We start from the raw sequence: 72,089 nt of genomic DNA, 5'->3' as shown, positions 1-72,089 counted from the left end.
ATCTGTACTCCAGTGCCTGGCAACTGGTTCTTTCCAAGTCACAGTGGGCTTTGCAGCAGGAATGTCACAGCCAATGTTCTCAAACGTGCTGACAAGAGTGTTGTCTGCCCTGATAAAACACATGTGCAGCAACATTGTTTACCCCCAGGTTGAGGATTTGGCCACAGTGAAGGCCGAGTTTTATGCAATGGGACCTATCCCCAACATTATGGTACACATATTCCATTCGTCTTCCCCCGCCAGAATGAACAGGTTTTCAAAAATTGTAAGAGTTTCCACTCCATGAATGTTCAGATGGTGTGCTTGGCGGACCAGTACATCTCCCACGTCAATGCTAAGTATCCTGGGTCGGTGCATGATGCATTTGTCCTGAGGAATAGCAGCATCCCAAATGTGATGGGCCAATGACAGAGACACAGGGTGTGGCTAATAGGTGAGCCCTGGTTCCCACCCAGTATATGTGCAAAGCTACTAAGTGTGACGGCACCCTTGCACTAGCAAAGGTGCCCCCACATAGTTCAGGGCCAATTCCCGAGACTGTGTGAGTGTGGGGACACCATTACATGTATGCACTACATGTAGGTCAAAACATATATGTAGCTTCACAATGGTAACTCCAAATATGGCCATGTAAGGTGTCTAAGATCATGGACTTGCCCCCCCATTCCAAATCTGGTGTTGGGGAGCCAACTCCATGCATCCTGGGGGATCCTCCATGGATCCCCAGTACTGCCAAACCAGCTCTCTGAGGCTTGCAATGCAGCTACAGCTGCTGTCACCTCACAGACAGGGTTCTGCCCTCCTGGGGTATGCGCAGCTCAGTCCCAGTAAGGCATAACAAAGCATTTCCTTTGGGAGCAGGGTGTTACACCCTCTCCCTTTGGAAATTGGTGTTACAGGATGGGGAGGGGTAGCCTACCCCACCCTCTGGAAATGCTTTGAAGGGCACATATGATGCCCTCCTTGCATAAGCCAGTCTACACCGGTTGAGGGACCCCCAGTCCCTACTCTGGCATGAAACTGGACAAGGGAAAGGGAAGTGACCACTCCCCTGTCCATCACCAACCCAGGGGTGGTGCCCCGAGCTCCTCCAGTGTGTCCCAGACTCCAGCCATCTTGTTTTCCAAGGTGTGGGGACACTCTGGAGGCCTCTGAGTGGCCAGTGCCAGCAGGTGACATCAGAGACCCCTTGTTAGACTTTTCATCCTTGGTGTGGTCTCCCTTAACTTTTTGCCTCTGTTCCCCAGGTTGTTGATGTGTGCTGGATTCAGATTTTGCTGTTTTTGTTACTCTGGGCACTTTACCACTGCTAACCAGTGCTAAAGTGCAAGTGTTCCTTTACAAAATGTGTATGTGATTGGTTTATCCATGATTGGCATATTTGATTTACTAGTAAGTCCCTAGTAAAGTGCACTAGAGGTGCCAGGGCCTGTAAATCAAATGCTACTAGTGGGCCTGCAGCACTGGTTGTGCCACCCACATAAGTAGCTCCGTAATCAGGACACAGACCTGCCATTGCAGTGTCTGTGTGTGCAATGTTACCTGTAAATTCGACTTGGCAAGTGTACCCACTTACCAGGCCTAAACATTCCCTTTTCTTACATGTCAGACACCCCTAAGGTAGGCCATAGGTAGCCCCAAGGACAGGGTGCAGTGTATGGTTAAGGTAGGACATACAGTAATGTGTTTTATATGTCCTGACAGTGAAATATTGCTAAATTTGTTTTTCACTGTTGCAAGGCCTGTCCCTCTCATAGGTTAACATAGGGGCTACCTTTAAATCTGATTAAAGTGTAGATTCCCTTTGGGAGCAGATGGACATGTGGAGTTTGGGGTCTCTGAGCTCACAATTTGAAAATACATCTTTTAGTAAAGTTGATTTTAAGATTGTGCATTTGAAAATGCCACTTTTAGAAAGTGAGCATTTTCTTGCTTATACCATTTCGGTGACTCTGTCTGTTTGTGGATTCCCTGTCTGGGTCAGTTTGACAGTTGGGCTGGTTGCACCTCACACTAGACAGTGACACAAAGGGATCTGGGGTGTAGCCTGCATATCCTGATGAGCCATCTGTGCTAGGAGGGAGGGGAGGAGTGGTCACTCTCATCTGAAAGGGCTGTGCCTGCCCTCACACAATGCAGTCTCCAACCCCCTGGTGAGTGTCTGGGGCCTAGCCTGGGAAAGGCAGGATTTCACATTCCAAAGAGACTTTACTTTGAAGTAGGCCTACTTCAAAGGAGAAGCTGGGTATAAGAAGGGCACCCAAAACCACAGACTGGAGAACACTTCTGGAAACAAGAGTAACCTCTGCCTGGAGAAGAGCTGAAGAGCTGAGGAGAAGTGCTGCCCTGCCTGTGACTGTGCTTTGTGGAGCTATCCTGCAGTTGCTGTTTCTGCCAGAGTAAAAGGGCAAAGACTGGACTTTGTGTGCCTTCCACCTTGTGAAGAAATCTCCAAGGGCTTGATTTAGAGCTTGCCTCCTGTTGTTTGAAGTCTTAGGGACAGCAAAGACTTCTCTCTGCCAGCACCTGGGGCCGTATTTATACTTTTTGGCGCACAACTGCGCCAACGCAGTTGTGAGTCAAAAAAATTAACGCCGGCTAACACCATTCCGAAGCGCCATGCGGGCGCCTTATTTATAGAATGACGTTAGCCGGCGGAGCTGCCTGGTGTGCTTAAAAAAAAAAATGACTTACACCAGGCAGCGCCGGCGTAGGGGAAAATGGAGCTTGGGCGTCAAAAAATGAGGCAAGTCAGGCTGAGACACAATTTTCGCCTCAACCCGATTTGCGCCATTTTTCTTGACTCCCAACCCCCATTTAAATGACTCCTGTCTTAGCAAAGACATGAGTCATGCCCCCTTGCCCAATGGCCATGCCCAGGGGACTTATGACCCTGGGCATGGTCATTGGGCATAGTGGCATGTAGGGGGGCACAAATCAGGCCCCCCTATGCCACCCAAAAAAAATAAAAAAAATACTTACCTGAACTTACCTTAAGTTCCCTGTGATGGGTCCCCCCATCCTTGGGTGTCCTCCTGGGGTGGGCAAGGGTGGCAGGGGGTGTCCCTGGGGGCATGGGAGGGCACCTCTGGGCTCCTTCTGAGCCCACAGGTCCCTTAACGCCTGCCCTGACCAGGTGTTAAAAAATGACGCTAAAACGGCTGAATGTCATTTTTTTTGACCCGCCCACTCCCAGGCGTCATTTTTGCCCGGGAGTGTAAATACAGCGCACATGCCTTGGAGTCATGTTTTAGACGGGAACGCCTACCTTGCATATCATTAACGCAAGGTAGGTGTCCACGCTAAAAAATGACGCAAACTCCAAGATCTTTGGCGCTAGACGGGTCTAATGCCAAAGTATAAATATGGAGTTAGTTTTGCGTCGGATTTGCGTAAAAAAAAACGACGCAATTCCGGCGCAAACAGAGATAAATATGCCCCCTGGAGTCTCTGGAGAGACTCCTGCTCTGACAAGTGGTGCCCTATCCAGTCCCTGGGCCTTTGAAAGGAAAGCTGGTGGAAATCCAAGGAAATCGACTTTGGACGACTTCGGACCAACGCCGCTGCTGAATCCGGTGACGGCGCCTGCACCCGACGCCGTGACCTCCGCTGGAACGCGACGCTCTTCGCAGGCCAGACACCGCTGCAGCCCCGCTAAAGTCCGCGACTCTGTGGAAGTCGCCGCACCACGTCGTGGCCAACGCCTCCCGAAGTGCGCAGATTCAACGTTTCGCACTGACGCCGCGATCCCCGACTTCGTGCATCAACTTGTTTTCACTCTTCACCAAAGGTACTGTACTTGGGGGTCTACGCGGCTCCGTGTCCGGCGCCACTGGTGTCGGCTTGTTGGGAACGACTCCCTCACGACGCCGTGTTAACACCTCATCGAAGCATTTTTGTTTCTAAGCACTATTTTTTAGTTTAATCTTTAAAAATTCATAACTTGACTTGTGCATGTCGGAGTTTTGTTGTTTTAGTCTTGTTTTGTTCAGATAAATCGTTCCTATTTTTCTAAACTTGTGTTGTGTCATTTTGTAGTGTTTTCATTAAGTTACTGTGTGTGTTGGTACAAATACTTTACACCTAGCACTCTGAAGTTAAGCCTACTGCTCTGCCAAGCTACCAAGGGGGTAAGCAGGGGTTAGCTGAGGGTGATTCTCTTTTACCCTGACTGGAGTGAGGGTCCTTGCTTGAACAGGGGGTAACCTGACTGTCAACCAAAGACCCCATTTCTAACATTGGTGATCAGCGGTTGGGATTTGGACTTGTATTTGTACTTGACATACAGTAATTTAGTGTACACTACTGTTTTGAGTGCAGACCACTACGTGACCACATACTACTTGTCTGGTGATCTTTTGATTTTTTCTCTTTGGGACTGTTTTTTGTTCTACTTCCATTTTTTTGCTGATTCCTTGATTGACTTTCTTTGGAACTTCATTTGGGAACTTGTTTTTCTGTCTTTCGATCTTTGCACTTGTTTTTGAATCTTCATCATGTCCCAAGCTGGAGATGCATCAGTTGGAGCTGTCTTTGACCTTGAGAAATTGGAGAGTTATACCACAGCTCAGTTGAAGAAGTTCTGTAAAAGTTTTGACTGTCCCATTAAGAGCTCATCCAGGAAGGAGGAGCTGCAAAAGGCGCTGAGGGCCTGGGTGTAAGCCAGGAGAACTGAAGGGCACACAGAGGATGAGGGAGATGAGGAGGAGGAGGAAGAGTGTTCAGTACACAATGGTATTGTGGGTTGCCTGTTATGTCCAGGGGGAAGGTCTCCAGGGCAGGTAGCAGTGTCTCATCTAAGGGTCTGACACCTGAAGAGTTACAGGACAGACAGGCAGAAAGGGAATACCAATTGGAGCAGAGAAGGCTAGCCCTTGAGGAGAGGAAGATAGCGATGGCTCATAAGCTTAGCTTGAGAGAGATGGATCATAGAAGCCAGTCCAGTAGAGATGGTGGCAGCAACCCTACAGTGCAGCCTGAGAGGAGGGTGCACATTCCTAAAGACCTTGTGAAAGATTACAAGAGGGAGGATGACATATATTTGTGGTTCAAGGGGTATGAGTCTTCTCTCCACATGAATCTGGTCCCTGAAGCTCATTGGGGGGGCGGGTCTGTGGAAGCACTTTGAGGTAGAGGGGAGGGATACACTGACAGCCTTAGGGGATGCTCAGAATCTCACCTATTCTAGCATGAAGGATGCCTTGCTTACAAAGTATGGTCTTACCCCTGAGCAGTATAAGGATAAGTTTAGATCCTACAAGAAGAAGGAATCCCAAACATGGTTGGAACGTGTTGATTCTTATTGCAGGTCACTGGATGGTTGGGTGAAGTGCAGTAAGGTAACTACGTTTGTGGGGCTTTACAATCTGATTGCTTGGGAGCACTTGTACAATTTATGTTTTCCAGAGCTGCGCTAACACCTGATTGACAGCAAGCTGACTGACCCCAGGAAGCTTGCGCAGGAAGCGAACCGCTGGGAGAGCACCAGGGTCCAAAAGAGGTATGGGGGAGACCACGCCAAGGGTGGGCAGGGTCCCTGTCAGAAGAAAGGGGGGGGTAAGGGTAAACAGGGGGAGTTCTCTAAAGGGCCCCAAACTGATTCCCAGGGTAAGGATTCCCAACCCCCCAGTGAAAAGAAGCCATGGTTCTCCAAAGGGAAGCCAGTGGCAGGTGGTCCCCCACATAAGTGCTATGCATGTGACGAGGTGGGTCATGTGAGGAGCGACCCCAAATGCCCCAAAAGTACACCGGCACCCACTGGTGCGACGTTCAAGGGTTTGGACAGTGTAGCGCTTGGGGAGGAGTTGGTTTCAGGTGGGTTGGAACCAGCTGAGATGACCCTTGTCTCTCTAGGGGACAGTGAGATGGTCCAGAGAACCCTAGTGCCTGAAAACACTAAGAAGTACAGGCAGTGGGTGACTATTAATGGACAGAGGGTGGAGGCTGTGAGAGACACAGGGGCCAGTGTGACTACAGTGAGGAGTCAGCTGGTGTCTGAAGAGCAGATTGATCCCCGGGTACTTCACCAAGTAGTTGCAGTGGACAACTCAGAGCGCTTGTCCAGAGTGGCACAGGTTCCCTTTGAATGGGGGGGGTCTCAGGTTCGTTGAAGGTAGCTGTGAGTCCAACCATGCCTGTTGATTGTTTGCTAGGCAATGACCTGGAGGATTCCCCTTGGAAGGAGGTGGAACACAGGTCTCACTTGGAGATGTTAGGCCTGCCTGGGTGGGTATGCATATCCACCCGGTCAATGGCAGCCCGTCAGGGTAATCAAGAGCCCTTGGAGCCTGAAACAGTGGCCCAAGGGACCACCAAGAAGAGGAAGGGCAGGGGGCGCGGGAAACCGGCCCCAGAAGTTCCCACAGTCCGGGAGGAGGCAGAGTCTGAGGGTGATGCCCCAGAGCCTACAGGGGAACAGGTGGCTGAACTGGGGGAGGTCCCTGAGCTGTCGCAGTGGCAGCAGGAAGGGGGGTCCACCAGGGAAGCATTCTGTGCAGCACAGAAGACATGCCCTACTTTGGAAGGTTTGCGGCAGCAGGCTGCAGACCAGGTGGCTGGCAAGGAGCCAGGATCACACCTGATTTATTGGGAGGATGACCTCCTGTATGGCGAGCCTAAGGTTCCTGAGCCTGGGTCAGCCCGTGTGCTGGTGGTACCCCAGTGCTTCAGGGCCTTCCTACTGGGGTTGGCTCATGATGTGCCTTTAGCTTGACATTTTGCGCAGGACAAGACCTTTGAGAGGCTCGTCACCCACTTTTACTCGCCCCTAATGCGCAGGCCCTCAGATGCACATTGCAGGTCTTGTCAGACTTGTCAGGCAAGTGGCAAGAGTGGAAGGAAATGTAAATCTCCCCTCCAGCCTTTGCCTGTTGTCAGTACCCCCTTTGAGAGGGTAGGCATTGACATTGTGGGGCCTCTGGATCCCAAGACAGCCATGGGCAACAGGTTTATCCTGGTCTTGGTGGACCACGCCACCCGGTACCCAGAAGCCATTCCTTTGAGATCAATCACTTCCCCTGTGGTGGGTCGTGCATTGATGGGGGTTTTTACCCGCATGGGGTTCCCCAAGAAAGTGGTATCTGATAGGGGTACCAACTTCATATCCACGTATATAAAGTCTCTGTGAAAGGAGTGTGGGGTAACCTACAAGTTCACTACCCCTTACCACCCCCAAAGTAATGGTCTGGTTGAGAGATTCAACCGTACCTTAAAAGGCATGATCATGGGCCTGTCAGAGCCCTTGAGGCGGAAGTGGGACGTCCTCTTGCCTTGCCTTCTATTCGCCTACAGTGAGGTGCCTCAAAAGGGACTTGGGTTTAGCCCCTTTGAGCTGGTTTATGGCCACCCTGTGAGGGGACCTTTGAGTCTGGTTAAGGAAGCTTGGGAGAAAGCTCCTAGTAAACCCCCCCAGGATGTATTCAGTTACATGCTGGCTTTGAGAAACTGGACTGCCCGCTTCAGGAGTCTCGCTCAGGAGAACCTGGAAGCAACCAGGAGGACATGAAACGCTGGTATGACCAGAATGCCATACACGTAGCCTACCTATTTATCGGACCTACTAGTGGAATCTATACCAGCCTGAAGATCGGGAAAAAAATTACGAAGTAGAAGCTATTAGCTCGATTTATCTCAGCCATAACAGCCAGACCATCTCAATCCATCATAACAGACATTTTTATGTCCCTGTAAGAGGTTGGAACAGCTACTTGATAGCTGTATTGTCCAAACTTCCAAGAAAGATAATACAAATGACATGACTGCACGACCCAAGTATATCAAGAACCTAGTGTCAAATTAATCAGAGAGCCTGGCTGCTAAAATTAGATCCTTATTGAATTATACCAGTGGGAATGGCCCTGATGAAGGTGACCCATAATATCTAGGAACACCGAAATGCGCGTAGGCCTTCGGTCCCCCCAGTACATCATTGTCAGAGCTACGCCACTATTGTCTCTTGTTTTAGCATAGATTATTTTTGTATTAGATTATCAAATATATATGTATTACTTATTGAGTACCTCTTTCTCTTTTTGTGTATTAATTCGTTATTATTGCAAATCTTTTATCCTTTATGTGCCATTTGGCAAATCTTGGTATCATTTGTATAGTGTCTTTCTTCCATATTGTTATATTCTTTTTTCTTATTTAGTCTGAATGTGGTGTGTTTGAATTAGGCATTTTGTTTTTTGATCTTTGCTTTGTATTGTATGACTGTTTGCATGATTTAATAAAAGTACTCATAGCTGTGACATCATATTCTCCCTCTGATTATTCGTCTATATCTAGCAGCTTGGCATCACAATTTATTGATAGATTCGAATTTATCATGATGTATCTATTTGTTCCTATAAGGATTTATTCCTGAAGATGATTATATCCTCAGACTCATTATTGTAGCTCACCTAGTAGTTTTTCTACATGACCAGAATGCCACTCTGGTCGAGTTTCAACCGGGAGAAAAAGTGTGGGTGATGGCACCAGTGGAGCCTAGTCCGCTCCAGGATAAGTGGACTGGGACATTTGAGGTGGTGGAGCGCAAGAGCGAAGTCACCTACCTGGTGGACTTGCGGTCTCCAAGGAACCCTTTAAGGGACCTGCATGTCAACCGCCTCAAACCTCACTTTGAGCGGACTTAACTGTCCATGCTCCTTGCGACAGATGATGGGGTAGAGGAGGAGAGTGAGCCTCTTCCTGATCTCCTGTCTGCAGGAGAGAAAGATGGGTCAGTGGAGGGAGTGATCCTCTCTCCCTCGCTGACTGAGGAGCAGCAAGGTGACTGTCGCAACATGTTGGGACAGTTTTACTCACTGTTTTCCCTGATCCCAGGAGTCACACACTTGTGCACACGTGATGTGGACACTGGGGACAGTACAACTATTAAACAGAAGGTTTACAGGGTGACTGACAGGGTCAGGGCATGCATTAAGGATGAGGTATCCAAAATGCTTACCCTAGGGGTTATTGAGCACTCCAGCAGTCCTTGGGCCAGCCCAGTGGTATTGGTCCCAAGGGCTGCTGCACCTGGTGCCACTCCAGAAGTCAGGTTCTGTGTGGACTACCGGGGACTCAATGAGGTCAGCAAGACTGACGCAAACCCCATGCCCCGAGCTGATGAGCTCATTGACCGGTTGGGTGCTGCCAAGTACCTCAGTACGTTTGATTTAACATCTGGGTACTGGCAGATTGCCTTAACTGAGGGGGCCAAGGAGAGGTCAGCATTCTCTAAACCAAATGGAGACTTTCAATTTAAAGTGATGCCATTTGGGATGAAGAATGCCCCTGCCACCTTTCAGATGTTGGTCAACCAGGTGTTGGCAGGCCTGGATGAGTTCAGTGCCGCCTACCTGGATGACATTGCTGTGTTTAGTTCCACATGGGAGGAACACCTGCAACACCTCTGGAGAGTGTTAGAGGCCCTGCAGAAAGCAATCCTCACTATTAAGGCGAGCAAGTGCCAAATAGGGCAGGGTTCTGTGGTGTACTTAGGACACCAGGTGGGGAGTGGCCAGGTGGCACCTCTACAGCCTAGGATTGACACGATTCTGGTTTGGGAGCCTCCCAAGACCCAGACTGAAGTGAGAGCCTTTTTAGGTCTCACAGGATATTACAGGAGGTTTGTTAAGGGATATGGTACCATTGTTACCCCCTTAACTGAGTTGACTTCTAAGAAGCAACCCAGGAAAGTGATCTGGACAGAGGCTTACCAGAATGCTTTTGATGTCCTGAAGGATGCCATGTGCACAGCACCTGTGCTGAAGGCACCTGACAACTCCAAGGAGTTTGTAGTGCAAACAGACGCCTCAGAGCATGGTATTGGAGCAGTACTCTCACAGCTGAATGAAGAGGGCCTAGATCAACCCGTAGCCTTCATTAGCAGGAGGTTACTACCCGGGGAACATAGGTGGAGTGCCATAGAACGTGAAGCGTTTGCTGTGGTCTGGGCACTGAAGAAGCTAAGACCCTACTTGTTTGGGACTCACTTCTGAGTTCAGACCGACCACAGGCCCCTCAGATGGTTAATGCAGATGAGGGGTGAGAATCCAAAACTGTTGAGGTGGTCCATTTCCCTACAGGGGATGGACTTTACGGTGGAACACCGTCCTAGTACAGAACACGCCAATGCTGATGGTCTGTCCAGGTTCTTCCGTCTTAGTGATGAGAACTCCCATGAGGTTGGGCAGTTGCTCCCTACTTTCAGCTGGGGGGGACACATGTTAGACTTTTCATCCTTGGCGTTGTCTCCCTTAATTTTTTGCCTATGTTCCCCAGGTTGATGATGTGTGCTGGACTCTGATTTTGCTGTTTTTGTTACTCTGGACACTTTACCACTGCTAACCAGTGCTAAAGTGCAAGTGCTCCTTTACAAAATGTGTATGTGAGTGGTTTATCCATGATTGGCATAGTTGATGTACTAGTAAGTCCCTAGTAAAGTGCACTAGAGATGCCAGGGCCTGTAAATCAAATGCTACTAGTGGGCCTGCAGCACTGGTTGTGCCACCCACATAAATAGCTCTGTAATCAGGACTCAGACCTGCCATTGTAGTGTCTGTGTGTGCAGTTTTACCTGTAAATTCGACTTGGCAAGTGTACCCACTTGCCAGGCCTAAACCGTCCCTTTTCTTACATGTCAGACACCCCTAAGGTAGGTCCTAGGTAGCCCCGAGGGCAGGGTGCAGTGTATGGTTAAGGTAGGACATATAGTAATGTGTTTTATATGTCCTGACAGTGAAATATTGCTACATTCGTTTTTCACTGTTGCAAGGCCTGTCGCTCTCATAGGTTAACATGGGGGCTACCTTTAAATCTGATTAAAGTGTAGATTCCCTTTGGGAGCGGATGGACATGTGGAGTTTGCGGTCTCTGAGCTCACAATTTAAAATACATCTTTTAGTCAAGTTGATTTTAAGATTGTGCGTTTAAAAATGTCTCTTTTAGAAAGTGAGCATTTTCTTGCTTATACCATTTCAGTGACTCTGCCTGTTTGTGGATTCCCTGTCTGGGTCAGTTTGACATTTGGGCTGGTTGTACCTCTCACTAGACAGTGACACAAAGAGAGCTGGGGTGTAGCCTGCATGTCCTGATGAGCCATCTGTGCTAGGACGGAGGGGAGGAGTGGTCACTTGCACCTGAAAGGGCTGTGCCTGCCCTCACACAATGCAGTCTCCAACCCCCTGGTGAGTGTCTGCGGCCTGGCCTGGGCAAGGCAGAATTTCACATTCCAAAGAGACTTTACTTTGAAGTAGGCCTACTTCAAAGGAGAAACTGGGTATAAGAAGGGCACCCAAAACCACAGACTGGAGAACACTTCTGGAAACAAGAGGAACCTCTGCCTGGAGAAGAGCTGAAGAGCTGAGGAGAAGTGCTGCCCTACCTGTGACTGTGCTTTGTGGAGCTATCCTGCAGTTGCTGCTTCTGTCAGAGTAAGAGGGCAAAGACTGGACTTTGTGTGCCTTCCATCTTGTGAAGAAATCTCCAAAGGCTTGATTTAGAGCTTGCCTCCTGTTGTTTGAAGTCTCAGGGACAGCAAAGACTTCTCTCTGCCAGCACCTGGAGTCTCTGGTGCCCTATCCAGTCCCTGGGCCCTTGAAAGGAAAGCTGGTGGAAATCCAAGGAAATCGACTTCGGACGACTTCGGACCGACGCAGCTGCTGAATCCGGTGACGCCGCCTGCACCCGATGCCGTGACCTTCGCTGGAACGCAACGCTCTTCGCAGGCCCGACGCCACTGCAGCCCCACTAAAGTCCACGACTCCGTGGAAGTCGCCGCACCACGTCGTGACTGACGCCGCTCAAAGTGCGCGGATTCAACGTTTTGCACCGACGCCGCGATCCCCGACTTCATGCATCAACTTGTTTTCACTCTTCACCAAAGGTACTGTACTTGGCGGTCTACGCAACTCAGTGTCCCGCGCGGCTGGTGTCGGCTTGTCGGGAACGACTCCGTCATGACGCTGTGTTAACACCTCATCGAAGCATTTTTGTTTCTAAGCACTATTTTTGAGTTTAATCTTTAAAAATTCATAACTTGACTTGTGTATGTTGGATTTTTGTCGTTTTGGTCTTGTTTTGTTTAGATAAATCGTTCCTATTTTTCTAATTTGGTGTTGTGTCATTTTGGAGTGTTTTCATTAAGTTACTGTGTGTGTTGGTACAAATACTTTACACCTAGCACTCTGAAGTTAAGCCTACTGCTCTGCCAAGCTTCCAAGGGGGGTAAGCAGGGGTTAGCTGAGGGTGATTCTCTTTTACCCAGACTAGAGTGAGGGTCCTTGCTTGAACAGGGGGTAACCTGACTGTCAACCGAAGACCCCATTTCTAACACCCCTCCTTATAGGTCCATATCTGATAAGGTAGCCAATCCCCCTCTCAGGGAAATTTAGGGCCTCTCCTGTTGGTTTCTCTTCAGGTTCTGCTTTCAAGTATCATCTGGAATCCTCTGCTACTACTCCATCCTCTGACCTCAGATCGACCGCAGACTGCTCCACGAACCAATGTAACTGCAACAAAGTATCTAGAAGGGCTATTTTTCCTCTGCAACTTCAGCTCCAGCCGACAACTGCAACAGTTTCCATGGTGTGGACACACTGGGGACTCCCTGTCTTCACCCTGCACCAGAAGGACCGAAGAAATCTCCCGGGGAGTGACACTTCACTGCTCTAGCAGGCACCTTCCAATCGACGACTGGTTCTCTTGGACTCTTCTCCTGGCAAGGAGCGTGCTCCTTGGAACACAGAGGGTGAACCCCTTCGACACAGACTGTCCTAAGGTCCTGCTACCCCAATTTGGAGGAGGTAGGACCTTGCCTTCCCCCAGAATCACAGTACCACTGTGCACCACGTCTTCTTCACCTCCCATGGCCTCTGTGGACTATTTGCAAAATTCCTTCATGTACAGCCTGGCCCAGGTCCCCAGCACTCTATCCTGTGTTGCTCAACTCACTGAGTTGACCTCCGACGGCGTGGGACCCTCCTTTGTAGTGCTCCACCAACTGCATTTTGCACCTCCTTTGTCCCTGTCTCCTGGGACTCCTGTGGGTGCTGTCTGATCTTCTGAGGGCTCACTGAAGTGGTAAGAGCCACCTCTTCCTCCTCACACAGAGTTCAGGCCCCCAGGTCCCTCCTGGGTCCAGACAGCGCCACTTTAATGGAACACACAACTTTGCTGGAACCAAGGCTTGTTGGAGGAATCCAGTACCAAAGCTCGCCTACATCCTACTTCTCTCTATGGGACATTCAGTGAATCATGCAGCAACCCACTGACATCTTCCTTGGATGCATTTCTGCAGTCTTCGTCCAACTAGGGACTCTTCTTTTGCACCCTCTTCTGGGATGGCAGGGGCTCCTGTTCTTCCTGGAACTTCTTCCGATTTCCAGTGATTCTCTACACACTACACTTGTCTAGGGGGGAATTTGTGATTAGTGTATGGTTTGTGTTGCCCCTAGATCTATTTTCTCCCAATGCATTCTATAGCATTTACCATTGTTTGCAATATCATATGTCTACTTACTTACCTTATTTTGGTGTCTGGTGTATATATTGTGTATAATACTTACCTCCAGAAGGAGTATTGCCTCTAAGATACTTTTGGCTTTCTGTCACCCAAATAAACTACCTTTATTTTGGTAACACTGAGTATTGTATTTACTTGTGTATAAGTACAGTGTAACTATATGTGGTATTGCAGGAGCTTTGCATGTCTCCTAGTTCAGCTTAAGCTGCTCTGCTATAGCTACCTCCATCAGCCTAAGCTGCTAGAACACTACTACATGTCACTAGTAATGGATAACTGGACCTGGTGTAAGCTGTAAGTACCCAAGGTACCCACTACAAACCAGGCCAGCCTCCTACAGAGCCACTTTAAACAAATTTCTCGTTGAGCTAGGAGGATTAATACGAACATCACATATCTTTGATATCTACCAATCTTCTGGCCATGAACCTCTCCCTCCAACACCCCAAATATTACCAGCGAGGGGCTTACCTTAAGTTCAAAACCAATTGCTTCCAAGAGTACCTTACCCACGTTTTGCCAAAACTGACCAAACCTGGGGCACAGCCAAAACATATGAAGATCATTTGCCCTTTCTTTATTGCATCAAAGTCAGTTCTTTTTAGTCCAAGGGCTGTTAATTTCTCTGGTGACCAAAAGGTGCTATGTAATGTGAACAAATGATTTTTCTTTAGGAAGTCAGATTTAACTGTGAGCCAAAGTGTAGACATAGATACTTGCCATTCATTGATGAGAACCTGCTCTGACAAATCTTTTCTCCACTTCTTTTCCCGTAAGGGGGAAGACTCTTCCACTACCTCTATTAGCATCCATTACCATAGGGTGACCTCTTTAGGTTAAGTATGTCTCTGAAGCAGCTTCTTCTCCCGTACGCTCATTCCTTTCCCTTCTTTCTGAAGTGTACTTGCCCAACTCGCCAAATGATAGTACTTACATTTAGAGGCTGAGCCCCCTGTTTGCTCCGTAAATGTAACCCAGGGTATCAAAGCATGATCTACTATAATTTGGCCCCACTTCACCAACCCCTTCTCCCATAAAGGAAATAGATAACTTATCTTGAAAACATTCTGGGATACTTGGTGAGTCCCAAAGGGGAGCCAAGCTGCTATAATAAGAGACCCAGAGGGCTCGCCAAACTTGAAACCATATTTTGCAAGCCAGTTTTTAGACTAACCCTCTTACAGTATTTCAGGTGGCCAAATTAAAATAAAGAGAGGTAAAGCTTAAACTATCATTCTGTAATCTCCTCATATTTTTCAATTGAAAGGCCAGAAGGTATTTATAGAAATGAGGAGTTACGATCCACCCTTGCTCTTTCTTTTTGCACAGCTTCTTCAAAGCAATGCAAACTTCCTTTGATGAACACACAAAAGAAGTAAAATCCCCCTGCAATTTTCTAAACCACCCTAACTTAGATTCTAGTGGGATTGTGTTAAATAAAACAGTAAACTTTGGTAGAGTAATCATCTTTAAGGCGTTTGATCTACCTATGAGAGAAATTGGAAGACCAGACCATATCATTAATACCTTCTTTGTGTCCGCCCATACCTTGTTAAAATTGATCTGGGCTACCTCCTCCAGATTAGCTGTAATGTGCACCCCCAGATACCTTATCTGTTGTTTGACCAACAGGATATTGTAATTTATGTTCCAACACATAATTTCTGTCTAATGCGGATTTCAAGAATACCCTGACACCCTACCAAATTCCTCTAAGGAGAATACAATATTTGGAAGAGACCCAGTAAGAGCACCAGTATATATAATTAAATCATCCGCAGACAGTGCTACTTTCTTCTCCCATACTCTACATTGGAAGGGCACAATATTTGTGTTCTTTCTAATCATTGTAGCCAGAGGTTCAACATACAAATTTAAAAGAAGGGCAGAAGTGTACAGCCCTGATCGGTCCCACGCTCAATTTTAACTTGCTGTGACAAATTGCCATTAATCAAGATTCAGGCCATCGGGTTCTTATGCAAGGCCCTAATTGCCCTGGAAAAAACATCCCCAAACATGTAAGCCTCCATTACCATCTTCAGGAAGAGCCAGCTGACCCAATTGAAGGATTTAGCCTCATCGAAGGTAAGAACTGCTAGGGGGGAAACGTCCTGAGATGCCAAATCTATGACACCCTATAAGTCATATGTTAATTCAAGGAGTTGTCTCCCCTTTATAAAGCCCTCCTGATCATCATGAACCAAAGACTAAATCACCCTTTCAAGCCTATTTTATAGAATATGGGTATACATTTTGTAATTTGAATTCAATAATGGAATGGGTCTGCATGATTCACATTGTGGCGGGTTTTTATTAAGTTTTTGAATTAAACTAATAATAGCCTTACCCCATGATTTCGGAGGCTCTAAACCATCAGAAAAATACTTTATTACTTAGTTCACACACTTCAGCTGGCTGAAACGAGAGGCACAAGAGGCATTTCCGGTTCCGGGTTCAGGTCAGTGCGCCGGAGCGCGGAAGCAGAGCGGAGCTGCTCACAGCTCGCCCGCATCGGTGAGCCTCCCAGCCCCCGGATCACAGCTCACGGACCGCAGGATCAACCGGGAGCGCCCTACCCATAGCGTGACTGTCAACTGAGCAACTGAGCTGCCACCGGTGCCACCGGTGCCCCCAGCACCGTGACAGCAAGCAGAGGAGGACAGCGTCCCCCATCCCCTCCCCCCTTGGCGGTCCCCCGCGGAAGCGGCCCGATCGCGGGTGCGGCTTGCGGGGGGGCATAGGGGCATAGGGGGTCCTTTGCCTGTAAATCTTTGGGTGACAAAGAAGAAAAGAAGAAGAAAGGACCCCTCAAGGGCGGCACACCAGGCATCAAGCATCACCATCAGGCTCAGGACACTTGCTATCGGCCCTCTTCTCCAGGTGCTCCAGGTGCTGCAGGTGCTGCCCGAGACCACCCAGCAAGAGGCAAGTGAGCAACAGAGGGCGAAGGGAAGCAGGGGCGGAGGGCGAGGGGGTAAGGGGGGCAAGGAGGGCAAGGAGGGCAACAGGGCGGAGGGAAGCTGGTCCAGGCTCTGGTATTGGTCCCACTGCAAGGGCGCGCAGCACCCCCCACCCCGACCCACCCTGGTAGATCCACCAGGCAGTCCGTGGTCTCACCCCTCCCCCCCCTCTTTGCCCTGCTCCTGCTCCTCCACCTGCCCTTGCCCAGGGCAGCAAGTGCCAGGTGCGGGAGAGACCAACACGACACAATAAGGACTGGCACGGTCCAGCATCTTCGGACTCAGGCCCTCAAAAACTCCAAACTCCAAAATCCCCCGAGGGTGATCGCACACTCAGATATCAACATCCGTTAGAGCCTCTTTTTGGAGGGCAGCACTCCTAACTGTCTCAAAACAACAAAAGGCACAACAAGGCCCAACAAGGCCCTTCTCCCTCACTCCAACAGCCCGCCCAAAATCATACTGCTCCAAGGCAGCAAAACATACCGATCATTAGATCAGGCAAACCACGAGGCTGTATTACCAACCGTCCAGCAAAACAAGGAAAGAGAAAAAGGAAGGGAGACCTGTCTCTGGATGAAGCAACCCCAAAAAGGAGAGCAAGCAGCGAACAGGATCTCCCCCACCCCCTCCCATGCAGGAGACAAAACCTAACAAAGGGCACACGCGGGGAGGCGACCAAATTTCCAGCATGGAAGAAACGATCTGGAGAGGGTTCCGGAGACCGTAGCCTCTCCCAAGCATCACAAGATAACCGATTATTTCCCTACTGCTGGTACCATTGCCACCAGAAAAAGGTTCGACTCCCTGGCTCCAACCCAAACAAGTTTTGGGGAAATAACCCCACCCAGCCAAGACCGGCAACAGCAAGGATGCAGCGAAAGGAAACTCGGAATGAATTCTCCTCCTCGCCCCCCCCTATCGCCAACAGTAGTGATCAGGAAAAATCACCCCACAAAAGTAGACGCATCAAGTATACTTCAGGACAATGCGATGCCAGCTACCCCTTCACCTGGATCCCTCTACAATCCTAGGCAAGACTTAACTCTATGTAATAAACCCCTAGACGCCACCAAATACCAATGGACATCTAGTCCAGCGAAACTACCCATCCTGGACTCAGAACTGGTAGCAATCGCAGAACATTTAGAACAAGAATCTCAGGAAGGTGGCCCATTCTGTCAAAGTCCAAAACTTCACTCATTCCCAATGTATAACTGTGAAAAAGAAGAACAGGACTTCTGGGGTATAGAACAGGTCATCACAAACGGGCCAGTAAAAACAGAAATAGTGACAGCTGCACAGAAAGTCCCCCATAAAACAACAATAAACAAAGTTCTATCAAGTGGAATCCAAGACCCCATCTTAAAGTCACAAGCCCCTGTGGCAGTCAGGTCAGAAGAAATGTGGGCTGCAATCCTAAATTCAATGCAAGCAACGGTCATGGCACTGCAATTTCATTCAAACAAAATGGACATTCAAGTTGACTTGCTAAACACCCTGGCAGTATTTGTCTCCGGGATTGACAGTAAGTTGGAAAAATTAAACGCACTTATAACAAGGGCGCAAGTCACTCACTCTAATGACTATACAATTTGTTCCTGTAAAGAGGTAGTAGAAAAGATATCTCAACTGCCGCAAATCTTAGAGGGAATACTTCAAGAAATCCGCTCCACCCTGAAGGATGAACATACATGGCCTAAACCACTCGCCATCATGCTAAAATCTACTCTGAGGGAGCAGAAACAAAAAGAGCAGCAGCCCCTTTCCTCCCTTGCGCCCATCTCATTGTTTTTAAGTGAGGAGAGAATATTGGCTGACAGCCGCCAAATAGCAAGTGTCCACTGGGAACCCATGGTGAATCATCCTCCGCTACAGTCCAACAATAAGCTGGGGAACCCTGAGTTTCCCACAACTCGGACCCTCTCAAAAAGAGAACGAAAGCGGGCAAGGAAGGGAAGGAAGTCCGCCCAACCCCATCAACTCAACTCATCAAAGGACCCATTTAAAGACCAGGCGACGTCAAATGGAGGGTATAATAGAAACATTACTACCCACACAAGTACAAGCTCTAACATAATAATAGATGTGACAACACTCCCAGCCACAGCAGACGTCACCCACTTAACAACGTCCCCCCTGAGACCTCCCGAAGCGATTGGCACTATAACGAACCTAAGACCAAGCCCCACAAGGGACCAGCAGAGTACAAAACCATAACCCATTACGCCTGCGCTGCCTCCCCAACTAACACTGGTCAATATGGGCAGTAAGTCTGCCATTAATCAGAGGGAAGATGGCTATATGGAGCAAGACCCGCGCATAGAGCAAAATCAGTCACGTATAACAGACACGAATACCCTCCAGTTACTCTGGATTCCAGAATTCACCTCTAGGTCCCCCACAGATGTTCTTAATCGCTCTTCGATCTTAAGAATCATAAAAGCCTTACCGGATCTTCAGTTTGTAGCCTCGGAGGACCTGGCAGCTATAAAATTTATCCAAGCAAGAGGCAACCAATACACGGATCCAACACTCACCATCTTCTCGGCTCCAGATATCCCAAAGCGGATCTTGAATAGAAAGGACCTATTGAAAGCCTGGGGCATTGAGGTAACCACCTACAAAGGAGACCGCTTTCCAACTCCGTGACTAGCCTCACAACACCTGGGAACTCCCAAAGGCACATGGTCGGTTCTGAAAGGAGTACAACAGGCCAGCAGACCCATTGAAGAAAGGTGTAGTGAGGAGAATCCACCTAAGCACCCGCTGACAGTCCAAGTATGGAGAGAAGAAGGGAGGGAAAGAGTGGTCTTGGGTCAACCAAAGTATTCAGATAGGGAACGGGTAGCAACGGTTTTACCCCCAAGACCGATGGGCAAGAATTGAATTGGTAAGGATCAACCCGCACACGGCATTTTATCCATTTGCTCCTGGAACGTCAGCGGCCTACGGTCAAAACTGGAGGATCCTGCAGTAATACATTTTTTCAGCTCCTCCGACATTTTACTCATACAGGAATCCTGGGCAATGGAATCAATACCGATAATCGGATTCATGGAATATCTTAGCCCAGCAACAAAAACAAATAGGCCTGAAAGGCCAAAGGGAGGCCTCGCCATTTACGTTAGCATCAGCCTTTTGGTAAAAATCTCTGAGTATAAGGAGGAAGACCAACCTTTCCAATTGCTCCAGCTAGACGATTGGGGGAAAAACACACAGGAGCCATTGATTCTGGTCAACACATACATCAATCCTAAAAATAAAAAAATTGAAGCAAACAAACTTAACTCAACTATTAAGGATAAAAGGAACAATAAAATCAGCATTCTGGTTAATGTCGGGCGACTTCAAACTTGGCTTATTCCACAACCCCAGTGAGGATCACATCCAAACAGTTGTAAGAATGCCCGCCCAAACCCTCCCAAAAAAACGTAGGAAAGATAAAATAGGGGAGAGTTTCATACGCACCTGTGAATTAGTAGGCCTCTTCGCGCTAAACGGACGGAAGTGCCCGGATATTCCACCGGCATGGACAAGATTCTCTGGGAAGTCGGTCTCCTATCTAGACTACACTTTGGTGTCCCCTACTTTATATAAGTTAGTAAACACCTTTACCATCATGGACTGCACGGAAAGCGACCACAAACCACAGGTATTTGGGATTTGTGCATCACCGCAAAAACCGGAGAAAGTGGCAGCCCTAAACGGGACACTAGGCTCCGAAAATCTAAAGCGACTCAAATGGTCCTCTGACACCATTGAAAGACAAGCAGACCTCATAAAAAAAGATTCCTTAAGTAACACGAGAAAGGGAGCACAATTGAATCACCGCCAAAGTTCACTTTTACCGCTGCCAGTGCGCAAAAGGAAAGCAGCAGTAAGTAAATTATTAAGGTCACTGCGTAAATGACCAGATAATGGATCAATATTGACTGCCCTTAGAGAGCAAAGGAAATTGTATAAAAGGGTTCTATGGACCTTTAAAAAAGGCCAACAGGAGGCCCTGTTGGCCAAACTACATTTTGCGACCAAAACATCTGACTCCAAAAGATTTTGGAAAATCATCAATACAATAGACAATGGTGCAAAAGCAGGCAATGACACAAACATAACAGAGGAAGGATGGGTACCCCATTTAAAGTCACATCTAAAAGAATCGACCATCAAAGAAGGCCCCCAAATGCAGTTACATATGATTGGTGGGGATCCCAACACCCCTGAGCCTTTGAAATTTACGGTACCAGAACTATAAAAAATCATTGGAAAGTCACGAATGGACTGTGCCCCTGGCCCAATGGCTTACTGCAAGCACTATTTAAACAAGACTCGGAAAGATGGGCCAATTTTCTGGCAGCAATGTTTAATTAGGTGATCACAACAGGCATTGTCCCGGCATCCTGGAAAAGCTCAATAATCCACCCTCTATATAAGGGTGGGAGCGCGCTCTCCCCAAGCAACTACAGACTAATCGCTCTTTTAGACGTTGACCTCAAGTACTTTTCCTGCTGTGTGCTTAAACATCTAGAAGCCTGGATTACAGAGAACAATATTCTACCCTTTAATCAAACCGGGTTTACCAAGCACCAAGGAACATTAACAAATCTTATGGGCCTAGGCTTGATCATAAACAGAGCAAAAGCAAAGGGGACTCCAACCTATTTATGTTTTGTTGACTTTAAAGCTGCTTTTGACTGTGTCCCCCGTGGCAAAATGTGGGCCAAATTACTACAGTGGGGGCTGCCACACCCTATTTTAAATGCCATCCAAATGTTATACTCTGATACTTGGGTAAAGGTCAAATTGGGGGAAGGCTCTCACCTATCCAGGGCAGTCAAAACAACAGTGGGGGTGAAGCAAGGCTGTGTATTGGCTCCAACACTCTTCAACCTGTACATAGCAGGTCTCCCCGCCAAGTTAAATGGTCACTCATCCCACTCTCCATCACTGGGCGGTCAACAAGTATCCAACCTACTATATGCAGATGACCTACTACTAATCAGTAATACCAGAATAGGCATGCAGAAATTGTTAAAGGCATTAGAAGAATACTCAGGTTCTAATGATTTAGAAATTAATCATAAAAAATCTAAAATGATTACCTTAAACCGCAGGCCAACCACCCAAGGTAAATGGCATATGAATGGGAAAACCCTAGAGGAAGTAACAGCATACAGATACCTAGGATTGGTGGTAGATGCTAGAGGTAATTACACGCCACAAAAAGAGGTTATAAAAAACAAGACGCAGGCCCTTACTTACGCCTTTTGCAAGCTAGCAATTTCAATCTGTGGTCATGCTCTGAACCCACTAACAGCAGTAATGAGAGCGAAGCTACTTCCATCTATTACCTATGGGACCGAAATAATGAGGGGGATGGAAGTAGGTCTTCTGGATAAACTTCTGATAAAAACCTATAAGCGTGTTTTTCGGCTGCCCGGACGTGCATCGCCAGCCCAGGTCAGATTGGAATTTATGCTGGTCAAACAGTCGTTAGCCCGACCGGCAGCATACATTAAATGCTGCTACAAACTGAGTCGCGCTTCAAAAGGGTCTTTAGCCAATCTAGTCTGGCAGGAAATTATCCTAGAAAGAGGGAACCCCAACTACATAAGGTATCTAGAAAAAAGTAAGAATCTTTTGAACTTAGATGATGTATGGAACCGGTCTCTACCCACCCCTGTTTTCAATATAGCAGTGAATAAAGCAAGTAAATTTCAGAGCTTGTTAGAAGATAAGATCTCATTGGCCAAAAGGGAGCATAGTTGGTTGATTCTTAACTCCTACAAAACATTTAAAGAATCATCACTTATGGCTGGCCCCTACTCATGGAAAATCAAGCAATCCTTTCTCAGACTTAGGCTGGGTGAAGTCCCTACTTTAGACCTCACGCCAAAATTGAAGAAGGAGCGGCAAGTAGGCTCCCAGGAGTGCCGTCTCTGTTATCTAGCAGATGAAAACTTGATGCATGTGGTCTGCATTTGCCCAGCCCTGGCGGCCGAAAGGAGACTCTTACTAAAAAAAGAATTTAACGGTTTAAAAATTAGATCTTGCAGACAAGCATTAATTGCAGCCTTTAACCATCGAAATACAATATTGAACAATAGGCTGGTTCAGATTTTGGAAATTTTCACTCTAAAAACCACAGCCTCTCGAAATAACCAACTCAGAGGGAGGGCAGAAACGATAGCGAAATCGCTATAACCCGCTTTGAACATCTTAAAGAAGGGAAGGCTCCTAGGTAGTCCATTGGGTTGTTTAGCTTGTGTCATAATAAAGTCTGGTACCAACAACCAGACTTAAGTAGGGGTAAAGAAAATCGATAGATGGTCTCTTCCCACTTTGCCCTATTTTTACCAATACCTCATTGGGTTATTGTTTATATTTCTTTGTGGAAGGAAAACTTCATATATCATTTCATTTTAAACACAAGATTTTTTTTTTGGCGCTGTATGCTTTCTTACCTTCAATAAGATTGTTCTGTTGCCCTATTATCAATGCCTTACAGCACTAGTATGTTTTAAAAAAAAAAATGTATGTGGAAGGAAATTTTACTTACCATTTCACCCTAAGCCAAAGAACTTTAATTGTCTTTTTGAACTAAAATTGTTCTGTTATTGTTTACGTGGAAGGAAAAGTTTTATGGTTTTAATTAACTAATAAACTTGTTATTTTCTCTCTCTTAATTCCAACATGACTGGGGACAATTCCTCCTTGAGTATTCCATAGAGTTCATTCAGCAAACCATTAGGGCTAGGTGCCTTCCACTTTGTAAGAATTATTTTTGCTTCATATTTCTCTTCTATTTCTATCTTTATTTCCAACTCAAACCTTGATGTTCCATCTAACCCAGATAGTAGAATACCCCCCCAAAAAAACCTTGATCTGATCTTCTGAGGCCTCTGAGTCCGTTGTATATAGCTTTCACAAAAAGGAGATAAAAGCATCCTCTATCTCAACCTCTCCTGTAAGATAGCCCCCTGTGTCTTCATTTAAATAGATGTAATACTATTTCTTGTCTGATCTACTTTTGTTTTCTATGCCAAAAATGGTCTACATCCTTCTCCATACTCATAATGTGCAAACCTAATATTTTTCAATTTTTTTCTGTTGTTCTCCTGTTGGAAAGCCTTGAGATCTGCCCAAACCTGCTTCATCTGAACAGCCAGAGTACTTGCTTGTTGTTCATCCAATGACTCTTGGGCCTTAAATTGCAGTTTTTGAATAGAATATTCAAGCTCCACAATCCTTTCCTTTCTTCTCTATGTCTGTAGGCAGCCACACTAATTAGCCTCCCTCTTATATAGGCCTTATAGCAATGCCAAACCACCTGTAAGGAAGTAGACACATAATTTGATGCAAAAACATCTTTGGTATCCCACTTTAAACCATCAATAATCAAATCATCTGAAAACAAGACCCAGTTTAATGCCCATCTAGGAAGGGTGATTGGTTTCTCAAAATTAAGATGAAGTTTCACCACCAAGTGATCCAATAAGTGTTTTGGGGCATGCCTCACATATTCAGTTTTCCTGCATACTCTTCCATGTATTAAAATGAAATAAATCCTGGAGCGGTGGCCATATTTCTTACTATGAAAGGACAACCTTGGACCAATTGTGCCGTTCTGATGCCAAATATCTACCACACCTAGATATACCATTGCCTGGTTCACCCAGATTCTTGTTGTAGGAGAGTTCACAATCCCCCTAGAGGTAGATTTGTCCAGCACTGGATCCAATAAAACATTAAAATCACCCCTCAACAGAATTGGGTACTTGGATCCTCTATATTAGGGTCATAGTAACCTACTATCATAAACCAAGATCCGTATAATTTTGCTTCCACTATTAGCCACCTCCCTTTAGGGTCAGCAATGACATTACCCAAGATTGCTTTCAAATATTTCTTAAAGAGAATCGCGATACCTTTGACCAAACATGATTGGGTTGTACTCATGCAGTGATCTTCTCATTTCATATGTTTTAGATAATCTCCCCATCCCTCCTATAATTAGTGGGTCTCCTGGCAGATGAATGCCTCTTCCTCAATCACTCTCAAAAACTCAAAAACCTTCCACCTTCATCTCTTAACCCTACGGCCATTTACGTTCCAAGATAAATCTTTTAGCCGGACCAACCTAATTCTAGAGATTACAAATATGTGGTGCCCAATCATTACAACCAGACCTCCGTATCCCCTGATCTTCAATATTATGCTTTATGAGGACTAATTTATAAGATTTTTTTCCCACATGCTCCCACACCCTATGATAAATTAAGTAACCTAACTTTCACATATGGCCCACAATCCCTCCCATCTCCGTGGGGAACTCTTCCTTATGACATTGGGGTAATCAAAAAAGGATACCTCCGGCTGAGCTCTCTTTGCACTGCGCAACAAAAACTCACATACAATTATTGAGATGCCTTAATCTGCTCCAACAGACCACACACTTCATTTGGATCCCTAATATTGTGCATCTTGTTGTTCCACATAATTCTAAGTACAGCTGGAAACCGCAGGTGAACCATTGCCCCAAAGACCTGAGTTCTCAGATATATTTACCAAATTCCCATTGCCTGTCCAATGTAGCCTTAGAAACATCAGATCTTATACGGAGGGAACAGCCTCCTTTGTAGAAACTGCTAACTTTGAGAGCTTCTGACAAAACGTTTTCTTTAACAGAGTAAGATCGAAAATTAACGAGGATTTTCCTGAGGCTTTTCTGAGCTATGTTTTTCTTAAAGAGATCTCAATGTATTCTTTGGATATCCTCCTTAAAATAAAAATGTCCTGTTATAGGAATGAGCTCTCGTATTAGAACAATCACATAGCCTTTGATATCCTACTCTTCCGATCCCTATGGAACATTTAGTAGCCTACTGTTGTTTCTTCTCATATTATTTTCCAGAGTTTCTAGTTTCTCTTGTACGACTTTCTCTCCAGACTGTAGTTGTTGAATCTTCTGCTTATTGGAGACCACCTACATGTCAAGTTCCTGAAAGGCAACTTCAATTCTACTCATCCTTTTCGTCAATATGCTTAACTTGCTCTCCATAGCATTGCAATTCTTTTTGATCTTTTCTTGATTACACTAAAAAATCTCAAACTTTCCTCTTATTTCTTCCGTTAAGGAAAGCAGCAGATTTTGTATATCTGTAGGAAAGTCCTCCTTTTTGACTTGGTCACCCCCAAACCTTTTGGTCAGATACTAGTGGTTACTGACTCTTGGCTGTGCCCTGGGTACTGCTTACCAGTCCCTGGGCCAGTGCTTTCTGGTATACAGTAGGGCATGTAGGTTTAGGGACACCAGCATAGGTAGTGCACCCATAGGTGCACTGCTGAGGTGCCCAGTGTCATTTTAAAGGCAGGCCTGCCTTGCTGGCTGCTTTTAAACTAAAGATATATTCAAATTTGGTAGTACTTCCAAAGTCTTAAACAATCTTATTTTTACATATAAGTCATCCCTAAGGTGTGCTGTATGTGCCCTGAGGGCTCAGTGCATTGTAACTATCAGCAGGGACCTTTTAAAAATGGTTGTATAAGCCCTGGTGAGGTAAAATAGCCAAATTTGTTTTCCCTCACTGTAGTGACTGGCCTCCATAGGCTACAATGGGGAGGCTTTATTTTAATTAACAAAGTCCCCTTAAGTGTAATATACCTTGACTTTGGTATCAAATTGATTGTTATAATAAATCCCACAACTTACAATTGAAAGATTTAATATAACTAGTTCAGATGAAGAGTTTTAAAGCTCTGAAAGTTGCCAACTTCAGCTCTGTAGTGCCCTTCTCTGATTGGCCAGGCTACCTTGATGTGGTGTGAAGTAGCCTGGGCTGAACACAAAGGATGTGCCTGGAGGAGGAGATCTGGTTCAGCAGATGGGGAAACAGCATTGGGGGTAAGAGCAGCCAAACTGGTCTTCAGAGGCAAGAAAGGACATTTGGAGCAGCTCAAGACCGCCCTCACTTCCTGTAACCCCAGAGAATTAGGTACCCTCTTGATTAGATTAGGAGAAGGCAGGAGAGTGGTGTGTTTAAGATTTTTAGCCACACCAGTGGGTGGGTCAGCCAGATCTAACCTCCAAAAATCACTTTCAGTCGTGTTGGATTTTTGAAGAATGATGCTCCCTGGGATTGATTTTTCCCACACTTTCCTGGAAGTGGTCATCAAAGGGGGAAGGAGCCTGCCAGTGACTGGACAAAAAGGACCCCCCCTGTTTTCCACCCAGGAGCAAAGATACATATGGCAGAGTTGCACTCACACCTCAGATACCTACAGGAAACAAGACAAAGAAGAAGAAGTACTGCTCTGCTGGACCCCTGACCTGCACCTAGACACTGCACTCTGAAGGACTGCACAAGCTGCGCACTTGGCCTTCACCATAAAAAGGATGTTGCCTGTCTTCTACTGCTTCAAGAAGGGACTCCCTGTTTGCTACAGGTATAAAGGAGCTGCCCAGAGTCCCTTGCATCAAGTCCTGCAAGCAGAGCCCAGCTAACCAGTGTCCAGTGGCCATTTGAGGATTCTGACCAGGTGCATTCTGGGAATTGTAGTCCCAACTCCCAAGGACCAACTCAGAGCTTCTGCAACCTTGGATTAAGTTGTGGACACATCAAGGACCCAAAAAGGACCTTTGGAAGAAGATCCAGAAGTTTGGAGATGTTTGGAGCAACCCCATAATTTAAAGAGGTGCATTGTGGGAGTTGTAGTCCCAGACCCCAAAAGGCAAAACATAGCCTCTGAACCCTTGGCTGGTGCTGTGGACCACTTTCCTGAATCAAAAAATACTTCTGAAAGAAATTGTGACAGTGTTACCTCGTGGGTGGTCTGAACTCTTGACTTTGTCCCTTTCCAGTGTGACCTTTTTTAACCCTTTGAGCGCTAGTTGCTTCTAAGCGCTAGAAAAGATTAATTCTTCAAAAAATCATATCTCTGGTTCCCCTTATCCAATTTTAATCATTTTGGTGTAATTTTAAAGATAAAAATAGAATCTGTTGTTACAAATTGGTGTTGGATTTTTATTGTGTTTTGTGTTGTATTTATTTACTGTTTTGTGATTTTGAAATGCTTTACACACTTGTCTCCTAAGTTAATCCTTGTGTTAGTTGCCAAGCTGCCAAGGGTTGAGCTAGGTTTAATTTATTAAGACCTAACTGGACCACAGTGGGGGTTAGTGGCGTATTGCTTGGTAAAGGTACTTACCTGCCCTTACGGATAATCCACTTTCCAACAATATGCAACTGAGCTCCAGAGGTCAGGGAATGAGGAAATGTGAGCTGGAGGAGACTGTTGCTACTGAACTGAGGCAACGCAAGCCTCTCACCAGAATTTATTGATCCCTGCGTTGGTGTACTTATCTTCTCCATACTTACAGGGGCAGCAATATCTTCCATATCACCTGCACCCCTAAGATAAGCCTTAATGAAATAAAGAACAAACGTGGCAATTCTAGACTCTTCTGCGGGAATAATTCCCTTCATCATATACTCCACAAGAGTATTTTTATTTGCCTTCTTTTTGCCAGGGTTAACAAGCAATTGCTCATCTTCTGGGCTATCTCTATTTCTTGTACTCCCTGTAATCAGCCCACTTCTTATGTTCTCCCCCTTCACTCTTCGAGCTAGATTCCCAACCTTCAAGGGTTTGAAGGGGGACCACCCTTTCGTACCTCTGGCAAAAAAATATGCCCCCCCTTACCTTTTATCAGCTTGTGCTCTTTTGACAGTGTAATCGGAGGGGCTTCTTGGCACACGCTACCCCCCTTACTCGCAGCCTGCAATGCTCCTGATTCTTCTAAGGTAGGAGCAACACCTCCTATTCCCCGGAAGTCGAACTACCATGAAAATTGTCTCCCTCGGCTCAAACTCCACGCAGCTTCCGTCCACAAACCATCACCGTGGCCTCCCGCTTCCTGCTGCAGCGTTGCTAGAGCTTTACCCGGCTCAGTCTCCAGCAGTCACATCTGCAAGTTCTCAAAAATTAGCGTAGAGGAAGCTGCGGTCAGGCAAGATTCTCTTTCTCCCGTTTCTCTTTTTATTTTTTTTTGCTGTTGAAGAGCATGGAATTGAGCAATACTCAGCAGATAAACAAGGTGTTGCCCAAGCTTCCGGGAGCTCCCGACCACACTTATTTAGCTGGCTGCCATGGTTCCCTGTAGACTTTTAATGGCTCATTCACTGACTGACACCACACACTCTTGTGTTATAATGTATGAGGCGAGGAGGATTATGACTCAAAGTAATGAGGTTTATGGATAAGTAAGGGGTCATTGCCTACTTCCTCTGTCTTCTTGCCACAGTCCTTACAAAATGAGTGGTACACCAAAACTAAAAAAATTATAATAACTACCACAACAGTCATATGTCACATTAGATACATTTATTTGCACTAACAAGATCACCAGTAAACATATTATTGTGGAGGACGAAGTCAGCAGAACCAAAAGAAGACTAACAAATATCACTCACTATCAATTTATAATGTACTATGAAGGTAATATGGCTAGATCTTGCTGCAACTGCTCAAATGTCTTTTAGGGAGGCTCCCTTGAAAGCTGCCGAAGTATAAGAAACCCCTCTCATGGAGAGTACATGAACATTATACAGCAGAGAAACTTCAGCCTTCTGACAGGCTACGAAAATTACTGATTTATAGCAATGATTCAGATGATGGCCCCTGTTGTCAATACAAAAGGTGAAGAATCGAAGGTCTGTTTCCTGAAGGAAGATATTCTCTACAAGTAGATGGTAAGGGCCTTAACCTGATCAGGAGTATGCCATAAGATTTTCTGATAAGAAGAAAGGGCAGGAAAAAGCATCGGAAGGACCAGGTCTCGAGAGAGAGAAGAAAGGAGCAAACCCAAATTGCCCAGGACAATGTCTGAATGACAGACGAAAGGAATAATGAAAGTGTCAACAGCTTAAAAAAGAAGTATGAATAAATAACTAAATAAATAAATTAAATAAATAAACCTTCAGAGTGTAAGCTGATGTCGCTCAGCGGGGCAGACAGCATGATGAACCTGACAGAGCAAACACTCAGCACGTCTCCAAATAAATCGAGCAGGCTGTTCAGTGAAACATACAAAATCAACATCCAAACAATCAAAATTCATAAAAAATATAATACTTTGACTTAAGTCAGGTAATGGGTTCATTGTGTACGAGACACAGAAGTAAATATACAGAAACGCACATTAGAATCCCCTTAATGGGGATGTTATGATCCATTTTCTGTCGAGGCATGTTCCAGTGGCATGTGTGATGTTTTGTTTTTGGTATATGTGAACATTGTGCATGAGCCATGAAGTAGTTAACTTCATAAGGACTGTGGCGAGGAAGACGGACAAAGTAGATAATGGTCATTGTCTAATGTCAAGCAGTCCATTTGGACAACTGGCTGCTGTTTTTTAGACTCTGACAGTGCCAACCAGACCCCAGTGCCAGTGGTTGACCCCCTTACAAAGTATATGTTGAATTGACTACCCATAATTTGCAGAGAATGGCTTCCTTATAAGTCCTCAGAATATGATACCCAGGGAATGTGAGGCAGAGTGCCCACCCAGGGCTGCAGCACTGCTTCTGCATCCTTGTGTGTCACAAAGCGCAAAATGGTTCCAGCCTGCCAATGCAGATGGGAAAGAAAGTGACCACAGTGCTAGTATGACTTCACCATTTAAACCAGTGGCAATGCCCCCACTTCCCTCGGAAATATATGAAAGTCTCCCCTGCGGAAGGACTATCGAGCCCTAATACAGGGAGCTGTGTATTATTAAGCAGGCTTTTGTTCTATATATTTCCTGATAGCAACACTTCCAATTTGTTATTCTGCTGTGGAACAGTTAATAACCCCATTGGCTGACACAATGTTACTGGCTGACCCCTCAGCATGGCTAACTTCTGAATGCGGATAATTCTATGGGTACTGTAAGATACCAAAATATTCTTGCCCAACCCATCAAATTTAATGTCACTAGTGAAGAAATGCAACTTTTAGAAAGTTGCTACTCTATGAACAGCTAGTCCAGTGGCCCCACACGGTCCCTGGCCACCACACAGCTTTCTGCTCTCCTGGGAAGTACTGTGAATGAATTCCTGGCTTAGGAACAATGGCAGCCTGCTACAGGACGAGGTGCTATCTCCCCTTCACAGGAGGCCGCTTAGGATGTTAACCCAAAAGGTAAGCTTCAAAGGTGAAGTCACCTTTGGTGAGCACATGACAATCACACTATGGAGGGACTGCCCTTTCTTCACGTAGGAGCAGGTGGAGGGAACAGAAAGGGGAGACTAGTGCCCATACCAGTTTTCCCATGGGAGTGTAGCGCTAGGTAGCTACAATGCCGGGGTGGGCTACCAAGCTCCTAACATCCAAAGAAGGGTCCCAACTTCTTGACAGTGGGCAGAAAAGTGCACTCTGGGATTGCTAGGTGCCACACTGAGAAAGCTATCACCAACAGAGAGGAGACCTGGTAGTCCATTCTCTAGTGATTGCATCATCCCAGCAGTGCACTTTCTCCTGATAAATGTGGCACCCCTGGCACCCTAAACTTCAGATCCCATCTGAACTGAAACAAGGACTGAAAAAGGACTGTGCTACTGACCCCTGGACTTGGCAAAGAAAGGTTGCACCATATTCTGGACAGCACCTGCCTCATCTTGGACCACTTCAGGAAACCACCACTGACTGCGGGTTGGTGCCCCAAGAGACCAATTCTCAATGGCCAAGAGATGCACCTCAATCAGCTGGATCTGAGAGTGCCACCTGAGTCCAGATTGGGCACCCATGGGAGACATCAGTCTCTCCCAAAGGATATCACTGCCACTGCTGTGTACAGAGACCAGTAGCCCAGCCACAGGTGACCTTCTGTCTTAACGAGGACTATGAGGGACTCTGACCTCTGTGGCCTAAGTCACCCCACCTGACCCGTGGACCAAGGAATAACTGAAAATGCCCCCCTGTTGACCGCACAGAGCACCAGAGCATCCTTGAGCATCTTCCATTTCCTGCATCCTCAGCATCAGGACCACTCAACTGAAGTCAATAGCAGTCATGCTCTAAAAATTGGAACAAGACTGAAAAAAGCTTTGGTGGCCAGGTAACTGTCCAAATACTACTTTTCAGTCCCCCAGATCTCCTCCCTGTTGGATTTGGTCAGACAAGCCGGTTCAGAGTAGTCAACTTCAACTCTTACAAACAATTCAAAAGATTACAAACTTAACTGTTACAATTGCTTGCTTGCAATTAAAGTGAGAATTAGGTTTTCTTCAAAAAACTGTATCTCTGGAACCCTCTGGGGGATTTTGCTCATCTTGGACTCTAAAAATGATTACAAATATATATATTTTTAAATAAATTTGTGCTGGATTTCTTTTATGTTGTGTAACTTTCGTATTTCATTGTTTGGTACTGTTAAATGCTTTACGCTAGTTCCTTTATTTAAGCCTTCCTGCTCCCAGCCACAGGTACCAGGGTAGAGCTTAAGGTTTTACAAACAAGTCTGACAGGACCCAAGACTGTTTTTGTGAGTGTATTGCACTATAAGGCGGCACAGCCATACCATATAATACCCAACTCCTCACAGCAAGACTTCTGCAGGTTTTCTTATGCTATTGTACCTCTCTGGAGGAATGTAGGATAGTGAAAACTCCTCCTCTTCCACGTCTTCCTCTTCTTCTTCTACCTCTTCTTCCTCCTCCTTCTTCTATTATACGCATGCCTGCAATGAACATAATAATAATAATTATCAGCAATAATTACAGTTTATATCCAGAATACTAAATTAATATTCAAATTTGTCTCTTTGACAAATATACTGTACAATTTTATTCCCTCAAGAAGACGTAATTCAAAGAACCCAAACATGCCGTTGACATAGAATTTTCTGATTCAGCCTTGCTATGATGCTTGCAATCAACTGTGTCCATTAACCAGCAGATGACTGCTTACTAAGGCCTTCATTATGAGTCTGGCCGTCCTGAGATGGCCAGACTCACGGTGGCTAGCAGACCACTGCGCTCCTGGTGAGCGCACGCCATAATATGAACATGGTGGAGCTGCCATGTTCGAAACTCTGCCACCGCCAGGCTGCCGCCAGCCAGCAGCCTGGCGGTCTCGAGGTTTGTAATCCTCCAGCGCATGCAGGGCCACCCTAGGGATTATGAGTCCCCTTCTGCCAGCCTTTTCTTGGCAGTTTACACTGGGCGAATGGGTGACTCAGGCCTCCCTGAGGGCCCCTGCACTGCCAATGCACTTGGCATGGGCAGTGCAGGGGCCCTCATGCACAGCCCCGTTGTGCATTTCACTGCCCGAGTTACGGGCAATGAAATGAGCGACAGGTGCTGCTGAACCCGCCGCACGGCTACATTGACCCCGGCTTCATTAGGAGCTGGCTTCAATGTAAAGGTCCTGTTTCCTGCTGGGCTGGCGGGCGGAAACACTGCACACCAAGCTCATAATGACCCCTTAAACTTAGAATAATGATGGTGTAAAGTTGACACACTTAGAGCATCATCTACTGGTTGCAGAAAAAGTTCTCTTTGTAGTCAGTGTTGGAAGCTACACAAATGATATAAACTCCTTAATACAACATGCATTAGGCCTAGAGAGTTTAGGGTGTGTAACAATATATATGCTCAAGATGGAAAAAACACTGCGAAGGTTCCCTTCATACACGGTCCATTTAGGATTACCCACACAAAATTCACTCTTAACTACAGACACTATTTAGCTTTGAAAGGAGACACCAATGTCACCACTTAACAAATACTTTGTGCCTATCTCATAGTTAGTGCATGATTATTTCATTTTCTACATACAAGTGGAAAGCTATTATTCTCCTGCGTATGCAGCATGGGCCTTTATGGTCGATGTTGAAGTACCACTGAATCTCACTGCATGCACTGATGACTTCAAACCTGTCGACTTCAGGGCAATACATTTGGCCTTCCCTTGCTTGGTGAACCTATCTGGGAATTCAAGTGGTAGAAGTCATTATTTCACCTCTAGAATATCTCTTCTGTTCGTTATGCATTACCTGTATAAAACACTTTAAAAGAGTGCATCATTTTCCTCCATTAGGGCTCCCGGAGGTTCATAGGGAATACAGAAGACATGTTGGGGCAGATAGTGCAAAACTTCTAAATTACTTATTTAAGCACATCCTTCCATGGCTTCTTCAGTCATGTACATGCTCCCATAATGAAGTCATAACTGGGCCCATATTGAAGATTGGGCACACTGTCCTTGATTTGCCTCCAAAGGGGTAGCTTACAGTGACACATTCACATTGCACCAACCTTTTGTGGCATACTGTCAGTGCACCTCCAAAGGGCTGGTTTGTACCTGTGCCCACGTCTGTATAAGGGTGCGGGTGCAGAGGTAAAGTAACTCCCTTATTTGAGAGGAGCCAAGCTCCTATACACATGAGGGTACACTCTCTGAAGACAGCTCTGGTGCTACATGTGCACTAGCTCAAACAGCATTACTGAAGGGGAAAGCATAAGCATCTGTGGTACCTTCTGTAATACCATGGTGGCCCAGGTCCTTAGATAGCAGGTGCGTGCATCCTTGCATCCCCGGAACACTATGTGCAATAAAGTCCCAAGGGTTCAAAGTGGGCACACCTTTGGCATTCTATAAGATTTCATATGGTAGTTTTACCAATGGCAATCTGGACAACCTAAAGAGGACTCTTCCATGTTTGCATAGGGGGCACATATTCCATAACCTGGCTGATGCACTGCTAATGCAGGATGGAAACACCTATTATTTCCTGTAGGTCGGTAATGTGGTCTTGCACCACTTTCATCACCTTATTTCTGGTAACTTTGCATTTTTTGGTAATTGTTTATTTCACTGAGCATGTGATAAAATACTATTACCAAGAAATACAATCTTACCATAAATACAGTGATAAAAGTGGTGCAAGACCACAAGTACTGACCTAGGAGGCTAATTGGAAATTGGGTAAGATCATCGTAATTTCTTGCCCCTTTAACCAACTGGGGATGTCCCCGTGCTCAATATCACATGTAAGAGTTACTTGCTACACAAAAGCATCACCATGATCTCATTAAATTGTTACTGCTTCAAGAACAAACAAACACACATTTGGATGTGTGGCCTTCTAAAACCTTTTGTCCTAACATATTCACAATATAGGGCTCATGGTGCAAATTTGCATAAAGTGCCTGTCAATTGAAGGATCTCAACACCAGGAGAAGTGTACAACCAAAGCAACATTCTAGAATGTCTATGGCAGGGCTAGGTGGACAAAATAGTTTCTTCTTCACACTGGATGGCTCCTTTAAAATTCAAATTGGTCTAGAAACATAGCACTAACATTATTATCAGAGAGCACAATAGCACAGTGTTTCCCTCAGTACTATTGTCTTCAAGTTGGTTTTGTTGGTGTGCAGAAACAGTAACAAACTTTCCATTCCTCCACTTCTGTTGCGCTCATCAGTATAAGGTGTGTAGTGCAGTAGCGTACCGAAACTTGAGGGGCCCACCTGCAAAGTGCATGGAGGGGTCCTGCTAACGCAGGTGTTTTAATAAAAATTGTGAGAAGTTCATTTATTCTGAATGATGGATTTGTGTAGAAAATATAATAACGTAAAAAAAGAATGCACACATTTGAAAATGTGCTTACGATGAGTGGCCACCAATGTTCACAAAGTGTCTTTATTAATAGTCTAATGCTGTGAAATGTTGAATATATTTTTGACTAACATAGCAATATGACATATTAAGGGTAATGCATCATGTATTAGCTTTATTGATTGTAGGCTTTAACTTAGCAAAGGTCTTGGCCTAGTTGCCAGGCCTCATGTCAATGTGTATTTTTTAACATTTAATAAACGGCTGTCCGAGAGAGTTAAACTGTGATTTTCCATTGTATTGTGTAAATGTGCCCACAGCTGAGAATCTTTTCTCATGAGAACCAATTGCTAGAAGATGCTGTTCTTGCTAATGTAACATTTTGTGTGTAATATGTGTAAGACTGACTTTCTCAGGAGGAGAACAATGACTGGAGTAGAAGCTGCAATAATATTGTTACCCGACGAGCCGGATGATGAGGACATTGCAGGACAACCAATCAATGATATGTGAACAGAGTAATAGTAGATTTCATAGATTTAGAGTTTTAGTTTTATTGGATAAAGTGTGAAAATGCGATCCCTTGACCAATAGGGATTTGGAAAATAGTTTTAGTGAATTTAATTAAATGAGACTGCACCGTGAGAAGACACCGTCATTGCCCCTTTTCTTGCTGGCCTGAAAGGGCAATATTTTCTTGTGCATCTTGATAAGATATGTGCTTAACTTTATTGCATAAAGATTTTGCATTTTCTGAACTTTGATGCTGAATCCCAAAGCCTTGCTGATCGACTGGTGTCTTAATGACGAAGGCTATCTTGTCTTGCCGATCTAATTGTGGGGCGATAGTAATGGAACCTACGTGTCTGTTATTCATATTTGCTTTTTCTTTCTATGCACCAACCACACTGGTTTGAGAGCCATAGTTAGATGTTTTTCCAAATTCGTGTTACTAAATTGTTTTGCATGAAGCCCAACATTCTGATGCTAATCTGGTGTTAGTTAAGGATGCTTATTAATGAAAATCTGCTAATAGGGAATAATGCTTGATAAGTTTCTTAGCTGAATCTACCTGTATGTGATCTCGTAGTGAAATTTTCTTGTTATTAAGTTGCACTGTAACCTTAGAATGTGTTGTAGTTCAAGCTTTGATTAGATTATGTTTCTTACGCCACTTTAGACAGCCAGCATTGTTTCTGTATATGTTAAATTTGATTTTGAGGTTAATTTACATGACTTTAGCTTTGTTAATATAGGGAAATAAATATTATGACTTTTACTAAAAGGTATGGTTACTCATGACTGAAAGGTCATGGTGCGTGACAATTACTGACTCGATTGATTTTTAATGTTATTGATTATTGTTGATTATTGATATTGTGTATTGGTTATTGATCATTGATCTACATGTACTGGAATTATGATGGGATCATCTTAATTGCAAGTCAAAAGGTTCATCGACCTATTCGCATCCTCATGTAAGTTTACTTATTAAGGTCAGACGCGCTAACAGTCCCCATTCCGAACTCACTCAGGAGCTCTCAGGCCAGGCAATTGTGATGAGGAGGCCCCCTGAAGCTTGGGTCACACAGCACTGCGGGGCTGTGGAGTCCTTTGTTGTGCCCCTGGCCTAGTGACTTTTGCAATTGCTTTTTACAACTTTCCTGTGTACAGCTCACACGATCCAGCAGTTGGATTTTTGTACCTTGGATTTATGCAGCCCATGGTATTTGGATAACCTAAACAGCTCACTGATATTCATGAGCGTAGCTCCAAATTACTGCTTTTTTATTATACTATTTCAGTGCACTGTCGATGCTGTATCTATTTATGTGAGAGGCTTTTCCTTTGATAGATGCTGCTCGTCTCCATTACATTGTTAGACAACAGAGTGTCTGTGATATTCAGTCACTTTCGCCAAACAACAATGAATCATGCCACTTGGCCTTAAATGGTGCTCCTGGATATCAGGTTATCTAATAGAAAATGGAATTGGGGTGAATGACAACAGATGCTATTATTTGTTCTGATGGTGGTCTTTACCTTCTTGATATGTTGCCTTCTTGTCTGTGTTGCTGGGGAAATTTGAAGCACGATGCTATCACTTTGCTGAGCTGTTATGTGGTAAGAAAACTGAATGCAATGTCGAATTTCAGTCCATTTGGGAAAAGGGGACAGAGAGCAGAGACATGTTTCACAGTCAGGATAATGTTGTAAACTGTATTAAATGTGCTGCAAAAACGGAAAAGAAAACAGTTCTGTAAAGATGTCATAATGTTTTTTGATGCTTTCTGATTTGTTTTTCTTCTGAAATAACAGTCTGAAAAAAACATGTACAGCTTTGTTATCCCCGTGAAAACAATACCTTAAAAATTGGCCAGAGGTATATATGTCTATATATGTGTATGTGTTTATAAACGCTGTCCCAGTTGTTAGCAGTTCAATCTTGGGGTGTGCGAAATTTGAGTAGTTTGCTTGCATATAATTATGCAAAGTTATGCATAATTATTCCAAATGCAACTCTATCAGTTTGCGCTATGTTTTAGCATGAAAAGCGTATTGTATTCCTTTTTGGCATGAGGTAATTAAATAAAAGCGCCACAAACAACAACACTCACATTCTGATGTTCCCAAGGGTTCGCTGAAAATCTTTACTTCGAATTGCACATTCACAGTACATTTTTACCATGAATATCACGTAATTATACAAAGAGGAATAATAGTGTAATTTCAGGAAAGTCAAATAACAAACAAAGGGGGTCATTCCGACCGCCAGGGCCGGGGACCGCGGATGCACCGCCAACAGGCTGGCGGTGCATCCAGGCCAATTCTGACCGCAGCGGTAAAGCCGCGGTCAGAAAAGGGAAACCAGCGGTTTCCCGCCGGTTTTCCCCTGGCCTGAGGAATCCTCCATGGCGGCGCTGCAGGCAGCGCCGCCATAGGGATTCCGACCCCCTTACCGCCAGCCTGGTTCTGGCGGTTTTGACCGCCAGAACCTGGCTGGCGGTAACGGGTGTCATGGGGCCCCCTAACAGGGCCCCACCAAGATTTTCAGTGTCTGCATAGCAGACACTGAAAATCGTGACGGGTGCAACTGCACCCGTCGCACCCTTTCCACTCCGCCGGCTCCATTCGGAGCCGGCATCCTCGTGGAAGGGGGTTTCCCGCTGGACGGGCGGGCGGCCTTCTGGCGGTCGCCCGCCCGCCCAGCGGGAAACTCAGAATTACCGCAGCGGTCTTTTGACCACGCAGCGGTATTCTGACGGCGGTACTTTGGCGGGCGGCCTCCGCCACCCGCCAAAGTCAGAATGACCCCCATAATGTAATTTACAGTTTATCCGGGCCTGGTTCAAATAAAGAGTTACCGAAGTGGGTTAGAGCCAGGATCAAAGAGGTCCAACAACCCCATGATCTATCCAAAGACTTCCCAGAAGTACAGTCAAGGAGTGTCATTCAAATAGCTGCTGTAGGTGATACTTACTGGGGCTAAATCAACCTATATCATCTGTTTCGACCGTGTTCTCAATAAAAGTTCTTCTACCAGACACCATCAATCAGGGCTAGGCTTGAGATTAAGCTGTAACGCCACCTCACATAAACAAGATGTCCTTTCTATGGAAAAAACTCTTAAAGGTGCACCGGAACAATGTAATCAACATGTAGAAATAACGGCATCAACATGAACGCAAGCAGCATTTATTTACTGCATTCAGATACATTTTGACCTGAAAATCCACCTTTCTTTACACTTTTTAAAAAATGGGTTTACACAGAGAAAGTGCCCTTCAGAGTGAGACTAATGTACCTATAGTATGAACTCCCTCCTCCTATTTTCAAGACTCCACTATGTGCAGCCCTAGGTTATTTTGAATTTGGATTTTGGAGGGCAATCACAAGTCCTCCCTTGCCTGCAATCTCTTCTGTATTATCTGCCTTTGGAAGTTGGAATATTTACTTTTTTTTTTAGAAAAGCAAGTATGTTCAGTACAGTTCTTTGCAAAATGGCTGTGTTGGCAGGCAATACTATTTTTGTTAGTTTTTTCTATTTTGTGTGCTTGTTACTGTTGGTTTGGAGTTTAAGATAGCAAGGGTGCAGGGAGGCTGATGTGATACTAAGGGTTAATGGACATTGTTAGAAATGGGGTCTTTGGTTGTCAGCCAGGTTACCCCCTGTCTAAGCAAGGACCCTCACTCTAGTCAGGGCAAAGAAGAAACACACCTGGTTAACCTCCAGTCACCCACTTGGTAGCTTGGCACGAGCAGGCAGGCTTAACTCAGGAGCAATGTGCAAAGTATTTGTACCAACATACACAGTAATAAAGTGAACACACTAAACATGGACACCACAACAGTTTATTAAAATAGGTGATATGTATCTAACTCAAACAAGACCAAAATGACAAAAATCCAAATTACACAAGTTAAAGTATGAATTTTCAAAAGAATGAGAGTCTTACTCCATAGAAAACAATGGAAACGTTGATTGCACTCAAAGTACTTGGTTTGTGTCAAAAATAAAGCTGCACGAGTGGTTGTGCATTAGAAAAGTCAGCAATGCATCGATTCTTTCCTCGCAAGGGAGGCCGTATGCAGTTTTTTCTCAGGTATGGTCGGCTATGCGTCATTTTTCTCCCTAACAAGAGAGTGTTGCATCAATTTCCAGATAGGGTGTCTCAGATCCCTGCGGTGGTGTGATGACTTTGACACCCTGGGGCAATGTGTGGAAAATCCGGTCACATGTGTTATAAATCTGTGCTGAGTGGAATTTGTGTTATTGTCAGAAGCCGCAAGCGGGTGTTGCATCTCGTTTCACCAGCAGTGATGTGTTGATCTCCCAGCCGCGATGCAGGTGGAGCATCGATTTCAGTCGCAAAGCCAGCGGTGCATCATTTATCAGAAACGTTGCAGATGGTGCATCAAAACTTTCCCTGCACGGCGTTCTGTGCATGGATTTTCAGTTCTTGTTCTGCAAACCTCACCTTTCAAGGGCCCAGGGACTGGATAGGGCATCACTTGGCAGGGCAGGAGTCTCAGCAAAAGTATGGGTGCTGGAAGAGGAATTCTTTGATGGCCCTGAGACTTCAAACCAGGAGGCAAGCTCATTTCAGGCCCTTGGAGATTCTTCTCTAGCAGAAATGCACAACAAAGTCCAGCCGTTGTCCCCTTTCACAGGCAGAAGCAACAACTGCAGGATTGCCCAACAAAGCACAGTCGCAGGCAGGCGCAGCACTTCTCCTCAGCTCTTCAGCTGTTCTCCTTGCCAGAGGTTCCTCTTAATCCTGAAGTGATCTAATTTTCAGGGGTTTTGGATCCAATGCTTATAACCCTTTCTGCGTTTAAAGTAGGCATACTTGAAAGGAAAGTCTCTGTTGTTCACAAGATCCTGCCTTGCCCAGGCTCCAGACACACACCAAGGGGTTGGATACTGCATTGTGAGAGGGCAGGCACGGCCCACTCAAGTGTAAGTGACCACTCTTCCCTCCAAAATAGCACAGTCAGCTCCTCAGGGTGTGCAGGCTACACCCCAGCTCCTTTTGTCTCACTGTCTAGATGATATTCACAAACAGTGCAACTGTCAAACTGACCCAGACAGGAAATCCACAAACAGGCAGAGTCACAGAATGGGTTACGCAAGAAAATGGCTACTTTCTAAAAGTAGCATTTGAAACTAACAATCTAAATTACCAATTTCACTAACAGGTATATTTTTGAATTGTGAGTTCAGAGACCCAAAAATCCATATTTCTATCTGCTCTCAAAGGGAATCTGCACTTTAATATTATTTAAAGGCAACTCCTATGTGAACCTATGAGAGAGATAGGCCTTGCAACAGTAAAAACTGAATTTTGCGGTATTTCACTGTTAAGACATGTACATACACCAGTGCATGCCCCACCTTTAACATTGCACACTGCCCATGGGGCTACCTAGGGCCTACCTTAAGGGTGCCTTATATATTTAAAAAGGGAAGATTTTGGTCTGGCAAGTGGGTACCTTTGCCAAGTCAAAATGGCAGTTTAAAACTGCATGTACAGACACTGTTGTGGCAGGTCTGAGCCATGTTTACAGGGATACTCATGTGGATGGCACAACCAGTGCTGCAGGCCACTAGTAACACTTGATTTGCAGGCCCTTGACACTTCTAGGGCACTCTACTTGGGACTTCCTAGTAAATCAAAATATGCCAATCATGAATAGGCAATTAAACATACATTTTACACAGGAGCACCTGTGCTTTTGCACTGATTAGCAGTAGGGAAGTGCCCAGAGTATCAAAAACAGCAAAAACAGAGTCCAGCACACATCAACAACCTGGGAAGCGGAGGCAAAATGTTAGGGGAGACCACGACAAGGATGCCAAGTCTAATTTTGAAAGGCAGAGTCCTGGTGTTAATAATCTGTCCTTATTTCTCCGTATGTTTTTAAATTGTGCCCAGAATTTTATCCATACCTTGGTATGTTTAATCTTTAGGGACTTAGGGCCTCATTACAAGTTTGGCAGAGGGGATTACTTTGTCACAAAAATGACAGATATCCCATTCGCCATATTACAAGTTACATAAGATATCATCTCCTCTGCCAAACTCTTAATGGGGCCCCTAGTTCGCTGTAGGTCTGGAGTGTATTTTCAAATGCATTATACATATTGCCATTGCCACCTGCATTTTAAGAAAAATATTTTAGTTGTTTGTAGTCTTTAGTTTTACATTCATGCTAAATTTAGTGTTTTTGTCTTTTTGTCTGCATGTGACTGTTGTTGTCTAATGGGGGGTGGCCCCAGTAGTCCGGACCCATGTAGCCAGACATTTTCCTTTGTTCTTCTCCTTGTGCTTGTCTACCATTTTTGTGTGTTTGTGTGAAATGGTTAGTTCATTATTTTCCTTCAACTTTTAACATTATCTTGTGGCCTTTTGCTGTTTGTGCTTGATGAATTTTTAAACTCTACTTTACATTTTTTCACTGTTTCCATTTAGCTGTTCTGTCATTATAGTTTTTATCTTTTTATTTTTTTTAATTTTTTTTACATTGCTTTTGCTGCTTTGCTGGTGCTGAACTAAGGCCCTCTGAAAGTCCAACTCACATTTTGAGTATATATTTGTGCAATCTTACAAGTTTGTGTTGGTGGAGTGGGAGTAAGGCAGCAATCTTTTATTTTATTTTACATGTCTCCTTCATTGTTGGCCATGTAGTGAGTACCAACATTTTGTAGATTATGTGCGTATGTGTGTAGTGACCCATTTGAGTTTGTTTTCTACGTCTTTTTCATTGTTGGCCATGTGGTTAGTGCCCATCTGTTTTGTAGAACCAATGACTGCTACCTATGGTTAATCATGTTATTACATTCTTAAAAGCCATTTTCTAGGTGAATTGATATTAGAAGAAACACCCACCAGTTTGACCATGATTTGTTTTTGCTACCAATATATTTTCTTGATTTTGTGTTTGGGGCTTATTGTTGTAGACTGTACTACACAGTTGTTGCTTTCAATTAGTTTATGCATTGTTTGACTTCATTAGGGCCCCTTGGGAACTGGAAGGATAATAGGTATTTTTATATTGATTGATTTGATTTTACCCACCTCCTCCTGCCTCCTTTGTAGACCCACCGGCCTTGGAGGGACACCATGTACTTTTATATGATTTTGTTCTATTCTTGAGTCCCTCCCCCTGCCTAACATAGAGGCCCCTCTTGCCCTGGATGGGCACCAACTAATATTTTTATTAATATAGTCAATATTTAGAATCTAGTCATGATGGTGATTATGGATTAACAAGAAGTGACAAGCCTTACTCGCTACCTTCTTATTTTATCCTGCCTGCAGGTGCACAAGAGGATACTGATTGAGACAGAGAAAAGTCTGTTAATTACGTGGTACCAGTGTCCAAATACTTCTTATCTTTGCTAGATATTTTAAGTTGTGCTGCTGACCCATACAAGAAGTAAAGAAGCAGCCCCAAAGAAGGAGGCTCCTGCCAAGTAGGAGGTCAGTCAGAAAAAGTTAGTTGCCACTAATAGCATCAGGCCCTCATCCTTTTTCTGACCAAGTAGCATACCATTTGCAACCTTGTCAGTGCAGGATTAGGTTGGGAGAAGGTTCTCCCCTGCATCAACATTAGCACAACCATTAAAAACTGAAGCAGATGTCTCTCAGTGATGCTATGACCGCAGTCATGTCTGAGGGCAGTGAGTCTGAAATCAGTTTTTCCAAACAGCAAACCAAATCTTCTTCAGACGAAACTCAACAGCAACTACAGTTCCCAGCACCTGACTTAGAAGGTAGGAGTAGAGCAGGAAGTGGAGAGTTTTTTTTAAATGTTGTTTTGATTCCTCTTCCATTGGACAAATTATATTCACAAAATATAATAGCACTCCCTTCATCTTCTCCAAACACTCATTTCTAATGAACTTGACATTGACTGAAACTTGAAGAGACCCGCCATGAGAGACTCGAGAAAGGCTTGGAGGTGAGGGAGATAATGAATCATTGATTGTGTAGAGAGTGGCAGAGAGGAGGTTCCGATTACCTCTATTAAATCTGTTCTGAGTCATTGTGTACCACCAAAACCACCTGCTTTCACATTTTCAAGAACCAAAAAGGTTGCAGCAACCAAAACCACCCTTTCCACAGACCACAGACTGCTCCAGAGAAAGGCAAACACAACTGCCTATGTCCACCTCAAAAAGCTCTTCAGTCATCCGGTTGATAAGAAAGCTCTGTTTCACCATTTGGGATGTTTCTATATTTTGGATCCATGAGGATCACATCACAGAATTTTCACTTAGCTAATAACCAGTGCATTGTGGTAAGCATGGTGGACATAAACCTACTGGGAGCCAACCGGCCCATCTGATATAATTATGTGGGAAGAGCACCTCAGAAATATAAAGAGGAAGAGAGGCTAACATGATAGACGTTAGTGTGAGGATGAAGATGATGTTGTCTTAAGAAGCCACCCTGTGACTGTTGTTCATAGTGAGCAGTCATCACCAACCTTGGCATGGCATAAAAAACTGAGTGATACTGTTACCTCAAAGACTCAAAGCAGCTTACCTGATAGCACATAGGTCTCTTATGCGGGTATCCTCACAAAAAAACAGTCACAACTACCCACTCACTATATCAAGTTTATTTTCAGCAAGGAGTCGCAGGACGACTGAACCCATGAAAATGTCCATTTATGTAATAAGAAACTACCAAAATGTTAGTGATTAGCCTATTGCATTTTTCTAAAGGGGTGCATGGGTTTCTGTGATTTGTGAAGAACCTCTGTCCGAAATGGAAAGTTTAAAGTTGATTTAATTTTCCTCTGTTGCTGTGTCAGTGCTGCATCATCATGTGCTGCAACTGGTTGTCAGCAAAGAAGTAGAGAGATTTTAAGTCCATCCACTGAACGACAGATATGCAAACCAGTTATCAAGCAATAAACTACCTGTGGATTTCTGCTAACTGGGTCTCCCTTATTAAGATGATCAGAGAATACCCACTGGCCTCACTGTTTAGGATGTATTCCAGAGCATTTAACAGTGTGTAACAGTTGCAATGTGAAATGTCTTAACAGAATTTGATAACTTAATCTATGAATGATTTCAACCCAGAGGTCTCCGGACTGAATTTGTTTCCTCTGACATTAGCAGTAATATTGTCCCTGCCATGGCCAGTAGAGGATAGATGAGACTCCTGTGCTTAGCACATTGCATCAACCCAATTGTGCAGGGCATTCTGAAACAGAGGTCAACAACATATTTGCCACTTGTCACAGGATTTCCACCCATTTCACTGATTCTTTCAAAGCCCAAATGCAATTGGGGATTATTCACAGTGCTATTTGATTCCATGTAAAGGCCCTCATACACGAATTGCCAACCCATTGAAACTATATGGTCTACATGCTGCAGCACCTGTATGAGCAGTACGAGCACAAAGTACAACTGTGGATAAAGGCAGTTCCCTGACCATCACAAGTGTGAGAAGCAATCATCCTCTTGTTCACCTCCCTGAATTTGAGGATGAACTCTGTTTCCTGGATTAAATAAAGAAACAAAAACATAAAAGAATTTTCAGCTATAAAAATGTAATTATTTTCCTATTTGGTGAGCGTCTAATGTGAATAAACGTAAACGGACCAGTGAGGTTGACACAGAAAAACAATCAAGATGCATCAATTTTGGCTTATTCACTGATTGGTTAGTGGGATCAAAGTAAACTATGTCAGTCTTAGGCTCAACCATTGACTTTGCTGTGAGTAATTAATATGATCTATGTCAGCAAAGGAAGCATACAGAATATTTCCTGCAAAAAAAAGATGTATGACTTACATGCATAACCCTGCATTTCCATGCTCAACTGTAAGTAAAGATGCAAAGGATTACACAGCTTCTGTGTTTTGCTTCCATTGTAAAAAAAAAGGAGATGCAGAGAGTAGTAGATCACCTCCGCAATTGGAGAAGGTAACTAGCTTCATTGAATGCCAAATGATGATTCTCGCTGTGGACGTGTCTAGTTTATTCTGGATAACCTTGGTATTTAATGCTTGGGTGGGCCTTCAATTTAGAATGAATCCTTGAAGTGTTAGCTGATTAGCATTTTGGTAAATACACTCCAGGTTCTCTTGGCTCTCATGAAATGTATCTGTTTATTTAGACTAGATGAGGATCAAACTTATTTTTCTTTCCTTATTCAACAGGCTTGTCTCTTTTTGGAAGAAATACTTTCAGAAAGTCTATACAACAACAAGCAACAGAAATCTCAATGTCTATCTAATTCTATGTGAAACAAGAGGCCTACTCCTGTGGGCTGTGAGTTGTGATAATACTGACTAGTGGCTTGAGTATCAAATTCTAAATGGTTGTGATGGGCATGAATATGGGCATAGTTAAACCTTTTTATTGTTTGGAATATCAATCATTTGGTTTGCTTACAGCTTATTGTGTAGGATTGTTGGTAATAGATTCAGTACTAGTTATTTGTATGCTAGCTTGTGCTTCACACTCACTAACTTCTTACTCCCTGTGTTTAACTTGAATTTCAAATATTGCCACTTTTTCTCATTCTACAGCTCCTCTCTGCTGTGTCCTGTGTTCTGCCCTCTGTTTCCCACATCCATCCTTGTTGGAAAGTAGATTATTGGTAAGGGCAGGTAAGTAACTACACCTAGCAATAGGCCACTAACCCCCATTTAGGTCCAGTTAGATCTCAATAATTTAATCCCAGCTCAACCCTTAGTAGCTTGGCAATGAGCGACAAGGCTTAATTTAGGAGACAAGTGTGTAAAGCATTTAAAAATCACAGAACAGTAAATAAGTAAAACACAAAACACAATAAAAATCAAACACCAATTTATAAGAATAGGTTATATGTGTATCTTTAAAACGACACCCAAATGATTAAATTCAGATAAGGGGAACCGAAGATATACATTTTTAAATAATTAATGTTTTCTTGCGCATAGAAGCAACTAGCGCTCAAAGGGGTAAAAAAACTCAAACTGGACAGGGACAAAGTCCAGAGTTTAGGCCACCCATGAGGTAACACTGTTATACTTACTTTCAGAAGTGTTTCTTGATACAGGAAAGTGATCCACAGCACCAGCCAAGGGTTCAGAGGCTATGGGTTGGCTCTTGGGGTCTGGGACTACAACTCCCACAATGCACCTCTTCAACTTACGTCAACGCCTCCAAACTTCTAGATCCTCTACCAAAGGTCCTTTTTGGGTCCTTGAAGTGTCCACAACTTGATCCAAGGGTCCAGAAGCTCTGAGCTGCTCCTTGGGATTTAACACTATAATTCCCAGAATGCACCTGGTCAGAATCCTCAGGTGGCCACTGGACGCTGGTCAGCTGGGCTCTGCTTGCAGGACTATGGGCAGCTCCTTTGTACCTATAGCAAACAGGGAGTCTCTTCTTGAAGCAGCAAAAGACAGGCAAACTACTTTTAGTGGTGAAGCCCAAGTGTGCAGCTGGCGCAATCCTTCAGAGTACAGTGTCCAGGTGCAGGTCAGGGGTGTAGCAGGGCATTCCTTCTTCTTCTTTGCCTTGTTCCTTGTAGGGATCTGAGGTGCGGGTGCAGCCCTGCATTATCCTTGCTCCTAGGGTGAAGAGCACAGGGGCCTGAATGTCCTATCACAGGCAAGCCTCTTCCCCCTTGGATGATCCACTTGCTGGGAAGTGTGGCAAAAATCAATCCCAGTCAGAAACATTCTTTAAAAAATCCAACATGGCTGAAACTGATTTTTGGATGTTAGAGGTGGTTAAGCCCACCCACTGGTGTGGCTAAAAATCTTAAACACACCCATCTCCTGCCCTCTCCCAATCTAATCAAGAGAGCACCTAATTGTGTTGGGTGGCAGGAAATGGGGGAGGTCCTGAGCTGCTTCAAATGTCCTTCCCTGCCTTTGAAGACCAGTTTGGCTGCTCTCCCACCTTCCTTTTTCACCACCTGCTGAGGCAGATCTCCTCATCCTTTATGTTCAGCCCAGGCCACTTCACTGGTCAGGCTGCCAGAGGATGGTCAATCAGAGAAGGGCACTACGGAGCTGAAGTTGGCAACTTTCAGGTAGAGTTTTAAAACTCTTTACCTGAACTAATTATATTAAATCTAACAATGGCAAGTTGTGGGACTTATTATAACAATTAATTAAATACCAAACTCAAGATATCTGGTTCTCATATGGTCTTTGTTAATTAAAATAAAGTCTCCCTGTTTTAGCCTACAGAGGCCATTCACTACAGTGAGGGGAAAATATAATTTGGATATTTTACCACACCAGGGCCTATGAAACAAGTTGTATAAGTTCCCTGCTCATAGTTACATGTCACACAACCCCAGGGGCACTTAGGGTACACCTTAGGGGTGACTTTTATGTACAAATAAGGTAATTTAAGACTTTAGAAGTACTTTTTATTCCAAAGTCAAATTTGCATATAAACCTAGTTTAAAAGCAGCCAGCAAGGCAGGCCTGTCTTTAAAATTAAACTGGGCACCTTAGCAGGGCACCTATGGGTGTATTACCTATGCTAGGGACCCTAAACCTACATGCCCTACCAAATACTAGGGACTTATAGGTAGGTCATTACTGCCAATTATGATTAGCCTAATTTGCATACTCGTTTTACACAGAGCACAGGCCCTGGGACTGTTTAGCAGTACTCAAGGCACCATCAGAGTCAGCAAAACACCAGCAAAAAGTGAAAAATAGGGGCAAAAAGTTAGGGTGCCTCTGCAATCAGCCCAGTTTTCTCACAATCCTTTCATCAATACACTCACCTTTATCTCTCAAGATGTGATATCTACTGTGCTTGTAACTATTTCCATCATCGGGTACTCTCCCGAGACCACCAACTTAAAAATGGAGTGTTCTGATTGGCCCAGGAAGCCTTATTTCACTTGGGCTATCTCACTCCCACAGGAGTCAGACTACTGTGAGAGTAAGTTGTTCTGATTGACTGCAGTAAACATGAGAAAGAGGTTGCTGGCAGCCTTCACAGGACTTGGGGACTTAGCCCTTGTCTTGAATACAAAATTAAAAATAGTGTACAGGGACTTTGCCCCTGTCCTAAATAAAAAATGAAAAATAGTGTTAGAGGGCGGGGAACCTGACCCTTTAGGCCCATTGGGTGATCCAGAGGGACTCCCTGGGTGGCCAAAAACAAAAATAAAATCTGCAAAAAAATGCCAAGATCCACTGGGACACCCACAGAATACAAAAAAGAAATGGCGGCCAAAGTACATTTATTATGTTTATGGCTCAGGAAGCCCACTCCCAGTGTGGTATTAATAAAAGGGAGAGGCATTTTGTGGCCCTGTTCCCGACCCATTAATGGCCCATGGCAGTCTACCTTTTAGCCCATAATGATAGAACAAGGAGAGGGGGCCCCACGGCCACCCTACCCGAGCCACTGAAGGGCCGGGGGGGCCACCTAGGGCCAGAATTTGCACTTTAGAGGAGGGGGCAAGTGGCCCCCCTAAACCCCCACAGGCCCCAGAGACCCCACCTTTGGACCAACTTTAGTTTAAATGGGTCTGGGGAGTGATGCCCCCCTAGGGCCAAAATGTTACACAATAGGGGAGTATGCTCACCCCCCAACCTCTAAAGGCCTGGTAAGCTCATTCAGTGCTGATTACTTTGATGTCATCAATGAGGTCATTTGAGCTGTCATCAGTGATGTCATTGTCATATATATTTATAAATAAATATATCTATATCTATGTTAAATATATATATATGTATGTATATATATATATATATATATATATATATATATATATATATATATATATATATATAAGAAAGAAGTGACTCAAACAGATGATCTCACTAAAGAACAAAAATATATTTCTACTACAACGTTTCAGCTTCCGCCTTCCTCAGGTAGTACAAGATGGTTTGCTCAGTGTCTGCACAGCTGACACTGGTGGATTTTCAAAAAGCATCATGAGTGAAGATTCCAAGTGATGTCATCAGTGATGTGACTGACCATGTCATGAGTGATGTAATATGTAAGGTCACTGCAGGGGTGCAATTTATAGTTAGCTGAGATAAATATAACTGCTGAATTTCAATGGTTTTGTACCTGTGAAATATTGAGCCTAACTATAATGTCTCTGTAACCTTTGTTTTTTCAGTGAATTTCTACGGTTCTTTAAAGACATTCACCTAGCTATAATATCCCTTTAACCTTTTTCTTTTTCTTTTCAGTGAATTTCTAATGCTTTTAGACATTCACCTAACTATAATGTCCCTTTAACCTCAGTTTTTTTCCCGTGAATTTCTTTTTTTTTTTGTAAATTCTATTTACTAACTATAACGTTTCCTGTAACCCCTGGTTTGATCTATAAATTTGTATAGTTTTGTGAAATGTATATCCTAACTATAACATATGTATAAACATTTATGCTTTATATTTATATTCTTTTCTTTTTATATTACCAAGTAATGATTTTACTGTCTGTGAATGGAAATACTGTTTTGAGTTGGATTATGATGTCAGCAGCACTGAGCATCACCATAGTGTCACTTGTAACAAACATTTTGCAAACATATGTAACATAAACCCTTGTATTGTTAAACAGACCTATTCTGAGAAATTTATCAGGTACATGACGGTCACTTTAAAAAACGAGAAGCTCAGTGTTTCCAGTCATTTTACTTTGTTAACCACACTGTGTACTTTTTAAATCAGCTCCCAGGTAAAATACCAATTGAAACCCAACTTGCCACAACATAAACAAAACATATATTAATGGGAAGTGACATTAAGGGAATGAGTTATCACTTGATGCTAATTAGTCCTACATCTATGTGAATTAATAATATTGTTATCTTTCTGTAATGGGCCTCCATGTTGAATTAATAGTTTATCCACTACTATTAATAATAACGTTTTTTAAAGAAACGTAAGAGTCGCGTAACATACATAAATCTTTGCACATAGTGCACAACTCTAGCATGAATCACATGTTTGTAAAACACATATATGTAAATGCACTCTGCAAGGTTGACAAGGTGGTGCCACTACTTCTGGAAGACAAGGTAGACCATCATTTGTTGGAGATGTGCTTTCTCAAGTTCTTTCAACCATTTGTGAATTTGGCGAAGTTGGTGTTTTCTGTAAGAAATGTAATAAAGTGTTAAGTGTCGGAAATCAAGTTGTTTCCAATAAGAAGACAACAATCAACATGCACAAATGTTGAAGTTTTTCATTTTTATTTTTTCATTCTCTGAGACAGAAATTGTACTTGCTGTTGCAAGTAATGTTCATTTTTTAAAAACAAAAAATAAAAGCACAAAACAGTTAAAAAGAAAACACAGAAAACACAAAACATACCCCAAAACAGTTATTTTTATGACCAAGTCTTTCTTTTTAAAATATAACTGTGATGTCTGGTTTCAACGGTGACTGAGTGTGTGAGCATGTATGTTAGTTCTTGATTAAGTGACTGATAGGGTGCACTACTACTTGTATGGGTGAGTGACTGGGTGCATGAGTATCTGTATGAGTAAGTGGTTGCATGTGTGAGTAGCTATATGGATGAGTCACTGACTGCATGCATGGGTGTATGGGTAAGTGACGGGGTGCATGAATGTCTGGATTAGTGAGTGACTGGGTGTGAGAGAGGCTGTAGAGGTGAGTGTCTGGGTGCATGAGTGCCAGAATGTGTGTGTGACTGGGTATGTAAGTAGCTGTATGGGTGAGTGACTGGATGCATCACTATGTGCATGGGTGACTGACTTGGTGCATGACTGTCTGTGTGGTTGACTGACTTAATGAGTGGCTGTAGGGGTAAGTGACTGGGTGCATGAGTGGTGAATGGGTGTATAGGTGTAAGAGTGGCTGTAAAGGTGGGTTAATTGGTGTGTGACTGCCTGTATGACTGAGTGATTGGATGCATCAGTGGCTGTATGGTTGAGTGACCGGGTGCATGATTGTATGGTTGAGTGACTGCATTTGCGAGTAGCTGTATGGGTGAGTAACTGGTTACATGCATGGCTGTATGGGTGAGTAGCTGTGTGTGTGAGTGGCTGAATGTGTGAGTGACTGGGTATGTGAGTGGCTCCAGAGGTGAGTGACTGTGTGTGTAAGTAGCTGTATGGGTGTGTAACTGGATGCATCAGTGCCTGCATGGGTGAATGTCTTGGTTCATGAGTGTCAGCATGGGTGAGTGAGTGCATGTGTGAGTGACTGTATGCATGAGTGGCTGGGTGCATGAGTGACTGAATGGGTGAGTATCTGTGTGTATAAATGGCCATCAAGGTGAATGAATGGGCATATAAATATCTACATGAGCGAGTGACTAGCTACATGACTGGCTGTATAGATGAGTGAATTGGTGAAAAAGTGTCTTTATAAGTGAGTGAGTAGGTGCATGACTGTATGGGTAAGTGACTGGGTGCATGAGAAGGTGTATGGGTGAGTGCATGGGTGCATGAGTGACTATATGGATGAATTACTGGGTGCATTTGTGATGTTATTGAAGCAACAAGGAATTACTTACCTTCATTAGTTAAAAAATTGTACTTTTATCTGTATTAAAAAGAAGACAAAAAATAGTTACAGTTTGATATAATTATTATGTGTATTAAAACTTTTAACCTGCAATATAAAATATAGTATTATCAACAAAACACAAGCATCTTTTCATTTTTAAGACAGCAATTACACACATTATGTAGACATGTTATGCTGCCATGTCCACTATTCTCAGAAAAGAAGTATGTATACGTGCTCATCACTGAACAGTGGGGGGAAAATAGTCATATGGATGTGAAACAAAACCATAGGCACATAGTGCATTACTTAAAATTAACAATACCCTGCATATTAAGTCTAACTAATCAATATTTCTCTTCAAATAACTACTATTTACACTCACTACAATTTCTGAGTACAGTACAAAATCTTTATTCGACTTTCAACAAGTCATAAAAGACATAGCAGTCATAAAAAATCTCCAATTATAATACATACATTTCAATATATAATAAAAAGTCGAGTAAGTAAAATAATAGAAAATGTAAAAAAAATAAAAAAATACACAATAATAAGACAGTCTAGTAAATCTATTAAATAAAAAACCCTGTCACAATAAATTATAATTCGATCACCTCCCCCATAGATTTCCTTATCTTTAATACAGAACATAAAAAGTTAGCTAAAATTCCGCACATCTCTAAAGAAGATAGTGCCTGAAAACAAGGCATAGGCTGTGCGACACTGGGGGAGATTGATTGACCTTAAAAGCGGAACAACTAGGCGCTTCCTCTGGTAGGCGTAAAAATTACAGAATAAAACCACATGAATTGTGGATTGAAGTGTTTTTGCATCACAGGGGCATGGTTTTTACAAGGTGGACCAGTCGTTCATAATTGGAAATGAAACTAGGCGATGAAATGTGTCTAGCCTAAATCTAGTAAGGACGTAACGGTGGCGAGGGAGTACCACGTTTACCAAGTACGGCTGCATGCCCTCAGCCGTCACAATTATTTGGTTATGAATGACTGAGGTTTTTTTTTATTCCGCCCCCCAATGTATGTCTTCTAGATAGTTTAATGCCAAAGTACTCAGGTCCTTCCTGGATATCTTCCGCAACAAAACTGGGTTTGTATAGTAGACTTTATTGCCCATTTTTTCGAAGAAGGTCATAATATATTTTAACCATGGTACCCTTGATGTATATAACGACTTCGTACAGTCGGTCAGGATGGCCTTATTAAAACTGGTGTGTTCTGAGGTCCAGACTTTATGCCATAGTAGCAGTGGCTGGATTTTTATCAAGTCTGCAATGAAGGGAACCCCGAGTTCCGTGTGTGTGACGTACGATGAAGTGCCTTTTGGTACTCTCAACAAATGTCGTAGGAAATCATTTTCCACTGTCTGCACTAGATCACAGTTTGTATGTCCCCAAATTCCTGCCCCATACATAACAGCCGGAATACACTTGGCTTTGTAGATCTTTATCATGTTAGGTGGTGTAATCCCCCCAAGCCTTTTGGAGAAGAGTCGTAGTGCCATCGTTGTTTTGATCAGGTGCACTCTCTTCATCTTCCTGCAGTTGGCCCAGGAACCCAACTTATCAAATGTTATGCCCAAATATGAAAAGGTCTGCGCGATTTCGACCTTGCTATCTGCAATAGTGGTGTTATAAGTCTTGCCGCGCTTCCCTCCGCAGTTCATGATAAAAGTTTTGGAGCGGTTGACAGTGAGTCCCAGCTGTGTCATGTATGTAATGCAGGTTATTAGAAGTTTCTGGAGAGCTATTGGGGTCCTGGCCATTAATACTGCATCGTCTGTGTAAAGTAATGCCGGAACAGGTCGCTTATCTATTTGGGGTAGATCTTTACACCTAGTGGCCAATTCTTTGTCTAGGTTATTTATATACATTGAAAACAGGAACGGAGCAAGAACGCAGCCTTGGCGCACTCCTCTGTGAAGACCAAAGATGCAAGTACATTCCCCTTTTAGGCCGTACCTCACTCTTGCTCTGCACCCTGTGTACATTTCGTGAATAAATTGAATTAAGGCCGGTTCCACCCCCATGCTATTTAAAATGTCCCACAATTTATCATGGATTACGCAGTCGAAAGCTGATGACAAGTCAATAAAGGCCAGGTACAGATTGCCTGCTCTGAACTTAGTATACTTTCCAATAATGAGACTTAAATTTAAACTTTGTTCTACTGTTCCGATTCCTTTCCGGAATCCATACTGGACCGGGGATAAAACGTTCTTTTCCTCTGCCCATGTTTGCAGCCTATTCAGAATTATTCTCCCTGCTAGTTTAGCTGTTGTGTCCAGCAGGGAGATAGGCCTGTAGCAGGCTGGATTAAGGCGGTCACCCTTTTTATATATTGGAATTATGTTAGAAACTCTCCAAGATGGTGGGGGTCCGCATGTGCAGATAGCCCTCAATGTCTGCGTCAATACAGGCCCCCACAGCTCAATATTGGCCTTGAATATATCGATCGGAACGCCATCAGGGCCTGGCGCTTTCCCTGATTTGCTTTCTATTATAGCTTCCTCTACCTGCTGAAGGCTAAATTGGGGGGTTATAACTAGGCGCGGACCTTCCTGTGAATCGTGGTCATGTGTATGATCTAATATGTCACTCGTCAGTGAATATATATTAGAGAAATGTGCTACCCAGTCTTCTTTGGAGATGGCGATTTCCATCCTAGGAATGTCTCTGTCCCCTAACACGGGGGAATTTATTGTCTGGCAGAAGAGTATATTATCTTTCTTACGACTTGCTATGTGGAGGGTTTCCCACAAGTTTGTTTTTATATTCAATATCCTTTCCTTTATTGCTGTCTTATATTCCTGTCTGCGTTTACGTATGTCACTCAAGCACCTTTTTGGAGCGTTTAGGGCCTTTTTCAGTCTCTTATGTGCTTGAGCGCAGTTATGTTCAAACCATCCTCACAACCTTTTTTTCCCTGCCTTACTGCTTCTAATAGTAAGGGCTTCTTTAATGGTTTGAGTAATCATTGTAAACGCACTTAGACATTGCCCTGGATGTGGGTTCTCTCTTAAACAGTCTGCGAAAGCATGTTTACATTGGCATATTACCTGTTTCAGTAAAGACTTGGGGTCTGTCTGAGACCACTTCATAGTGTATCCATTGCGCGGCACCAGTTCAATATCATCTACCAGTGTAATACTATCTTCCCTAGCTGCTGAAAGGGGGAATAGTAGGAGATTCATGCTCTGGGGGTAGTGATCACTAATTGCGATGTCGTGCAAGGTATAGTTTGTAAGATAGTGTGCGAAGTGTGTAGACATTAGGACATAATCGATCACTGTATTTACGCCCCTTCCATTATACGTTGGTTTAAACTGTGGTTCGTCCAAGAATAATTAATTTACAAAGGATAGGTTATAGGTTTGAGCCAGTAAATTCATTTCATCTCCTTGAGTGTTGTGAGAGAAGTGGAGGCTTGCACCTATACCTTCCGAGTCCCAACCACATATCTTATCTGAAATTTCTTTACACGGATGGGCGTTAAAATCACCACCCCATATCAATAGGATCTCGCGGTTATTTTTTCCACATATTTTTTTTAAGTCATTTACCATTTCCACGAGAATGTTGGAAAATTCTCCTGGAGCAGCGTTATTATAAAAATTATTAATGACTAGGTGGGTCTTGTGATCTAAGTCACTCTCTATCATTTGGTAGTATGGACTCGTAAATTGCATCACTAAATTCTGTAAAGACAACTTATTGGAGATGTATGTACACAGTCCCCCTTTAGGTCTACCATACCTAGACTGCCCGGCGGGAGTGTGGAATGTTTTATAGCCGTTTAAATATGCAGGGGTTAAAAGCCATGTCTCTTGTAAACAAACACATGAATAATCTTCTATAAAGTTAGCCCAGCTCTCATTGCCTAGCTTATTTGCTAGACCTGCAATATTCCAAAATAGTAAGACTATTTCAGGTTTCTAGTTAAGATTCTGGTTAAAATTACAGGGCTGGTTCTTTAGGGAAGGAGGGGGGATATCGCCCATAGTGGTATTTGGTATATTTCTAGATTCATCATCACACTTAAATGAGGTAATATCTAATTCCTTATAGAAACCGTCGTATGTGATGTATTTTCCTTTTGTAGTTCCGTCCCTGATCTATATATTATCTGTACTTCTCTATCATGAAGAGCTAACTGTTTCATATCGAGTCAATCTATATTTTCCAGCGTTGAGAGAGGATAGAATCTATTGCACATTTTAGACAGGTCTGGGCTGGATGAGGGTGCTACAGCTCGCTGTGAGCAGGTGGAGTTATTCCCCTCTGGTCTTTGATAAAAATATCCCAGGGGTAATAGCGAGATTCCTTGTGAAGTAACTTGTCTGGCTCCTAGGTCATGAATAATCCTGTTCACTAGATTTGGTGAGCCAAAAGAAAGGACCACGCAATCTCCCGTCAGCGCTTTCCTGCTGATTCCTATCCATTTAATTCTTCTGACCATTTTTATGTCATCAAAAAGAGTCCTCACCATTCCAGGGCCCATTCGGGGCCCGATCCAATTGAGGGCCTTGTTTCTCAAGGCCGTCCAAGTTTCTCGTTGTTGGCCATCTATCGGTGGGACGTTAGCCAAGACCACAACATATGGAGTAGCCTCCGGGGGAAGATGTAGCAGGTCACTAGGGAGGTAAGCAAGTTTTGGGGATCTAGGCCTGCTAGTTCTATTTCTTCCTGGATTTAAATAGGGATAGGTATTTGTTGCCCTGCGCATAGCACTACTTGCTGTCTTACATAGAGTGGGATTTAGAGCTTTTTTATCTGAAGAAAGACTATGTGGTGAAAATGAGGGTTGGTTATATTGGTTCAAAAGAGGAGCTATTGGATGAGATTGGGACTCATTCTGCAGGTTAACGTTCCGATGTATACTAATTGGCCTATTGTACAGAATAGACTGTGTGTTGTTCTCGTGTAGTGAGGACCGCAATATATTTCTGGGGTCCTTGCTTGTAAAATGCGTGTCTTCCCGTTGTAAGGACTTTATTGTTTCAAGGCCTGCCTCAAGACTAGACTCCACACCCTTTAGGCGCTCCGACATTGAGTCCAAAGTAGCTCCGATAGATAATTTCAATGAGTTTACTATCTCGTGGAGATTTATGATGAGTGATCGAATAGTGTCTCCTGCTAAGGTTGAGGGTTTCTTCCGGGTTAGTTTTTTTGAATGTTTTTTGATTGGAGTAGTTATTAAGTCTATCACTGGCGTTTTTTTTGAGGTCTTGTCCACCAGGCCCGTCTCCGGTTTCCTTGGTCGCTTAGCAACAGGGGATATTTCGTCCATGGAATAAATTATGTTCGAAGAGTCTTTAATACAGCCGTTTCTAGGCCTTACTTTTAAGTGTCCGTCCCCAAGTTCACTAGATGGGGAGTTATGTTGCGGTAGTACAGGCCCTAATGAATCACGAGATTGCTCTTTAGATAATGACATTTTCCCTTCAACAGTGGCAATTTGCTTATCTATCATTCCCATCGCCCCAGAGATGTATTTTAATATAGATGAACTGTCTTTTAAATTTGTTGAGGTGTTTAATTTTGAGTGCTTCCTTTTGCCCATATTTTACGTAGTGGCCAGTAACTCAGGGAGCTATATTCGTATGTCTAAAGCAATTTCCCTTAATACAAAAGACAAAGAGGGCTCTAATCACTAGGGGACCTGCTTAAAACACAAGGATAAAGAGGGGGGCCAGCCTGGCCTCTTCCCTTCGAAAGCAGACGAAGGACAGAGGGTCAGAGGGTTCCTTCGTGAAAAGGGCCTTGCGGCCAGTCCAGTTGAATAGTTGAATTTAGAGGGCTCCAGCCCCCTCAACAGAACACAGCGCGACAGTAGAAAGAGAAGGTTGAAAGGAAAGGAGAGCAAACAAGTCACCACAGTACCTTCAGGCAGCCCTATGCTCGTAGGTATCTAGTCCAGAAGTTTTTTTGTGAGAAATGTCAGGGGGGTGGCCCTGCCCTGCCTCTTCCTGGCAATGACGGGCAAGGACCAAACACACCAGATTTTAAGATCACTTCTGGAACCAAGAGGAACCTCTGCCAAGGAGAAGAGCTGAAGAGCTTAAAAGAAGTGCTGCCCCTGCCTGTGACTATGCTTTGTTGGACTATCCTGCAGTTGCTCCTTCTGCCTATGAAAGGGGGCAACTGGACTTTGTTGTGCATTCCTGCTTGAGAAGAATCTCCAAGGGCTTGAACTGAGCTTGCCTTTTGTTTTGAAGTTTCAGGCCCTTCAAAGACTTCCTCTGCCAGCACCTGGACTCTCTGCTGATGCTACTGCCCTGCCAAGTAGTGCCCTATCCAGTCCCTGAACCCTTGAAAGGTGAAGTTGGCAGAACAGGGACTGAAATCCACACACAGAACACCGTGTTGTTGTGTAGCCATTTTAGTTATAGCTGCATACATGTTATTTTAGAAACCTAGGCCTGCCGCTGTGCACTTCAACCTAGACATATTTTATTCAGCTTTGTTTTTATTATTTTAACAATAGCCACATTTGCAGTCTTGTTTTATTTTCTCTATCTTGCTGTTCTTTGCATAGGCCCGCACTGCGTTCTTAAATAAGACATTTCTTTCACCCTGTGCTGGCAAACATGGTACGCTTTGTCTCTAACGTTCACAGAAACATACACACTCTTACGTGGGGATCCTTTCTTGGAACATGAGGTGTTTTATTATAAAAACACTACTTTGACCCATGCACGTTAGAGAGAGATTCCAGCCAGATGACCACGACTGTATGCTGATTGCTGAGTGCTTCGCTGCAGCTGCTTCTGTAGAATACAGGCCTCTTGATCAGGTATGAGGGAGGATGTCTTCCTAAGGGAAACAGAAGGGCAGAATTAGAGCTTAACATGCTGTGCTCTAACATAGCCTAGGCAGGAGCTATTCCTAATGATTTTAGTGACAATATGGTAACGTTATTTTTATGTTTCACTCTCCTTGTCACAATTTTTATCCTGTCCTGGTTCAGCGTCCTAGTTATTGCGATAAATGCTTTATTATCTAAGATGCAGTTACTTCAATAAAACCTCATTGAACTATATTCTGCCTCTGATTGTTCTTGCATATGTGAGACTAATGAAACTGAGAGAAACAGATGAGATCTGAATGGCCACGATTTCCCTGAGGAGTCAATTGTGTCATGTGTTCATTTGCCCAATCATCCCTACTCTTGGGTGGAGATGAGGCACTGCTACTTAGCCGGAGCAAAACCCAGATTAGGCTGACAGGTGTCACCTGAAGTGGGTTTAGGCTCAGTCCACACAGTGCAATTGATTCTGCCATCAAAACCCAGTAGTCTCATTAGGATAATCAGAGCCTATGTGACAGTCCTGGGAAAGTTTCAATGCACCATCTGCAAAGCAGCTGATGAACGATGTGCCACCCGTTTCGGGGCTGAAATCAGTGCTACACCTGCATTGCAGCTGGGAGATCGACGCATCGTGGCTGGAGAAACAATGCAACACCCGCTTGCGGATGCTTGTAACTACGCAAACCCCAAGCAGAGCGATTTTCTAAGACCATGCGACTGTGTTTCTCATGAATCATCACTGGGCATCAAAGTCATCATGGATCATGGATCTGAGGTGCCCTGTCCAGAAATCGACGCATCCCTCTCTTGCGAGGGAGAAAAATGACATATTGCGACCTGAATGGAGAAGAAAATTATGCACGGCCTTACTTGCAAATAAGGAATCAACGCATCGCTGACTCCCTAGGCTGTGCAGCTTTATTTTTGATGCACACCAAGTACTTTGTGTAAAATCAATTTTTCAATTGTTTTTTATGGAGTAAGACCCTTATTATTTTGAAAATTCATATTTTGACTTGTGTATGTTGGATGTTCGTTGTTTTGGTCTTGTTTGATTCAGATACATATTGCCTATTTTACTAAACTGCTGTGGTGTCCATTTTGTAGTGTTTTCACTGTATTGGTGTTGTGTTGGTACCAATACTTTACACATTGCTTCTGGGTTAAGCCTTTCTTCACGTGCCAAGCTACCAAGGGGGTGAGGGGGGGTTAACCAGGTGTATTTCTCCTTTGCCCTGACTAGAGTGAGGGTCCTTGCTGGACAGGGGGTATCCTGACTGCCAACCAAAGTCCCCATTTCTAACAGTATGCTTTAGCTCTCCTGTGGTCTTCTGACACGAAAACCGTATCATAACAAATCAACTTTCCAACATATGTTTTCCATCCTCTGTCAGAACTCCTGCTCTAATGTCCTTTAGAATGTTGCCATAGTCCATGTCAGAAGCTTGATGCATATTTTTCACAAGTTCCTCATCTTGAAGATATTGCCAAATATTGACATTGCCAATTCTTCCCAATGACTTTCGAGTTTCATTATGTGAAAGAGTTGTAAGAACAGGATGTCCTTTTACAGGAATAAGTTGTAGTAGATCTATAAAAGCAATCAAATGTTTTCCTCCAAACAAGACTTCAAATTCAGTTTTTAAAATCTCTTGCATTCGCAGGTGGACAAGTGAGCATTAGATTAGAAACCCTTCTTAACCTATCAATAATCAAAAGCTTCATTTTCTTCAAAACTCTTGCTACCTCATGACAAGCTTCACCAGACAGCTTCTGGTATTCCAGTTTATTTTCATGTTCTACAGGTAGCATAAGTAGTCTATATAATGTTATTCCCTTGATAATATGTGCAGCTAATCAAGTAGGTGCTGTCACTACACAAGGTAAGTTTGAGTCTGTGTTTTTTTTGTAAGTAAGTAGAGACAACTTTGATGAAAAAGCTTTTTCCAGTATCACCATCACCGCTAATGTATCATAGTTTGGCTTGAATAAAGAGCACATACATTCACTTTTCTCATGACATAATCCATGTTCTATTTTATCTTTTACTTCAATGGAAATCTCTTTCTGTTCATTGTTGAGTTGTCCAACTAACTGTTCCAGATCTACTGATTCCTGCCTCGCTTGTTCCACGGCAGTTTCCACTCCATTCATTGCTATTGCAGCTTAATTGTCAATAATAGGTTTTCTAAGAGGATCCTGACTTGAAGAGGCTGAACCTTGGCTGCTTTGGGAACTATCCTTAGCTACCTCAGCAGCAAACATTTCTTCCTGTTGTATCTCAAAATGTAACATTTGTAAATAGTTATTGAACGTGGGCCACTGAATACTATCTTTGACAACATTAAAAGAATCTTCAGACAAATCATAATCTTGGAATAATTCAAGTTCGGTATGCTAAGCTTTGAACAGTTGAAGAAGTGCTTAATAAAAAAATGATCTTTTATCAGGAGTTTGACAGGTAAGCTTTCAATGATTAATTATTTGTTTTTCATGTTTCACTAAGCATCCTTCACATCCACTAACTGCATATTTCCCTCCTTCTATGTTTTCGCTTACACTACTCCTATGTCTGTAGTTTTAAAGAATTTCATAAAGGCACTTGTCTTCTAGATGTGGCTCATTCAACGATAGTATGTATCCAACATATTTGACTTTACAATATCTGTACTTTCAGGGTCAAACGCTGCCAAGTACTGATCTCCAGGAAAGGACTTCAATACTCTTTTACTTGTCAAAGACAGACCAAGACTTACCCAGACAACCCCTTTTGATTTTGAGAACAAACTTGCCAAACTCAATCTGTTACATGCTTCCTAGGAACTCATTTCTCTATGGGAAAGCATTTCCAAGCTGAAAAACACAATTTATTGCTAAGGGTATTCCCTGCAGAAATCTCCTCCTACATCTCCTTCAATTAGTTGTTTTCTGATTTTGTGATGTACGATGTAACATATAGAACCCCACGATGGAGTTGTCTGCAACAAACTGAGGGGGTCATTCTGACCTCAGCGGTAAAAGGCTCTTACCGCCCGGTCAGAAGACTGCCATTCTACCGCCGCGGCCGCGGTAAACCGCCACGGTCATTCTGACCCACAACTGCCAAGCCGCCAAAAACCCGACATCCACGGAAGGCCGCCTCATCAGCGGGCAGCGATAAACTGGAGATGACCAAACCTCCACCGCCACGCCAACACAAACACGCCCATGCCATTACGACCCACGAATCCACGCGGCGGTCATTCAACCGCGGTATTCCATTGGCGGTACACACCGCCGCGGTCAAAATACACACCCAGCTCCAAAACACAGCCACATTGGACAATTTGAAATACACACACCTGATACACATACAAAGACCACTCCCACACATCCAAGCAACTATAAAACACACACCCACATCACCCACAAACCCCCACTAGTAGGAAATCGGAGAGAAGGCGATAGAGAGAGAGAGAGAGAGAGCACAGCAATCGAAAACCCCAACACACACAGGAACCCAACATCATCAACCACACCACATCGACGCACACATCACCACACACCACCACTCACATCACCACAAACACCACCCCACACCTCATCCACACCACCCCATGGCACCCCAAAGACACCCCAGGTTTTCGGACCAAGAACTCAGGGTCATGGTGGAGGAAATAATAAGGGTAGAGCCCCAGCTCTTCGGCACACAGGTGCAACACACCACAATAGCCAGGAAGGTGGAGCTATGGCAAAGGATCATCGACAGGGTCAACGCTGTGGGACAGCATCCCAGAAACCGGGAAGACATCCGAAAGCGCTGGAACGACCTACGGGGGAAGGTACGGTCGATGGTCTCAAGACACAACATCGCTGTGCAGAAGACTGGCGGCGGACCACCACCCACTCCTCCCGAATTCACAGCATGGGAGCAAGAGGTCTTGAACATCCTGCATCCTGCGGGCCTCGCTGGAGTAGGCGGAGGAATGGACTCTGGTAAGTCTAGTCTCAACTACTCCCCCCCCAACCACCAGCATGCCAACCCACACCCCCACCCTCACCCCCAACCCCCCAGCACACATCCTCCCTGCCAATGTCTCACCAGCACAACCCACCCAACCCAAAACCAAACCCTGAATGCCAACACAAACCATGGACACCCATCACCTATGCATTACCACTGCACATACCCATCCCCCCCACAAACCACCCTCACAACTCCTGCCACAAGGGAATGCCAGCACTGGGGGACAAGGGCACCCACAAATCGCACGCCATGGAACACACAGAAGCAATAACCATACTCTTTCACCCCTGCAGGGCCCGAACGCCAACAACACCGGCCAGGAGGGTCCAGATATGTCCATCCCACCCCCAGAACAGGCCCCCAGTGAGGAGAGCAGCTCTGTCGACCTAGAACCTGATGACCAGCCCGGACCATCGGGGACCTTTGGACAGTCGGTTCCCCACACACAGACACAGGCCACAGCAGACCTAACCCCCTCTGGGAATATCAGCACAGCTCCCACCCAGCGGGCCCATACCTCTGTCTCCAGGACAGGTAAATCAGCGGTGTGTCCGCCACTACAGGGCACCCAGGCTGACCCAACACCCCAACAACAACAGGGACCTGGGGGCAGTGGTAGTGGGCACACCGTCCAGGGGACAGAGGCCCGGGGAAACAGGACAACTGGGAGGGCTGCAGTGCGACAGGGGGGGGAGGACAGGCCCAGGGAACCGACTCTCCAAGAGGCCCTCACCACCATCATGGGAGCATACCACCGCTCCCAGGAGACGATGGCGACGGTACTGGCCAGGTTCCAGGAGATCCAGGCACAGCAGGAGGAACGGTACATGGGGTACAGAGAGGAGCTCAGGAACATCGTCCTGGCCCTGAACCTAATAGTCACCACATTGCGGGACCATGTGGTACCCCAAAGGGCCCCTGTCACCAGCCTGGACCAGGAACAGCCTACCACCTCCGCCGGCGCTAGTGGACAAGAGGCCCCCACACAACGACAGGCCACCAGAACCCCACCTCCTGCTGAAGATCAACCACCCCGCAAGAGGAACCTGAGATCACAAAGGAAGACAGAGTAGGATGCCAAGACCCCCGCCAGCATAAGATACCCCCTGATGTCATTCCACTGTCCCACATTGTCACCCTGTCCAACCTTGAACTGCCCCTGCTCCATCCTTCCACAGGCATATGGACAATGCACCTGTGCGACCGAGAACTGGACTCTGCCATGGACATCACTCCACCCCCACCCATCACGTTTTACTATCATGGACCTATATGTAGCACTTTAAATAAATCACTAATTGCACTTAAAACACTCAGGAGTCTGCTTGTATTCTTAACAAATGTATTACACATAACGGTTCAAAAATGTTCAGTTACATTGTGATGACAACATACCAATGTCAATGTGCTTTACTCCATGGGCGAACAAACCAGAAGTCACGCAGTGGGTCATACAGCTCTGAAAAGGGAAGGGAAAGTCACAATTCAGTTGAAAGGAACTGGGGGGAAACACAGAAAGTAGAGATGCAGGAGGCCAGAAGTAAATGTAAAATGGCGTGGGGGATTCTTACCTGTGTGCTACTGAAAATACTGTTGTATGACTGTGTCCCTGTTGTTCGTGTCGTCCCCGTCGTCTTCCTCCTCTTCACTCTCCACAGGCTCCACAGCTGCTACAACACCACCATCTGGACCATCCTCCTGCAGGAAAGGCACCTGGCGTCGCAATGCAAGATTGTGAAGCATACAGCAGGCCACGATGATCTGGCACACCTTCTTTGGTGAGTACATTAGGGATCCCCCTGTCATATGCGGGCACCTAAACCTGGCCTTCAGGAGGCCGAAGGTCCTTTTTATGATCCTCCTAGATCGCCCATGGGCCTCATTGTACCGTTCCTCTGCCCTGGTCCGGGGATTCCTCGCTGGGGTCAGTAGCCACGGCAGGTTGGGGTAACCAGAGTCACCTATTAGCCACACACGTTGTCTCTGTAGCTGTTCCATCACATAGGGGATGCTGCTATTTCGCATAACATACGCGTCATGCACTGACCCAGGGAACTTGGCATTTACATGGGAGATGTACTGGTCAGCCAAACAGACCACCTGCACATTCATTGAATGGTAACTTTTCCTGTTTCTGTACACCTGCTCATCGTCTTTTGGGGGTACTAAGGCCACATGGGTCCCATCAATGGCACCAATGATGTTGGGGATATGTCCAAGGGCATAGAAGTCACCCTTCACAGTGGCCAAATCACCCTCCTCAGGGAAAATAATGTAGCTCCGCATGTATTTCGTCAGGGCAGACAACACTCTGGACAAAATCTTAGAAAACATAGGCTGAGACATCCCTGATGACATGGCCACTGTTGTCTGAAAAGACCCACTTGCCAAAAAATGGAGGACTGACAGAACCTGCACCAGAGGGGGAATTCCTGTGGGTTGGCGGATGGGGGACATCAGTGCTGGCTCCAGCTGGGCACACAGTTCATGTATAGTGGCTCGGTCAAGTCGGTATCGAAGTATTATATGACGTTCCTCCATTGTCGACAGGTCCACCAGCGGTCGGTACACGGGAGGATTCATCCTTCTCCTCGCAAGTCCCAGCGGACGGTGCCTAGGAAGGACAACATGGAGTACAGAGTCAAGCAACCCACAGGTACGTAACTACAGCTTGCACAGTACACGATTCTTAATGCATTGAATGGCTTGTATGAGTGCCAATGCAAGGCCTAGGCCTGTGTGACGCAGTAGAAATTAAGCCATGTGGGCCCTTGAAATGGCGGCTGCCTGACCTGAGAAGTGTGACAGTGGGATGTGAGGTCAATGCGCTGTCGTGACACACCGTGGCGGTAGGCGGTCGAAGACCGCGGCGCCAAGCCGTATTGGTTAACATTGAACCCTATGGGTTTCACGAGCCAATGACTAGGTGCGCCGGCGGTCGCGGTACGCACCGCCGCGGGCGTCACCGCCATTTTCTATCTGGTTAATCACTCGAGACCTGATCATCCATAGGAGAGGACCTATACTGCAAGTGCTGCTGTGAACTCGGTCTGGAAGAGACAATGGCTGCTGCGACTGGGGAAAGGGCCCCTGCCTTCACTACAGAAGAGTTGGAGAAACTTGTGGATGGGGTCCTGCCCCAGTATGCGCGACTCTACGGTCCTCCAGACCAACAGGTAAGTACACTGTGTGCACGTTGAATGGGCTATGCCTGTGTTGAGTGGGGTGGATATTAGATGGTGGGGTGGGGAGACAATGACGAGTGCAAGGCACGACAGATGAGAGCATGTGCCACATGGCAAGGTTGGGGAGGGGGGCCAATCGCATCAAATCATGCGGAAAATTGATGATATTTCCAATTCCACCCTGTACATGTCAAATAGGTCAGCGCCCATCAGAAAGTCGACATTTGGCGTGCCATCGCCAAGGAAGTCCGGAACCTGGGGGTCCACAACAGACGGAGCACCCACTGCCGCAAGAGGTGGGACCAGGAAGACCGCCGAGTCACTGCTGGGGATGGCCTCCCAACCTAGGAGGGGTGCCAGTCGTACCCTGACCCCCCTGATGTCCCGGATCCTGGCGGTGGCCTACCCCGATTTGGATGGGCGCGTGAGGACATCACAGCAGACACAAGGGGGTGAGTACCAGCACATTCAGCTATCTTTACGCGTAGTGGAGGTGCCTGGGTGGGGGAAGAGGGCTGTGGGTGACATTAGGCCAGGGTGCTTTCTGTAGTGTAGTCCTCTCCTTTAGCCATGTCCCTGTGCCCCCGCCCCCACCTCTGTAGGGTGACAAGTACAGCTATCCATGGTCCTGCATCACCCATGTGCGCGTTTGTTGTCCCTAGACCTGTTGGCCTAGTCACAAGTACTGAGTAGTGTACCCCGATTGCGCGGCTTAGTGCATGAGGCTCCTGTGTCTGTCCTCTCCGCCAACGGTGTTGACAATGCATGCACTCAACCTGTTTTTATTTCTCCCCCCACCCTTTTTCTTTATCTTCTTGTGCATGTGTGCATTAGCATCATCAGGCGGAGGAGAATTGGCACCGGAGCACGAGGGAGCTGCAACTCACAAGGCCCCGGTGGGCCATGGCACAGACACCGAGGCCACCAGTGATACGGAGGGCGAGGAAAGCTTCACAACGGGGACCCGTGGTGACACCAGCGACACCGACACGTCCTCGGATGGGAGCTCCCTAGCGGTGGCGGCAACATCCATGCCCCCTGCCTCTACAGGTACAGCCGCCACCCAGCGCAGCAGCTCCGCCCTCCCAGCAGCCCCTCAGCCTTCGCTCCGTGCCCGCTCGCCCAAGAAGGCGGGCGTCTCCTTCGCCCCAGGCACCTCAGGCCCTGCCCCTGTTACCCCTGCTGCCCTCAGTGAGGAGGTCATTGACCTCCTACAGACCATCACTGTTGGGCAGTCTACCCTTTTGAATGCCATCCAGGGGGTAGAGAGGGAGGTGCATCGTAGCAATGCATACCTGGAGGGCATTCATTCGGGTCGGGCTGCCCATCAACGATCGTTCAATGCTCTGGCCTCAGCACTGACGGCAGCCATTGTCCCTGTTTCCAGCCTCCCTCTTCTAACTGCCTCCAGCCTGTCTCTGTCTCCTGTTCCTCTGCCTATCCCACCCACACCATCAGACCAGCCTGCACACACCTCAACACCCAAGGGCTGCTCATCCAGACATAAGCACCACAGATCACACAAACATTCACCCAAGCAACACCCAGATGCAGACATGCCAACAGCCACTAACACCTCTGTGTCCCCCACCTCCTTGTCTCCCTCCTCCCTCCCTGTGACGTCTCTACTCACACCTGCATGCACACCACCAACAGCCAGTACTTCCATCACCAGCACACCCTCCAGTACAGTCCGCACACGTGCAGTCACCACCCCCACTGCCATTTACACGTCCCCTGTGTCCTCTCCCACTGTGTCTGTCACCCCCTCTTCCAAGACACACAAACGCAGGCAGCCACTCACCCAACAGCCAACCACCTCACGACAGCCTCCAGCCCATGCACCTTCACCCAAGGACAGCACACCTGACTCTCCTACAACCACCTCCTCTTCCTCCACTCCAATAACCACTACACCTACCCTTTACCTTGGTCCTAAAAAAGTTTACCTCTCCACTCTTGACCTCTTTCCCTCACCAGACCCCCCCCTCCATCTGCTAAGAGTCCCAAGAGCGCCTCAGCCACCACCAGCCCGGCTTCAAGGGTCACCGTAGTGCATGGATTTTGGAGTCCCCCCTTTGCCAGCAGTGATACATCGGTCAGCAGCAAGGGGACAGCCAGCCCCCCCCCCGGAAAGAGGACCCGTAAAGTAAGGGGCCACCGCGAGAAGACTGACACGGCTGCCCCCAAGGACCAAAGTTCTGCCACTTCACCTGCCACAACATCCAGGGGAGGCAAGGCCCAGAGAGCCACATCGAAGGAGGGCAAGGGCGGCAGGGCGGAGAAGTAAACCAGCAGGAGCGCGGACCAGGAGGGCCCCACAAGCCCCATCCCGGGTTTGAGGGAGGACACCCAAGGGCCCAGGACACCGTCACCGAAGGGTCCAGTAACTGCACGGTCGGAGGGCGACTGAGCAGGGAGTCGTGGCCAGGTCTGACTCCCTTGACTTACAGAACAAGCACCGCTGAAGAGGGCCCCGTCGTCCAGAAAGGCACCGCTGAACAGGGCCCCGCCGTCCAGAAAGGCACCGCTTAACAGGGCCCCGCCGTGCAGAAAGGCACTGCTGAACAGGGCCCGCCGTCCAGAAAGGCACCGCTGAACAGGGCCCCGCCGTCCGGAAAGGCACCGCTGAACAGGGCCCCGCCGTCCAGAAAGGCACTGCTGAACAGGGCCCCGCCGTCCAGAAAGGCACCGCTGAACAGGGCCCCGCCGTGCAGAAAGGCACTGCTGAACAGGGCCCCGCCGTCCAGAAAGGCACCGCTGAACAGGGCCCCACCATCCAGAAAAGCACCGCTGAACAGGGCCCCGCCGGGAGGAGCACCGCTGAACAGGGCCCCGCCGGGAGGAGCACCGCTGAACAGGGGCCCCTCATCTCAAGCACCGCTCTGCTGGGCCCTTCCTGTCAAGCACCGCTCCGCTGGGCCCTTCCTGTCAAGCACCGCTCCGCTGGGCCCCGCCGTCTCAAGCACCGCTCCGCTGGGCCCCACCGTCTGAAGCACCGCTCCGCTGGGCCCTTCATCTCAAGCACCGCTCCGCTGGGCCCCGCCGTCTCAAGCACCGCTCCGCTGGGCCCCGCCGTCTCAAGCACCGCTCCGCCGGGCCCTTCCTGTCAAGCACCGCTCCGCTGGGCCCTTCATCTCAAGCACCGCTCCGCTGGGCCCCGCCGTCTCAAGCACCGCCCCGCTGGGCCCTTCATCTCAAGCACCGCTCCGCTGGGCCCCGCCGTCTCAAGCACCGCTCCGCTGGGCCCTTCATCTCAAGCACCGCTCCGCTGAGCCCCGCCGTCTCAAGCATCGCTCCGCTGGGCCCCTCCGTCTAAAGCACCGCTCCGCTGGGCCCTTCATCTCAAGCACCGCTCCGCTGGGCCCCGCCGTCTCAAGCACCGCCCCGCTGGGTCCTTCATCTCAAGCACCGCTCCGCTGGGCCCCGCCGTCTCAAGCACCGCTCCGCTGGGCCCCGCCATCTCAAGCACCGCTCCGCTGGGCCCTTCATCTCAAGCACCGCTCCGCTGGGCCCCGGCGTCTCAAGCACCGCCCCGCTGGGCCCTTCATCCCAAGCACCGCTCCGCTGGGCCCCGCCGTCTCAAGCACCGCTCCGCTGGGCCCTTCATCTCAAGCACCGCTCCGTGGGCCCCGCCGTCTCAAGCACCGCTCCGCTGGGCCCCGCCGTCTCAAGCACCGCTCCGCTGGGCCCCGCCGTCTCAAGCACCGCTCCGCTGGGCCCCGCCGTCTCAAGCACCGCTCCGCAGGGCCCTTCCTGTCAAGCACCGCTCCGCTGGGCCCCGCCGTCTCAAGCACCGCTCCGCTGGGCCCTTCATCTCAAGCACCGCTCCGTTGGGCCCCGCCGTCTCAAGCACTGCCCCGCTGGGCCCTTCATCTCAAGCACCGCTCCGCTGGGCCCCGCCGTCTCAAGCACCGCTGGCCCAATGACAGTGCCGGTTCTGTGTCGAGCTACTGTTCACGCTGCACTCGGGCCACCCTGCCTCCTCCATTGCCTGTGGAGACTGTTATCCACTTGATAGACTGTGGCTTTGCACTCCCCAGGATATGACAGTGGGCAAGCCACCCACTGTAGAGACTTGAGAGACTGTGGCTTTGCACTCCCCAGGATATGACAGTGGGCAAGCCACCCACTGTAGAGACTTGAGAGACTGTGGCTTTGCACTCCCCAGGATATGACAGTGGGCAAGCCACCCACTGTAGAGACTTGAGAGACTGAGGCTTTGCACTCCCCAGGATTGAACAGTGGGCATGGTGGCCCCTTCTTGGATCTGGCGTCGTGGACTCATGTGGCTGTGGTGCCCCCCCTTCCCTTCCCCCTGAGGTGCCTGTAGTTTTATCATCTGATGCCCCTGCAGTGTTCTCTCCAACGGACTCAGGTCTCCTGTGTGGGCTTTGCCCATGTGTTGATACACTTTGGCCCACGGACAGTTGAAATTTCAGTGACTGTGCTGGACTTATTGCCTCTATTTATCGGTTACGCAATGTTTAAACTTGATTTTTTTTTATTCATTTTCCTATTTTACCATGACTTCAATGAACCTATTTTATACATAAATTTAGTTTCTCACTTTAATTATATCTTTTCATTATTCCGGGGGGTTTGGGTGGGGTCACTTTGACTTGGTGCTCTGCATTGGTGTGTAGATAGTTGGGGGGTGGGTGTATTGCGTATGTGTGTGCCCGTAACCCTTCCTCCTCCCCCCCTCCCCTGTGTCGTAGGTGCGGTACTCACCATTGTCATCTGCGCCGGAGTTCGTACTCGTGGTAGATGAGCAGGTAGACGAGAGCAGGTAGGATGTTCAAATCGGGCTCCATGCTGTCCTCCGTCCTCGTGGAGTGTATAGAGGTGAGCGTTTTCCCGTTCGTAGTCTGTTTCCGCCGTGTTTTTATCGGCGGTGCTACCGCCCCGGAAAAGGTGGCGGATTGGTGAGTTGTGATAGGGTGGGCGGTACATTGTCTGCCGCCTGCCTGTTGGCGGTGACCACTGCGCTGTTTGTGTGTTCCGCCGTGGCGGTCGGAGTGTTAAAGTGGCGGGCTCTGTTGGCGGTTACCGCCAGGGTCAGAATTCCATTTTTTGGACCGCCAGCCTGTTGGCGGGTTGGCCGCCGCTTTATCACCGACCGCCAGGGTCAGAATGACCCCCTGAATGTCTATGTTAGCATTCCTCATTTTTAAAATCACTGTAGTCATTAATGTATTTGGAATCTTCACTTCTTTCTAAGTTGTATGTGTTCTTCAGTGGCTTCCTTGTTAGTGTAGGTCTCATTGCAGACAAGAAGTTGTTCACTGTTCCAGCTGAAATGATTGGTCTTGGAAATCCAAATCGACTTTTTGTATAAAAATGTTCTTTTGATCTGTATGCTCCACAATGGTACTTCCCACATCCATGTGTTTGAAAACATAAAACCTGTTCTTTGAGATCTTTTTCACCACCCTGTTTTGGTTTAGCACATTTGACATTTTGTTCTATAAAAGGCAACACAGAGTCATCGCTTTCTGCTAAAAATTTGGGTGCATTTTTTATCCATAGTAGCATGTTAATTATGAGGAACACCTCTTGCCTGGTACTCTTTCCTCCAAAAGAAATCAATTAAGTCTCCAAGAGGAGGATAGCTTTTGTTGCAGATAAAAGCAAGCATAGCTTGGAACCTGTAGTTGAAATATCTAAAAACATTAGCAGGATCTAATGAGCACTGTTCTCCAGTTGTCTTCAATTTGATATCTTTTAGATCAGAGTTTGCTTCTCTCAGGAATTCAAAAAGATCTTGCCATGCATACTCTGCACACCTTCATGTCAAAAGCCAGGTTGGTGGTCCTAGGTTTCTCAGCATACATTTCTTCATGACGACGGTACTAGTATTCATCAGTGCCACATTAGCAAGCCTTGAAATTAATTGATATATTTTAAGTTTGCATCCTTTTCTTGAACTTTATTAATAAAATCTTTTGCAGACAAGTTTTGAAGATTAACTCCTGTTTTTAGAATGTGATTCACTGGATGTGAAA

The sequence above is a fragment of the Pleurodeles waltl genome, chromosome 12 (assembly GCF_031143425.1).
Source record: "Pleurodeles waltl isolate 20211129_DDA chromosome 12, aPleWal1.hap1.20221129, whole genome shotgun sequence".
NCBI lineage: Eukaryota > Metazoa > Chordata > Amphibia > Caudata > Salamandridae > Pleurodeles > Pleurodeles waltl.
Note: the sequence above shows the minus strand (reverse complement) of the source record.